At 44.8% G+C, this 72089-nt stretch overlaps 1 protein-coding gene across 1 annotated transcript; it reads left to right on the top strand.

Annotated features, from left to right (window-relative positions):
* Positions 1 to 33251: 33251 nt before the first annotated feature.
* Positions 33252 to 57820, top strand: cdh11 (cadherin 11, type 2, OB-cadherin (osteoblast)). Its single transcript, XM_079280345.1, has 14 exons — positions 33252 to 33671; positions 34111 to 34250; positions 34943 to 35237; positions 37285 to 37404; positions 39020 to 39187; positions 43245 to 43432; positions 49355 to 49468; positions 49577 to 49716; positions 50342 to 50478; positions 52344 to 52465; positions 52618 to 52735; positions 53753 to 54004; positions 54911 to 55062; positions 55274 to 57820. Exons 1-14 carry the CDS (start codon positions 33521 to 33523, stop codon positions 55637 to 55639), a joined length of 2463 nt encoding a protein of 820 aa, XP_079136471.1. The 5' UTR covers positions 33252 to 33520; the 3' UTR covers positions 55640 to 57820.
* Positions 57821 to 72089: the final 14269 nt, after the last annotated feature.

Below are 72089 nucleotides of genomic sequence, written 5' to 3'. Positions count from 1 at the left end.
GGGGGGTCATTAACAAGTATCAAGCGCGTCCGTGCATTGGTTTGGAGTGGGGGGGGGGGGGGGGGGGAGATGAGAATGGAGGGGGAGAGCTGGGGGGGGGGGGGGTATCGTTTTGTTTTGGCACAATGACCCCAGTGTCCTCCAGTTTGTCAGCGAGTCAAATGGTTCTTGGTGAGGGGCGATTTTGAGAGATAACTAGGATCATTACACGTGCACGGTAGGTGTAATGATCCGCAACATTGCTGATCAATTCCTCCCCCTGTTCCCCTCCCCGGGACTCATTCATCAGTTCATTCCAAAATAGGTCATTAACTATCGGACCAAAGAGAAGAAGAATGGCTGCTTTTTGAGATGCAGCTCATTGAGATTCATTGTTGAAGTCAAAGGCTGTGACCACATTTGCTTAAAATTGTCTATATTTTCAAGGCAAACCCTGCGAGTGGCACATACGGATCAATACCATGTTGAAATGAAGCCCTTTAAGCATTTACTGGTGCTGTGTGTTGTATTGGTGTATTGGATAAAAGGTCAAATCAACCGAGAATCCAACCATACTGCAAAACACATCCTTGCTCCTTGTACAACCACATAAACGAGGCATTTGTCTGTATCTTCGGCCATCCTTTTAATCCCATAATTATATATTTTATTCCCCGTTAAGATGTCCAACATTGAACAGCTTATGACAGAAGAGCCGTTAAATATTTATGAGCTATCCTGTGGTCTTTACCTACCAAGGAATAAAGCGTTTGATGATGCACATGCAGCTTTGAAATCAAACCCATCATTGCACTTTATCATTATGAATAAAAAAAGAGAAGCTATAAAGTCACTAATGACTTCTAGGTCAACAGATCATGGCCTGCTTTTATGTTCAGCCAGTCAGGTCTCCATGGGCTAATGTATATGTAAACGGTGTGTGTCAATGACTGGATAAATGGGATGGGGTGTGTGTGTGGGGGGGGGGGGGGGGGGGGGGGTGTACATCCCAGGCTGAAGGGGGTCTTTAAAGGCTTAGCGGCGTCCACTAAGACCTTGTGTTCTGCCCCTTGCCTCCTCAATAGAGCAAAGCTAATCTGGGTCTGCTGAGGGCAGCTTCCTTCGTCTCTTGGGTGACCGTCTACCCTCCCCTCGCTCTTGTCCTCCCTTTTTTTTCCATCTCAACCTCAGCGACTCGCCGTCTCGCTCAAGGACACTTTGACTGGCCACACGGTCGCTGATGCACACATATATCGCGGTGAAAGAAGCGCTGACCTTTCAGCCAGATGCGTCTGTCAAAGCACTTGATGAAAACCCGCTGCCAGTGGTGCAGAGGTCTGTGCGACTCTGACATACGTCTGCCTCTCTGTGCGCTTCAATTCCATTCTGCTCGACAGTAATACAGTGCAGAAGCAAAATGCTGAAAGTTTCTTTGGAAAATGGTTTGCGCCGGTGCTTGATGCTGCATCGTGTAGTGTTAGCATTGAGCGCTAACGATGAAGGACAACCTACTAAATCTGTGCCTGTCTTTCAACTTGACCTGAAACTTGTCTACCTTATGTGTCCATCAGATTGGGGACATGCTATTCCAATGGAAATAACAGATGCGTCTCATGAATGAATGCATCCATCTCACCATCTCTTCTTTCTGTCTCGCTCACCGGCTCCCCGAGGGTCACGGTGTCAGCTGTTGGACAATAGGACAGCTGTATCCAGATCAGCCAGAGAGCTACAAGTCCCCGGGGGTGGGATTAAGCCAATTAGTAGCTGCCAATCACAGTGGCATATCATGGACAGCTTGATCAATACTTGGATGAATGGAGGGAAAGCAAACGAATGGGGGCTGGGCGCATGGGTAGATTGAGGAGCGAGTTTGGCCGGACGGAGGGATGAAAGGACGGAGAAAAGAAGTGTGGAGGAAGCAGACGTTGGAGATCGGAGTGACGGTTGGACTGAAAATGGAAGGGAACACAAGTGAGAAGAGATCAGATGACTTTTTGAGCGGACGGCGGGACAAGAAGGGAAACATAATGACGCCAAAACTAGAGCTGATTTACTTCTTTTGCAGCTTGAACTGATGCGATACGGCAAAAGAGTAAATAAGAGATGCTGAGAGACTGTTAGATATTGCTTCTGCTGAAGTCACTGTGATAAAGTACTGGAAATGATAAAAATAGCCTAAAAAAGGTATGTGGGGGACAAAAAAGGAGAAAGAAAGATATGCAGAGAGATAGACTGGTGCCATTATAAAGCACATAGCCTCAGTTTGCAACCCCAAGAGATGTATAGATGTGCAAATCAGCTCTTCCCCCCCTCCCTCCATCTCTATTTGCTGATAATGTCTCTCTGTCTCACATCTGTTTTCCATTAAAATATGTGTGTGCATGTGCTCTGTATCCCAAAGAGTTTTGTGTGAGATGTATAATTTTGTTTATCGTGGTTGGGGGACATCTGAGGATCTCATCTCCTCCTGACAGCTGAGAGGCCCCAGTGGAGAATCAATAGGACTCCTACAGAGAATGACAGGGAGGCAGGAGGAGGAGGATGTGGGGGTACTTATGAAGGAAAGGAAAGCAAGAAATGATGCAAAAGAAAGAGAGGATATGAGATAAAAAGGAGGGGAATTGGGATGCAGATGGTTAATAAAGAAACACGTCAAATTCAAACAAGAAAGATGTGTTTAGATCCAGAAAGAGCCAAAGAATGAGGATGAATGATAGATTTATAGAACAGTATTAAGTGGAACAGGAAGGATGTCGATCATAAAAAACATTGAAACATCTGTCAAACCCAGAAGTATTAGGAAATAATTGAATGTGAATATGCCTTCAATAGCAGAAAAACGACTGTTTTGAGCCGATTGAGCAGAGAGTGAATGGGCTGCAGAACTGCAGAATGTAGAAGTGCATTGACAGTAAAGGGAATGGGGGGAGGAAGGGGAAAAAGAGGGGAGAGGAAGCTGAGGAGAGAAAAGAAAGGAGAGGAAGAGAAGATGGTGCACAGACATCCAAACACATTGAGGACGAGAAAAGCGGAGGATGCAAGCGCCACAATGGAGATCAGATAGAAAGGGAGTAAATAATTAGGTTGTTAAAACCAATGGAAGAGGAATAAAAGGATGGAAGATGGAGAGGAGGTTCTATTTCAAGAAAAAAGGAGAGAAAATGAATAAAAGGCCAGATGAGTGAGGAACAAGGAGGAAACGGGACAAGAAAGGAGACAGGGAAGGAAATGAAGAGAGGATGTTGTTGGATGAATGTGAAGCTTGGAACATCTGGCATGACTCTGAAAAACTTATTTGGCCTTTCCAATTGGTGCGTTTAAGAGTGTGTGTGTGTGTGTGTGTGTGTGTGTGTGTGTGTGTGTGTGTGTGTGTGTGTGTGTGTGTAAGGAGGGTATTGGGTGGGGGTTTGTTAGTCTAAAGCAGTGATGCACAAAGACACACCAACCAGGCCTGCCACACTCACTTATATACGGCTGGGTGGCTCCAGAGAGAAAGATCGAAGGTTTCAGGAAGAGAGGGATGGAGAGACAGAAAAAGAAAGATAAGCTCAACGGGTTGAGGTGGATGGAAAGAGGCAGGAGGAGGACAGATGGAGGGGAGGGGCAGAGAGAGAGAGAGAGAGACGAGGAGGGGAAGGAGTCGGAGGATGGATTCAGTTTTTCCTGATTGATTCACCTCGCTATCCAAGGCCAGCGAGTCATGTCATCATCTTTTGATCTGCGCTCTTCGTGGAGGACGTGTGGCGTTCATAACCTCTGAGAATAAAGGATTTAAATGTTTTGTCCTTTTAGTATTTGTTATTATTATTTCAAAAGCTCTTAACGAGTGTGTATTCCGCCTGTTTTCACTCTTCAGGAGCCTCTGAATAATTCATGAGGTTTCGTCACGAACACATTGTTCAAACTTTGAGGGGGCAGATATTTCCTCTCTGAAATCTGTGCATATACCGCCGCGTGTTTAGAAATGAATGCTTTAACTTTGATAGATGAAGAAATCTTTAATATTTAACACTTGAATTGTTGAATCTTCTAACAACTTTCTGTCTCTCCTCTTTTCTCTCTGCATTCAGTCCTGTTTCTTCCTCCTAAAGAGTGGATTCTGTCCGCTCGTTGAGATCTTAACGAGCATATTTTCCGCCTGTTTTAACCCTTAAGGAGGCACTGAATAATTCATTGGGTTGTTCTCCTACGAGTTTTGCTAATGGCTCAGTCACAAAGCCATACATTTGTAAATGAGGGTAATCCACCTTTATGAGTCCGTGTGTGTATGTGTGTGTGTGTGTGTGTGTGTGTGTGTGTGTGTGTGTGTGTGTGTGTGTGTGTAAACGGGTCAGACTCTCAGGTTTTAAGACAGGGAGTGTTTTGTCCGACAAGAATTTTGGTTTGTGTGTGTGTGTGTGTTTTAGCCGTCGAGTGCTGAGTGCTGCCAGGATTTGTAGCTGTGCTGCCACAATGACCCTTTCATCCGAAGAACCATCTGATTGTGTGTGTGTGTGTGAGATTTTGAAGGCCTCTTTTCTATGCGACCCAATCTCTTTATCCGCCCAGAACAATAAAAGATGGAAGCCTGGAGGCACAAACACAAACGGACTGACGGCAGGAAGATAAGCAGACAGACAGTCTGACAGTCAGAGCTGTATAATTCGGGTCACTGGCGTGGCCTCAATGCGCGCACACACACACACACACACACACACACACAATCTGGCAATAAAGGCAGAGCACCTGCTTCCCTCCCTCTCTTGCCATTAACACAGGTGTCTTGAACTGTAAACACCCCGGTGAGAGTTTGGATCAGCTATCACAGCTTGTTTTCCATCCACCACATGGACTCTCCGTCCTGCTGGGAAAACGATATCTTGTCCAAAGGTGTGTGTGTGTGTGTGTGTGCACTTACCTTTTATACTGACACGGTCACAGCAATAGCAGAATATGGTAAAATTCCTAGATTACAGACATCAGCAGCATGCGCCGGGAAGAAGTGGAAGAGTCGGCGCCACGGGAGAGAAATGAGAGCAAAGCAGTGAAGTAGAAACGCTTTTTAGCTGCGAGATTAGAGCATATTAGGGCGAGTACTGGTAGGAAAAAACAGGGGGGGGGTGGCTGAAGCGCTTTATTAGTTCTTGATAAGACGCGTTTTCAGCCTGAGAACAAGTGAAGACTGGAATGAGTGACTGGAGTTGTGATTGGGAAGGTTGTTTCCCTCTCCGGGAAGCTCAAAGAAAAGGAATACTGTAGCTTTGGTCAGTGCGTCATGTATAATAACAGCAGGCAGCATTTTGCAGGCCTTTTGGTTCACTGAATATGATTTTAAAACAAGGGGGGGGGGAAGAGGAAGAGGAGAGAGAAACAAAAATGGAGACAAATGAGGAAGGAAAGATTAAAAAATGGGAGATGGGGAAGACGAAAAATAGAAAGAAGAACTGAGGCAAAAAGGAGAACAATGAATGGAAATTCCAGCGGTGCAGGCCTCGTTTGTGTGTGTGTGTGTGTGAGATGCCAGTTTCCCAGCTGTGAATAGCTCTGTCTGACAGCTGCTTTATTTATTTTTTTTGGGGGGGGGGGGACTTTTCCACTTCTGTCTTTGCTTCTCTGCAGACATCTTTGTCTCCTCAGACTCCTAAAGTTTTCCATGGCCGTGGCCTCCGCTTCCTCCCCGTGTGGGTTTGGCAGAAGGGCCGAGCTGTTTCTGGCACCCTTGATTGGTCGGACTCGTTCAGCAAAGTCTGGGTTTTATTCCCCACCGCTGTGTCTCACATTTCACATCTTCTCTTGCTTTTATTTTTCTTTCCTTTGACTCTCTCACTCCACTTCTTTTTCTTACACATCTCACCTCTCCACTAAACCGCCAGCACACTCGGTGAGAGTGCAGCGAGAGTCAGAACGGAAACGTGGCATCTTTTCTGTGAAATGTTCGATGTACTTCTTTTGAGGGACAAAAGAAACCCGAAGGCCTTGGTGAGAGATTTCACAAAACAAGACGTTTGTCTGCCTTGATGGATTCCACAGTGACCAGAAAGAGCACTTTCTTGTTTCATGTTGACCCTCTGTCAACATCACGAGGGCATCAAAATCCTCAATGCGTCTCATTGGACAGTTAACAGAGTCAACATTAATATATACGCAACCGTTTTAAGTTGTCACCTATGCATTAACGAACTATGCACGCCCACTAGGTTTTATTCCTCAAGTAGTTCAAAGTAATTTCTCGTGTTGATGTTCATTGACGAGCCTCTCGATGCTCTCCGAGTTCAGCAAACTCTTTTACACGACGGGGACCCCTCGACGTGACTTGCTGACATCAAACTACGGCGCTCCACTACGGTCGCAGTTAACACGTGTTTGACATTGTGAATTCAAACAAACACACACCTGCTCAGGTTCCGGCAAGAAAACCACTTCACTTAACGTTGTGAACACAAAGACAAAGGACAAGACGAGCATTGGTCTCCTGGGTGAGAGTCCTGTGTTTGATGGTCCCATTGTTTTTTTAGTCTTTGTACTACGTAACTAGCACAACATTTGCTTGTGTCGCATCACAAATAAGTTTCAGATGAGTCCAGAGGAGTCAAAGATGGTGGTGGATCGATCGAACACCAAAGCCCTCCCCCAGACGACTGCTGTGTGTGTCCTGTGTGAATGTACGATACGTTGACCACGTCTTTCAAACGGTTGGGAAATTCGACCGTGAGCCAGGAGAAAATAATTGTCTTATTGTGAAGGAGACAGGCTTGTCCCGGGAATGAGACCGGGCTGTGTGGGGACAGGTGGATCTATGTGGTCATCGTGTCACCGTTCAGTGACAGATAAGGCTGGGTGGTCCTGGAGGAGGGCTATCGTTACGGGAAGCAGTGGACGGTGATAACTTCTAACCATTTTAGGAGAGGGCGGATGGAGACAATGTGAAGTAGTTTGTTGTGTGTCAGAAAGACAGACAGGAAGAGAGAGAGAGAGAGAGAGGCCCTAACGCCACTCATTTACATAACACTACAGTCAACGGCAGTAAGAGGGAGACTTTGTAATGGTGGTGTGGTGGACCCACAGGGAGACACAGTAGGAGGGAAGGAATACACCACACAGTAAAAGGCTGACAAACGAGTCGAGTGTGATGTAAATGGTCACTCTCTTTATGTTCTTTTTTTACATCTGTTTGTTCCTGTTGAACCTTTTCAGCCTGAACTTTAACCTCCCAGATGTCCGAGAGGAAGCCAGACAGGCTGCTCTCTGATGCATGGGAACGTGTGCACAAACACGAGGGGTCTTTTCTGCCTATTGAAATTCTGTGTTTGTTTTACCTGGCGTACTGCGACACGCCAGGAGAGGACACTTCCTGCTGTATCACAATACGCAGAGACGCTGGTTTGAATGGAGGGATTCTTCCACTTAAACTCGGAACAAGTGAATATACATTTCCCAGTGTATGTTCTTGCGCCGCTAAACCCAAAACTCAAGATGTCTCATCAAACTAACTAATCACTTCATTGAATGATCAGTTAATCCTTTCAGTGCGAGACAATTGAATTTGTGACGCTTGGAGACACGACTTGGTTTTTGCAGTTTCCAAAGCTTCGTCTTTACTTTTTCCAAAAGAGAGTTTCACATGAATATATAGAATATGATTGTGTGTGGATCGAGAGATCACTGACAGGATTGTGCGAGTGGCTGCTCTTGCATATGGATGTCATCATACCCGCTTGTGCTCACAGGTAATGATGCCTCTGCCTTCATCTTTGTCTGTGTGCGTCAGGAAAGTACGGCACAGGCAGACACAGTAGCCTTGTTCTACACACACACACAAAGCATATCAAACACACACAACCACAAAGGGATTGGAGAAAGCAGCGGAGTGTGTATGGGTGTGTGTGTGTGTGGGTGGCACAGATAGAAAGTTGGAGATTCGAGTCACATTGAGCATCTGTCAATACCTTGTCCTTGGAGAAGCCACTTCATATCTCTGTGTCTGTGTTTCTATACATGCAGCAAACCTGCTGTTGACGAAGCAGCGCTTCACTACGAGCTCCACGCATTTACAAACCACGTGGCCAAAAACTAAAGTGGCAGAAAAATGTACTTCACCCTGAATAAACGTGGGTTTACTATGTTCTGTGAGGTGGATACATTGTCTGAAGGTGTTTTTCAGAAATGATTCCCCTGTTTATTTGCCTCGCCCTGCTTCCCATCTGTTTTCCACCAACACCACCGCGGCATGACCTCCAGTTGTTGGCTATTATAGAGCCGACAAGCTGTCCACTTGGCGGATTGATTAAACTGGAAGAGAACTGCCCCTCAGCTCTGGCCGCAGTGGAAAAAGCAAGAACAGCTTGAGGAATTTAAATTACTGCAAGTTGCTACGAAGATAGTGTGTGTGTGTGTGTGTGTGTGTGTGGGGGGAAACAATGGTTCATTTCCCAGGGAATTGTGTGGGATCGGTAGAAGATGGAGAGCTCAATAATAACCGAAAACTCGTCTCCTCAAGAAATACCCCAAGTCCTAGTGAATCAAATCTTCCTCGACTCGCTCACATTCTGTGAGTGCTGGAACGACTTCATCCCCTCAGACGTACATTTTTATCTCGTCTGAACTCAGTTTTTACAGCACTTGTGCATCTTTCAGGCATTTCTTGGGGTTTGGATTATTAAACCATAACCAAACATTATGCTGACTCTGAATGAAGGAAATACTTGCCTACAGGAGCTGTAATCTTACCCAAACTAAGTGATTTGGTTGCCTTATCTTTACTCGTACAGCTTGAGATTTGATGCGCTTCATCATGTCAACTTTTAATTGTGTTTTGGTTTTTTTGGAGCCATAATGCCAGACGAGGTTTCGACAGATCAGACCATCAGATAAAAGTGGGGATTAGATTCTTGACCGTTACTGTCGAACTAGAGCATCTTAAAGTCCTGAATTAGCAAGACTCTCACAAATAAATCAAAGCTTTAATCTCGCTGTACACCTTGAAAATGCCTGAACACGTATTACGGCCAACGAGCTCTGAGCCCCCGTTAGATTGCTTTGGCCTCTGGTCGTGTTTCGAATCAACCTCCAACACTTCAGCCTCCATCGATCGCTGGAAGGGCTTCATTTAAAAACAGGCTGTAGATCCATCGGGGGGGGGGGGGGGGAGGAGGCCGACGCCACCTCTTAAACTCTGCTGGCTTCTTCAGACTATTCAGACTGTAGCCGGCTAATGTCGCAACTATCAAAAGCACAAAAGAGCCTCTGAGATTTAGTTTCATGGCACACTAAAAATAGGTTTGCCAGTAAATGTGCGAGTGAGGAGGGTGCGGGGTGAGACAGGTGTTAATCCTCCCAGTGTGTTTTGTCCTGCTTGAGATTTTCTATGCTCGTCTTCAGCCCGGGACACACCCAGCGCCTCGGCTCCCTGGATCCCCCTGAGTGTGACAGGCAGATGGGTTAATCATCACGCGAACAGTTTGTCTGCCGTTGTGAGTCATTCTGGATAACACTTCCACTTGGAGGTGAATGAAATATGTAAATGAATTAGTCCATATGTGAAATCCATATGGGAAGACATTAAAACCAATTACGGCCTCATTCGGGAGTTCACGTTTTGATCGTGTGCAGATGCAGATCACAGCGCACACCGTCATGCTGTCTGTCTAACACACACACACACACACACACACACACATTCACAAACGTCTTTGCAAATAGGTCAAATCCCATCACCCACAACCATTCAGAGATCCATCTACCGCCTTGAAGACCACAGCAATGCTACTTTCTCTCTCTCACACACACACACACACACACTCTTAGAAATATACACACATGCACAAAAAAAACACATGCACATACATGCTGCAGGGCTGCCACAGCTCCATTATTATTTTCTGAAGTGGCTTTTCAATTCCGTGGCTGACGCTTGAGGGAGTGTGTGTGTATGTGTGTGCGTGTGTGTGTATGTGTGTGAGATGGGAGTGTTTGACGAAGACTGTGACATAAACCATTTATAGTGGCGCCCTAGTGTTTGAGTGCAGGCACATGTATGTCTGTGTGCGTGTGTGTGTGCGTGCCTGTTGACATGATACTCGGTCCAGGCTAGTTTGGGGCAGGACACATACAATGATGAGAGAAATAAATAACAGGAGAGAAAAAGAGGGGAAGCTGTGATTTCCTATAGTTGTGCTCTGTTGAGTGAAAGCTTCCCGTGTGCATTCTTTGCATTGAAGCTTCATCAATGTCTAAAAAAAAAGGGAACAGAATCACCCACCAGCGACAATACTTGATGACAAAAACCACCGCTGGGCATTTTTCACACTCAAACGGCGAATGAGCTGAATCGTTGACTGTGCGGAGAGACGGGACGCGCGTCTTTAAATTGAAAAGGAGTCCACTGAGTGACAACGCGGAGGTGGCCCAACACCTGCTGTGCCTCCACACGGGGACGGGGACGGCGTCTGGTTCCCGCCCAACGTCACGCTTGGTTCACAGGTAGTTAAGCATCCAGACAGGAGAGGAGACTGGAGAAAAAAGAGGTTTGGGTGAGAGGTGACATAACATGCAGCCAGTTAAAATATCGGACACTTGCAGCCTGTTTGATGGCAAAGCAGAGGAAACAGAATGAGGGCAGAAGTACAATTGAAGGGCACAGGACCTCAATCTGTGCCGCCTCGGGACGTGAAATGTTTCAACTTTGAATCCCCCTGCTGCTGTCTCGGTTTTACAATACAGAAACATGACATGCGAATGATTAAAAAGTCAAACTTGTGACGGGATAACAGATGTGGGGAATAAAGAAAGTGGGCAGTGGCAGAATGTATGAACAACCAAAAACAGTTCAGGAAGGACGACTGAGACTCTCCAGCGGTTGCTGTTTCACCATTCCAGCAGCAGGCAGGAGTCGAATTGATTACGGCGACCCTTATTCTCCAACTGCAGACTCTTCATTGATCCAGTGATTGCTGCCGCTGCTCAGCTCTCTCCAAGTGATTCTCAGAGTCATTACTGCCAAGAAGACGGCCACTTTCTGTCTGTGGCCTCAAAAAACAGCAATTTAACAAGTTAATCAGGTTATAAGACCTGTGGTCGTGCTCCAAGTCTGGATTTAAAGCCAAGCGGCAATTTAACCAAAAGCTAATTTTGACGTTTAAGAGTTTTGCCAATATTTCCCCCAAAAAGATGTATTTGTTTTCACTTGAGCTCCAGGAATTAATCGATTCACAAAGGGAGACACATGTTCCTAGAGAGACTTTCACCTCAAGTAATAAAACAGGTGAAGATGTGGCATCCCAGCAGCTGAATTGTATTGATTTTCTGAGGTGCCGTAATGGAGAACAAGCGATTCTTTCCCCGCTCTCATAAGATATACAAACGTACAACAGCAGCCACGAACTGCCCCGGCTTCTGCTGCTGCTTTACCTTGAAATCAATTCCATGTTAGGTCACAACCTCTACCTGCTGACTGTGCCTCCTTTCTCAAATTAAAAGACTGCATCACATTACACACACCACATTGTATTACCTATATAAAGCTATAGCAGCTCGGGCAAAGAAACTCAATAGGCTTTCAACATTCATTTAGCCCGGGCAGCAGAGCTGACTCAAGCTATACCAACCATCTGATAGCACACGATGGAGGGAGGCTGACTCTACGTTACGGCCCTCTGATGGCACCACGAGAGGGAAGAGAGAGCGCTGAGAGGAGGGATGAGAGGGACGTGGAGGTGGGCAGAGAGACAAAGAGAGACATGCAGCAAAAGGAGGGCTGAGGAGGGAGGAAGGGCTAAATATAAAACAGGTTCAGAGACCTGCAGACGGAGAGCTGTGTTGGGGGTGGATCAATTCAACGCGCACGCACAGAGCCAATAACAGCAGCAGTAAACGGTCCGACGTGGTTCTTTTGTTTCTGGGCTTATAGTATTGTAACCCAGTAAACTGGTCTTGTTTTTGGTTTTGATGGCTGCAGTGCGGGCCGATTTTTACCATCTTCACATATTCGCCTACAACATGCTGCAGGTTGTTTTTGGCTCTTTTTTTATTGAATCGTCCCAACTCTGATATGCCTCCGGAGAAAGAGAGGGAGACAGGTAGAAGGTAGAGAGATTGAGAGTAATCAAGAGAGATAAATGAACATTTATAACGCCCCCCCCCCCACACACACACACACACACACACTCAAGCAGGAGCTGGAAGATAAAACTAACATCCTCGTATTTAATGGGCTCTCGTTTCAACTCCTGCTCCAGATTAGGGCTGAACATAACTCAAAAATAGCAGGATATATATATATATATATATATATATATATATATATATATATATATATATATATATATATATATAGAGCTTAGTATCAGTCCCAATCTATATCAGCATGCCTTCAAAATCAGAAGGAGTGGAAAGGGAGGGTGGCAAACTCAGAAAACTGCTTTGCATATTCCATTTGTGTGTGTGTGTGTGTGTGTGTGTGTGTTAAAGCAGAATAGAAGCCGATGTGTTATATGTGTAGAAGACGGTGCTGTGTTTGCAGCATGATTAATAAATACATCAGAGACAGGTTTGATGTAAAACACATCCTTATTATTTCTCATAATCACCATCAGTACCTCTTTTTGTTTTCACTCACAGTTCCAGCAGCAACTGGTTTGAACTCGGCATCGAGTCACACACCCACCACTTCGCCTCCTTTCATGCTACGTAATGTTACCGTTGGTGGACCTTTGATTCTGCTTGCCATTAAAGGTCGATGGTCAGCTGACATCAGGGAGCATTTATTTTATTCTCAGTACGGATCAAAGTATGAAAACTGTGCGCTACAATCTTTCCGAGAAACAAAAGAAGAACGTCACGGTAGAATGAAACGTGTTCAAAGCCTTAAAATGCTTTTATTCTGCAGCCTGAAGATGAAAAATTACTTTTTGTGTGGCATCAAAATGACCAAAATGGTTCCAAAAGGTACAGACTGCGTCATGCACAGATAAGAGTTCATGTCTCTTAAGTTATAGCTTTCCATGACTCAGGCATATGCTGTTTTTTTTTGCCGATTCATCATTGCCACTGGCTTTTAGCGGATCTTAAAATAAACGGCTGAGACGGTGCGAGCTGAGAAAATCACCAGATGTACAGTACCTTTGAAGACGTCGGTGTGTTCTCTCAGCTTATAGCAGAAATCCATACAGCTCGGCTCTCTCCCTCTCTCCTCTCCCCAGATGCCTTTTAGAGTTGTCATTGGAGAGTGACCTGTATTATCTCTCGCCCTCTCCCCCTCTGACTCTCTCTCTCCGTCTGAATGGAGATTTAGATAAGAGAGTCTGATGGAGGAGCAATAATACACAAATGCTATCTTTAGATTTCTTAATAGAGGAAAGGATGGGGAGTTTCCAGTTTAATAAACCAAGAAATTAAGAATTGCAACTTCATAGTCTGCAGTTTGTACGTGTGTGCAACATCTCGCCGTTTCAAATGTCCCCATCGTCTTCTTTTTGTGTTTTTCTGTGTGTGTGTGTGTGTGTGTGTGTTGGAGAGCTGTTCCATTTGCCTGATTCTGCATATGACACACACACACACACACACACACACCCATTTGAATTGTCCCCGAGGTGATCGATGAGGTGGTGATGGAAATGTCATCTCGTGCTAATACATGTATCATCGCTCAACCAGCCTCACGAATTTCTCCTTTTTTTTTTGGTTTTCAATCATTTTTTGCTCTTTTACCACGAGACCGCTTGAATGCGGTGATTCATCGGACTGCCAGCGGTTCCCCGAGGAGACAGAGCGGGCCGCGCTCTGACTGGACTCGTTAATTCGTGGGCAGGACAGTGATAGCCTTTGTTTACAGGTGATGAGGTGGTAAATAAAGAGCCGGGAGAGCCCCGAGGGCTCCGACCGGTGATCGTCAGGAAGAAAACAAACACGAAGCAATTTCACTGTCACTGTCTAGCTTAATCACTGTGTCCTCATACTTTGCATGATATCCTACAAAAAGTTCTCATTTTTTGTGCGTTTTCCAAGTACAGTCAACCTATCTTCTGCTCGTTACAGTCTTTTCAAAATAAACTCCCGTCTTCACAGGAAACTACTCACTTAGGTTCAGGCAACTAAACTGCTCAGTTAGGTTGAGGAACAGATCGTGGGACGGGTTGAATTAACGATGGAAGTGGTGTTTCACACGTAGAATGAACGGCCGTCTCCTGCAAAGACTCTTTTTCGTTTGCCAATTCTTGGCCTTTTGGTTGCCAGGACATGCATATTTAATATTTGTGGCATCCATACTTATGTTCCCCTAAACATGTAAGAAATGGACATCATGTCTGTATCTCTACCTGTGACAGTAGGAGCCACGTTCTGATCTGACTGAGTGGTTTCACTTACAGCTCAGACTGCCGGCGTTATGCTCCAAACAGACTTTAAAGAGTGAAATCACACTGCCGAGCTGGTGTCTAGATACAGTCGTGAGAGATCATTATTTATTCATGCGAGTGCATCTTTGAGTGTGTGTGTGTGTGTGTGCGGCCATGCAGAACTGAATATGAAAAAAGCATATTTTATTCTCTCTCCCGCCTCCTCCTCTTTATCCATCATCCATCTCTCCCCCATGCTCTTTATCCCTCCTCCCCTCCCTGTCACTTAAATGACTCCTGCTCGTTTTTCTCCGTCTCTCTAAGTCAACATGTCAACTGGAATATATCTGTTTTCCTCCGTCACGTCGTCGAGCGACGCACTCCTTCGTTATCGGTTTGTGTAATGCGCTGAGGTTCATTAACGTTGGGTTCATGATGAGTGTGTGTTTGCAGCGTGTGTGTGTGTGTGTGTGTGTGTGTGTCACATTTAAGTGAACTGTTCGGCTGTAAAATGAGAACGTTTGTGACCCGGCCGCCATGTTGAAATCAGTCGAGCCAAAAAACAAGCACCGCCCACGGACCGCAGCGAAGCCACGCCGAGGCTCACGGAACTCAGGTCAAACAGTCAAACTACAGGCAGCGCTGATCGAAAGTAAATCCATATTCTGTTACTGCACGGCCCATTGCTCACCTCAAACGTCTGTTCAGAAACACGCTTTAACAGTTAAGCTGTAAAATGAGAACGCTTGTTGGAAATATTCGAGCCCGACCCGAGCCTCGCCCCTCTACCGGACCGTTTGAGGTGACGTCGCGTCTTTCCGTTTGTTGGCCGGATTTGAGTGGATCTCCGGCATAGTAGAAGAAGAAAACTCGTCCGCCCACAGGGCGTTCTCCACCTTTCCACGGCTGTTCACATCCAACGCGGCTTTAAACGTCTGCCGGTGACCTCACACCCACGCCTGCTGTTCACATATTCTGCAGATTTAGCGATAGTGCCGAGTGCTTTCAAGTGACTGCAGCTTGAAATTGCATTTAAATTAAACTACTCAACACGTTTGTGTTCCATGACATTATGATCGAGTGTTTGTCTGGAGATTAGTCGATGGACAGACCGGAACAGACACCACATTATTCACACGTTCTGCATTCCCATGATGTTGTAAGATGAATATCTGCACATATCAGGTTGTTGATCGGACAAAACAAGCAGTTTTCAAACCTAGTTTGATTTGGTCAGACAAAAGGAAGATTTTATTTTGGTGGACAGGGCCAAAGAGAAAGCGTAAGGGAATGTGTCTCTTTTCTCAAGTATAAACTTTAAAGCTGCATGCACAACACTGGAGTTCAGTCACCAGCGTAAGGTGACGCAGCTAATGTGTATCTCATGAACTTATTTGTCTGCACAAGCTTTTAAATCGTTACATTTCAGCATTAAATAACAAACATGAAGACTTCAGTTTCTAAGGGTAGACAGGAAGTCATTGCTACCGACTTGAGACGGAGAAAACAAATCATGCTGACTTCTATGGTTCAGACTTCTCTCACCACATAGAGCTATTTCAGAGCCTCTGACAGACGCTTGGCTTGTATTTTCAGATGAGGAAGGGGAAAAATACGCTGCTGTCTGGAGCAAGTGTTGTAGGAGTAGCACTATTGTGGGAGCAGGACGTCTGAGCTCAAAGATAATAAAAAAAACAGAAAGAGAAGAGAAGGGGCCTATAGTTAGCAGCCAATCCTCTGTCAGGTAACTGCCCGCCACTTGCACCTGCATGTCCTGTGCAGCGTTTTATTTTAGACTCAGCAATGAGTCAGAAAGGAGGAGGATGTTTGCCTGAAGATAAAATATATGAAAGGAACTGTGCACCAAAAATAAGTTAACAGAGTGCAGATAAAGAAGAGTCACATCGGTAGATACACCGCTGCCAAATGTAGACAGGTCTCGTAAATTGCTGACCCGTCGCTCGGCTCATGCTGAGGTTTTTTCACCACGATGCTCGCTAATGTGACAACATGCAGGGAAGTTTACGGGCAACGTGCGAGTGCAGGTACACATGTGGTAACATTTCAGCAGCTCGTAAACACTCACACAATGAAAATGTGCCTGTGTGTGTCTGTCCATGTGTCCGGACACCTGTGAATGCATACTGGTGCATGAATAACACCGACACAGCTGGGAACCACCAGTCCCACCAGCCAATACGTGTGTGTGTGTGTGTGTGTGTGTGTCCGCCAGCTGCACCCACTGTGCTGATCCTCAAAGCCGCTATCACATTCTGCTTGCATCATTTCACCGCAGTCGTACTGAGAGCATCAAACCCACGAACACATGCTCGCTGTGGAAGCTCACATTCATGCGTATAATCACTTTCTTACAAACACCCATTCAGAGATATTATGATTACATATCACTGCTGTTTGCTATCAAACGTACCATTTATAAATTCACTTTTCGGTCGGGCATGTTTTTACGGCGCGCTGTTAAAAGGAGCCACGAGGAGAAAAGGGATCCTCCTCCTCCTCCTCCTCCTCCTCCTCCTGTGGCCGTGTTGAGATTCCAATTGGCTGCTATCATGGAGCAAATCCCAGCATCTTGATGTGGAAACGAGATGAAACACCAGATTTTAATCCGAGAGAGTGTAATGTGTTTGGATAGAGCTCAGCGAGAGGACCGTCATCAGAATAATTATTCTGGTCTCACTCCAGCTCCGGGCCTTTTAGCTAATGACAGTCACAACACTGCATTTCAAGCTGTCTGTTTACATGCACACGAGATGTGTGCGCAAATACTGCATGCATGGGTGCGTGCGAGAGAGAGAGAGAGTTTGAGCAGGTCGGCATGCCTACAACATTCACAGACAAATAACAAAAAAGGCAGAGAGAAGAAGATAGCATTGCTTAGAGCAACATGACAACAGACTGATGCACAACAGGCCTATTAGGGACGCACACTGCAGCCACAACTTCAATCGGCACACCCAGCACTCCGTTGGAGTGCAGTCATCTATCTAGACGTCATAACAGCATCTCAAATGTTCGCATCTCGGCTGTTATTTATCGCCGAAACGGAACACCAGACCCGTCGGGTTCTCGTCGCGTTCGCCGCGAGGAAAATGACTCCTCAGATATGAATGTGATTCATCAAAAAAAATCAATAATCAATACACAATGTCATCACCTTGTGGACGCCCGTGTGCGTGCAGCGAAGCGTGTACGCACACGGAGTTGTTTGCTACCGATCAACGGGCCTTTATTCATGCGCGGCACATTTCACACGAGAAGCAATTCAGACGGCGCGTTATAGTATTGACAGCGTTGTCTCAGGGCCCCTCGCAAACGCCACAACACGGCGAAATCCACCCCCCCCCGGCGGATTTCGCGGATTTCGCTGCAGAATGATAACAACGACGGCACGATTGGTATAATTCCACAGCGACACACCGCTCATGTCACACAACGATGATTAGCACGGGGCATCGACAAGATGGCGGCGGCGGCGTAGCTACCGGCGCTGTGTGCTGCGTCAGCACGTGTTGCTGCAAGTACTAAAAAAAGTACTGTGAAAAGAATCCATTTCTTCTTCTGTAACAAGAGAGAATGAGTCCCCGTTCTGTGAATACAGAGCGGGCCGGTCTGCTGCATGGTAACAGTGATAGCATGATGATGATGATGATGATGGATGGTGTTGTACAGGAGGGATCCACAAAGACTGAATGTTACGGGTTTGGTGAAATGTTTTGCTGATGGTGAAGGTCTTTGTGGCACTTCGTCATGCCGATGGGGTGTAAATTTGATTGCGCTGCTGCTGGCACTTTCTTGTATCGCAAACAAGTTCATCCAGCCGTCGTGTTAATTGGATATTTTAGGGGGAAAGAAACTGAGAAAACTCTGTGTTCCCCAAATCCTCCTTGATTAACAGATGAGCTGTGTTGCATAATTAAAAAGTCTTCTTGATTTTTTTAAAGTGCTTGAGCAACTTATTGAGGATTTTATCCATGTGTTTAGAAACAAGAAATTTATAAGAAATACGTGAATCTAAACACAAGTTGTTGATTCCCCGTGTGTAGAGTGATGTCATGAAGTTGTGTTGGAGATGAAAGCAGCACTTTTCAAACAACTGATGTATAAATCTTTTCGGTGTAAAAGGTGTCAAACGTCAGGATTTGTCTTTCTAATCTGGTCGTTGGGCTGAAAAACGTATCAAATGCACACGTTGAACTTCTTACGAAAGTCTTCTCTGAAAGCTGCTGCTGCTCGTCTTCAGTTCCTGTTAAAGAAATGGAGGGGAGGTTCGTTATTGCCGTCTCGGTCCTCGGAGCTGTGATCTCTCGCTGCACATTTGTACAGACGTGGATAAAAGAAACGCGGCACGGGGGATAAAGGCTGTTTTTGGCCTTTTGATATTTAGCCATTACGACGTTATACAATATCTCACTCACGGGGTTTTTTGTCGCCTCAACTCTTCACTCATCACACCCACATAATGACAAGATGGAGGGGGACTTTTAGAGAAGTCCTGTGATGTTGGACGGCTTCTTTTTTTTCCCACCCTTCGCCCATTGAATGCTCGTTCGAATTACATTTTTCACATTTCGGGTGACGCCCTGCTTCACAGCGACGCAGGGGAGCTGCTCTGTACCACCACTCGGCGCCACCACAGGCGCTGAGCCGCTCCACCGGGACGGGCCGGGGCTAAGTGGCCGCTCAAGGGCTTCGCACTGGTAGTTACTGATGGAGCATGTCCTGTTAATTTCCCTGCCCAGACAACACCTCAGGTGAACTGGGAATGCAGTGGAAACATAAAAGCAGTGGCTCCTTTAAAACAACCAATCACACGTCTGTCAATCGGGTCAGTCAGGTCGTCAAACCACCTCCTGGCTGAGTCAACGCATGTTGTATTTTACTCACTCCGGTCATGCTTTACTACAGTGCAGTCATGAGCGAGTGGAACGCAATACATTTTGGAGGGCAACTTGAATACCGTTTGAAAATCCAAGAACCTGTCCAGTATGTTCGTGCTGGAACGCCGTCAGCCTGCTGCCGTCTTTGTTGGGTTTCAAATGTCAAACTTGGAAGGTCTTTGTCGAGAGCTGAAGAAAGGCGGATAAGAAAGAATATCCAACAGCTTCACATGCATTTAGAGCTTAAAAGAGGTTTGTTTCAGTTGCTGATGCTTAAATTAGCATACAATATTTAGTGAAGCTAATTCTACTTCTACAAGCCAAACATGTCACATCTTATTGTATCAAATATCCTGACATAAAGAAGCATTGTTGTACTCTTTCCCTTCCAACGGCATAATGAGATATACAGCGTATTTAATTAACACGTCTGATTACATCATCACCACAACGTCTTTGAACTCTTTGCTCTTCAACAAATGGTAGTTCTTGTGCGATTAATCCTCTCTCTCTCATGGTGAATAGGAAATTGTTTGGCTTGTATTTGCCTACAGCAGCGTATTAAAGAGAACTTGTAAAAATGCATATTTAATACGATCTCGTGCCTGAAAATGCGGCGTACAATGCCTTTGCCCTCCGGGCTCGTTTTCCCAAAGTCACCGTATCGCGCACCTCACATCTCTCACACTAAGCATTTCTTTTTCCTTTCTTTTTTTCCCCATTCGCCTGAAAAAGTTGAATAGATTAAAGGCAGATCTAATCGATCCCGAGCGAGCTTATCGCCGGCTGGCAGGCTGACGAGCCGATTTCAGAAGAGAATATTCTAACCCTTCAGCGGAGAGCTGGAGACTGGACAGAGACGAATAGGTAGAGAGACTCAGAGACAGTAGGTCAGACAGCAACACGGCAACAATCAGTATCTTTGAACAGTTTAGGTCTGAAAGAACCGGCGGGTGTGGAAGACAACAGAAAAGTTGATATTACACGGATATGTTGACGCACCGAAAGGTAAAAATGAATATTATGATGAAGTATATTAATGTTGACGTGTGATTATGTGTATGCAAACATACTGTAATGTGACTTGCAACAGCAGCGTATATAAGATAAGATAAAACAATATAATCCTGTGTTGGTCCCACAGCGAGGACTTTTGCAGGATTACAGCTGCAACAGAAAACAAGCTCAAAACAAGTATAATAAATAAGTAATACAGCTACACAGTATATTCCACGTCTGAATACCAGATTGATGTGTAGGTTTTCCTTATTGTCCCTCTGGTATTAGACATTAGTTATTAATGAGAAAATCAGCCTCACTAAGCGATGATAATGGTCACACTTTAAGATATTAAATAATAATATGTTAAGTATTGGATGCTTAAATGTTGTCCTTTAGAAACTCATGTCAGTGGGACCTAAACGAAGACTTAAGCTCCGCCTCCATCGGGTTGTTTTGCCAGGATTATTCGTCGGGGCTGCATGTGAAAGGTGTCCTCGTTGACTTCTATTGATTCCGCCCTGCGACTTGCTGTGAATCTTGGTTTCAGAAGAGGTTTAGCTACGCTGCGTGCTGATTGGATGTTTAACCTCTTGACATCCAAACCGGGGATCCGAGCACATATCCCATAATGAGAGGCATTCATCCAGATGACCTCTTCTCGGCGGCAGGCAAACTGACAGAGTTCCCGTGTGTGTGGTTTTTAGATTTGTATAAAAAGAGATCGAGAAGGAACATCATCTGAAGCAGTCTCCGGTCACATCATCCTCTCTTTCTCTCTCTCAGATTCGTGCCTTCTGCTCTTTGCAGGTTGCTGCTGGAACGCTTACAGGCAGTTCAAGCCACACGTCTTTACCTCAGCTAGAGGCTGCAGGTCCTGGTGGAATTCATCTTTTCTGGCGGCGGCGCTGCAAACTTTAGCTGCACAATCCTCCACACACCAACTCCGGGGTTCAGTGTTCACTTTGATGCACAGCAGTCACGGCAAAATGCCAAGAATTAGTTCACGTTCCTGTCGCTGCTGCGTGCTTCGGCTTTTTTCATGCAGATCGTTGTACACGGCACATTTTATGCAACTCGTGTTGTAATTTTGTATGCATTAACTATACACGGCAAATGTAACGCTTACATCAGCATCATCGCAGATTAAGTTTAGCTGCAGTGAAACGACTGCAAAATGACATTTGAGTGAGAAGTCCCCTGAAACTGAGTGTGCTTCTGCCAAAGGTTTGTACCAACAAACATCAATAAAGATCTGCTCATGATCTGATCTACTGTGTGTGTGTGTGTGTGTGTGTGTGTGTGTGTGTGTGTGTGTGTGTGTGTGTGTGTGTGTGTGTGTGTGTGTGTGTGTGTGTGTGTGTGTGTGTGTGTGTGTGTGTGTGTGTGTGTGTCGCTCCACAAAGTGGGTCAATCAGGTCACGATTGCTCCTCTCAGCATTTGTGCCTCATCGCTTGTGTGGATGTACTTGTTCCAACTCTGGAGCACAACTGGAATCTGGCAGTGGATGTGATTTAAATATATTAATTAATGCATTGATCGTGTGGCTACAGAAGAAGAAGAAAAACTTGATTTGCACAGATGGCAGATGAATGGATCCATCATCAAGTCGTCTTTCAATGAGAGCCTTCACATATCGTCTCTTCGTAACGCAGTTAAAAGTCCAAGCTCCGTTTAATGGCGCACGTTATTTCGTCAACCTACATAAAAATGTCGGACATCTGCAAAACATGAAGAGAACAGTGGAAAAAAAAGCAGAAAATGCAAAGTGCAGCAGTGAGAATGAGCACATAAAGTCAGTGGAGGGTGCAGCACAGCCCCGATAAGCCTCTCTCAGGAGAGTTAAGTCGGGAAATTCTGTTAAAAGTCGTTAACTATCAGGCTCATATATCTTCAAACATGTGACACTGATGGGTGTCTGGGAGGAGAGATAAGGAGCAGGAATTAGGGAGGAGAAGATTCCTTTTCCAGGGCTTTACACAAACACACACACACACTGAGTGAGTTTTAATGCCCTCTACCAGTATCGATTAGCCAGCAGTCTGACTGATTGAGAGCGAGATATAAAAAATAAAAAAGACACGCATCCATAAAAGAGTCTGGAAAACCTGCAGAGACTTTGAAAGACCCACTCGCACCAACACAAACAGCTGCTGTGATTCAGTTATTCCAGAGGCCCACTGAGCTGCTACGCTGCTCGTGGTTCCGTTTGTCTGTTCAAAGACACTTTTGTCATCCGGTCGCATTGAGTGACGGATCTACATTTTCTCTGAGATCGGATCTTGCTCGCGTCGGGATCCGATCAGCCGGGACCACGTGCCCGAGGTGGCCTGGCTCACGTTGAGTTCGGATGTCAGTGAGGTACGCAACCCGAACCATTCATAGAACGTAGATGTCCGTCACCTCCTCCCGACGCGGGAGTTCCTCCTCCCGAGTCGTGTTAAGTTACAAACATTTCATGATTTTGCTGCTTTTAAAACAACAAAATACAGGGAATGTTTACTGTGGAGAACAACAGGAAAACAGTGAATTAGCGAAGCTTTGTGAAACAAGTCTACTAATACTGCAGGGAGGAAGAGTTGGCAGCAAAAACACATGGGACCTTTATTGTACAAGGACTTATGGGAAATGAAGCGTGTTTATCAACCGCTTTACAGACGCTCATCTGACCACAAAATACATCCAGTCACTATCAGACCAGGCAGGGCGAGTTCAGGTGGCAAGTGGACACACACACACACACACACACACACACACACACACACACACACACACACACACACACATATATATAAAACCATTTGCTCAGTTATGCTTGGTCTGTTCATAACTCAATTACAGATTTAGCTTGTTTTTAGTGCTGCACCCGTCCCCATCCATCACCTGACAGCGTCTCTGCTGGGATATCAGGAGGCCGGACTTTGTGTCCGCGTGCTATCGATTGCGTAGCGGTTGTCGTGAGGCTGCAGCGCTGGAGAGCGATTAATCAGTGTTTCATTATTACCCGTCGATCGTGTGGCCACTTAAGAGTGACGACAAAGGGGCTCGTTGTGAACTGCAGACGGGCTCAGCTGCTGGTCATGATGGCAGACGGGTGGATGAATCACCACGAAACAGAAAAGAGAAGACATTACATTGCAGCAGACGTTTGGGAGACTATTTCAGCTTCACATGGTTTTCAGCTGCACACACAATAAGTGAATTCTTTTTTTCTTGTTCTGGACGGCGCGGTACTCTGTAAGTGAGCAATAATGACACTATTGTGTGGATTGATGCACTCGGAAAATGGAATAATTGCAGTCTCATTCGATTAAATATCGAGCAATTTGAAATCGTCCCTCTGACAGAGCGACCACCGGCATTACATTTCAACGTACAACTGAATGTCACTGACAGTTTTTGCCGTTTTCGTGCCGCGGGCATCTTCAGAGATTGCCGAATTCAAATGGCAGCTGAAAAATATGAACTTCAATACCCGGGAATGTTGAAATGCCATGCCAGTAAACACTTCCATTCATCAACCCCGTGGGTTTAGTTTGATGTTTGAAAGTAATAAAAAAAACAAGGTGAGGAAGGCAGAACACCTGAAGTACAAATCCAGATTTCCCTGGAAGGAGTGATTAGCTGCCGTCTCAAAACCTTCTCACTTCCTGCGGTCGGAGAAATGAAGTTGCCAGACGAGTTTATTTTGGCGAACACGACGTCTTATTTGGGGGGAAGCTCCTCTCTCGTGTAAACATCTGTCCGTGGATGTTAACGTATAAAACAGGTACACAGGTGACGGCGCAATCATCCGAGCTTCGGGAACGTTTGCGTGATGAGATCAGGTGACGGTGTTTCATTTGAAAGCTTAAAGGGATCTTCTGTCAGGAGGAAATGGCATTTCAGAATGGAGGGAAATTGTTTTTTTGGGGGGGAGCTCAAGAGGAGTTATCCTCCGATATGAGATTATGGACTTGGCTTGATCAACCAAGCCGACCGCCACCGGCCACCTGCACTGGATTTCCACTGGAACTGGAGACACAATACTTTGTGACCCACTTCTGTTTCATTGCTTTTTAAACACAGATAATTATGTGTGGATTAAACAGGACGGACGGACTGCAAAATGAATTGAAATGTGAACGAATATACAATAAGCACAGGTGAAACGTTTGTCATTGTAAATTAAATGCCATCGTGCTGCAGACTGAACGAAACATCCTTTTTGTTGCTACAGATCCCTGCAAAAATCACCACAATGATCTTATTATGATTTTCAAATCATGAGAGAAAACGCTAAATAATCCTAAAATTCTTTTTTTTCTGAAACTGTTGAGCCTTAATGGATCGATCAATCTTTTTCTTTTTCTCACAGCCTTTTAAAGATCAGATGAGATTATTTCCTGCATGTCGGCCTTCGATGGATTTCATTTGAATTCCGCTCGATGCTGCGTTGGCCTTTTTCCGCGGCGCTGTGCTCTGAATTCATATTCGCTGCTCCGTCTCGTCCGGCCCTGCTCTTCTTCTCTTCTGCATTCCGTCGCTGCGTTTTGTGCCGTTTCTTCCCTCCTCCGTCTTTACATTTCGCTCTGCTGCCGTGTGCACAAATCTAACATTAATATCCAATGAGCATCATCACACAGCTCACAGCCCTGCCGAGCAAGAAGAAGAAGAAAGAAAGAGCGAGAGAGGGGGAACGGAGGGGAAAGAATGGGCAGATAAATGTGTTTGCAGTAAGATTACCATGCATCATAAACCCATAAAGCCTGCAAGGAATCAGAGGGACGGAGGGGAGAGACGGGGGAAAGATCGGGATGCAGTGGGAACAAGAGGACGACATGGAAAGAAGAGGTGGAAAAATGGATGACGGTTAACGGCATGCAAAGACAGAGTGAGGAAAAGCCAAGATCAGAGAGAACGTCAGAAAGCAGACACTGAAATACAGCGAGATAGAGGGAGAAGAAACAAATGTAAGCCCCTGAGGATTAACTCTCATTCTCTATGGGAAAAAAAGAGGCTTTCCTCTCCTCAGCCTCTCTGTGACATCTCTCTCTCTTCCATCTTCTAATATCTTTAGTCTGTATTCATCATGCTGGAACAGACTCGCTGAGCTCGCTAAAGCATGAACACACATGGTTAACCTAGCTGGACACAAATCCGTCTCTGTTGCTCCCTTTCTTCCTCTCGTTCCCATGCTGCTTCGCAATTCCAGCTGATCTCCTCATTCCTCGGTAAACATTCGTCCATTCTTTGTCTCCCGGCAATGTCGCTCGTTTGCGGTGGACTTTAGAAAGGCCCCATGAATTCCCTTTTTATTTTACCTGCGTCTTTCCTCCTTCCATCTGCGGAGGTTTGGCAGCAGCGCAACGGCTGCACGGGGGCCAATAAACAGTCAGCGGCGCTCATTGTTGTTGTGGTCGGTTTAATGAGCTTTGCTAATACGATGATCGGGCTTCCCGCTGATCGGTTAATGGCGCATTCACAGTGCAGCGATTCACAGTTTGCAAGTGGAGAAACGCCGGACTGAAGGGCGACTTAATCGCTGCCGTCGTGTCATTTGAGGAGTCAGCCAGAGTGGTTTTACAGTAGAACTGTTGTGGAAAAGCAACGCAGACACATTCAGCGAACGATCACGCGTTTCCATTAAAACGGCCTCATGCACACGTTCACGTTTTATAAAGGACGTCATTGGCTGACTCATATAAACACATTTGCTCAGATTTTTTTCTTCAACCACTCGAGTTCAGAAACAAATGAACTTATTAGAAATGAAAGTAACAATTGAATTAGTTGTGGCTGAGAGGATGAACACAGTTTTCTTCTGTTCCTCCTCTGTCCTCTGTGTCGCATCTAGGTTGTAGTTGCAACCAGCTGAACATCCCTTCGCTCGCCACGTGAGCCTCCGGGTGCAGAATCGCTCACCTCGCTCATCTTCAGCACAATAACTCAACTTCAGGACCGACGGAAGTCGGACGGCGGCCCCACGGTTTTACATTCAGCGGCTCACGTTACTGCAGTTTTCACAGGCGTGGAGGAAAACCACGCTGCTTTAAGGGAACGCGTGAAGCCGGTGTTTGGTTTGTCCGTTCCGGGCTACCGTAGAGACGAGCTGCTCCCTTTGAGGACGTGAAGGGTTCATTCTGAGCTGACGGACGCAGCTGTTCTTTGTTTCACATCATTTTGCACCAATAAAAACATTAGTTATGAAGATGTCTTAGCGTCTATTGTCAAATAAATTAACTTTTTTCCACCATTTTGCAGCACCAGCTCACACACTGCTGTTGAACCTGCATATAAACAGTTTTACAGCTGTGGTGTGAAACAGGTTTTAAAGGGAATCTCACTGCAGCAGCGACTCGGCTTCCTCTCCCCTTTTTCCCCTCATCCTCCCTTCACTCCAGTTCTCCGTAGCAGCTGCTCTACTTCCCCGTTTCCTCTTCTTATCCGTTTCCTCATCCTCACCCTTTTCTTTTGATTTTGAGGTCATTATTTTCTTCATTCCCCCTCTGAAGCTGAATAATGCTTTGTTGCTGCATATATGGCTTCATTCATTGAGTGCCAGGGCTGACATTTTGGAGATTCTCATGACTTTGATTATGAAGACATCTGTCTTTATAATCAGTCTGCGAAAGTTGTTTTCTCTGTCGACAAGGGAAGAAGAATCTCCTTTCTTACCCACGTAGCCCATATATAACCCAGTGTACTTATAGCGACCTCACAGACTTTATTGCAGTATTTATCTAGGTGCATGAATCCGTCTTTACGTTTTTGTGGTTATGTGGTCTCGGTCTCTCTCTCTCTCTCTCTCTCTCTCTTTTTCCTTTAGCCTCAAATCAATTCCAGACGCCACCGTTTCCTGCCCACCTCGCTCTCTTTCTCGTCCTCCCTTAGGGGCTATAGACCTCAACCACACAAAGAAATGGAGTGATAAAGACAGAGTGAGCAGCAAGGAGAGTCTCAGGTTTTGCTTTCTTTTCCAAACCCCCCCCCCCCCCCCCCCCCCTATTTCTATTCCAGGAACTGTGTGCGTCGCTGTTCTTATGATTGAGCAGCATCTTCTCGCCACGATTGCCGGCGTTTCTCTCGGCACGCCCCGTCGTACCCATCCGTCTTTTTATCTCCCTCCCTCAGATTAAAAGGTGCAGTGACAGTGTCATGAATCCCCGATGATGGAGAGATCGTGCCCCGCTCTGAACTCTGAACCTCAGCAGATGTCGTCCCCCGTCCCCCCATCCCCCCACGAGTTGTTTTTGAAGTACTTCATTCATTAACCACGTGGCGGATGTGTACACACATGAAGCGGAAGCGCATGATGAATGCTTCTGGACAGGTTTGAAAGCAGTGAAAGACAAAGTCTGGCAGCCTCTGAGGGTCATGAGTCCTTTCCTCAATAAGAGAGATAGTGGGATAAACAAGAACGGGAAGAAAAACAGATGTTCCGCAGCCCTGTGTGATTATCCATATTTATTTTCCATTCTAAACGTCTTTGCCGGTAATTGCAGTGTCACTCCAACGCTGTAACGCAAAGCTATAATTGCTAACATGGATCCTCCTGGACTGTGACGTGAAGGCGGAAAAAGAGAGGAAGAAAGGCCGACGATGTGAACAACAGAGAGGGACAGAGGGATAATTAAAGGGCCGGTTAATAACCCTTCAACACCACATTATAAGGTTCCCGTTCAAGTCAACAGCCAGTCAATTCTAACAAAGTCCTTAACACGAGGCTTTCACGCAACATTCCTTCATTTCCACACGTTTAATTCCAGCGTTGGGCATTTTTGGCGATTGCTCGTCATAATTACTGGCGAGCGTTGCAGTTCGTCTGTCCAATTATCGGGAGCGAGAGGGCTCACAGTCACAGAGCTAAAGTCCCGGGAGAGGGCATTCCCATACAAGCCAATGAAAGGTGGGCAGCGGTCTAATTGGAGCGGCATTGTTTCGCCTCGAGCTTAACGGCCGCTCGTCCGCCCGCCCGTTGTTTTACGGTCCGTTCGGAGGAACACGGAGAGCTGATTGGTTTGCTCATCAACTGGTTTTCAGCTCAGAGGATTTCCTTCTGAATTAAAGGGACAAATCAGGACAAACATTCAGCCCCATTACTGGCATTGTTTATGTTTCCATTAAGTTGCACTGCATGGAAAACATATTTTTTACTTTTAATATACAAGGAGGAGCAACAGTAACATGTGTTGTGAATAATACAACGATTCGCCAAATCAGGTTCCTGTTATTATTAATTCATTGTGCAGCCCTGCTGTCTGTGAGAGTACAAGTTGCAAAAAGCATTAATATCTGTATCGATGATGAACTGTACTGTAAAATAGTTCAACCATGCAAGGATACTGGTTTCATGTTGCAACCCGTCCGTTTAGATCATGATGTGAAACGACGAGGCAGCTGTCTGTATAGATGTGACAGCAGCAGTAAAGAAACACTGGTCCAACGAGACATGTCGGCCCAATGATTTAAAAAAACTAAAGCAGCTCTGCCTCATTAGCAGAAAGAATTGTTCTGATTGCACATCATTTCCCCACAAATTGCATATTATTTCCATACTAATTAGTGTGATTCTCGGTAATTGAGGATGCTAATCAAAATTAGCAAAACTAAAAATGTTCTGAAAACACACATGTAAACGGAGTTTATTTCTCTAGTACGCTGAATGCAACAAATGAAAGTTGTGTGTGTGTGTGTGTGCTGTCAGCACATTGTTTGTGTTCTTCATTATGAGCTTTGTGTATTTAGCATTCTTCAAATTAATGCAACATGCCACTCGTGCTATTGTTGCGCCAACAGTGATGTCGGAGGAGTTACACGTTACCGATTTCGTGATTGGGAGTTGTAGAGATGGCGCTACTGTAATTATTACTCTGATGAAAGTAATTGTACACATGGATCTAAATAAAAACAAAGTACACAGATGGACAGAAAACATAAACGTCGATATCACAGCTTGTATTTGTCTCTTTTCCTAAAATCACCGGCCTTTTCCTGAAGCGTTCTCCGAGGCCTGCCACATTATTTACCAGCAGTGTTTACTTCTTCCAACCGAAGCGAGTCCACATTCACTGGCAATGATTCCGTCACTTGAACACCAGCGCATCAGTTGATGCTTTCTTCGTCTCCAAAGAGGAAACAAATCTGCCGCACTGAGGAAAAATAATCCTCTTCGGACTCGGTCAAAAATCGATGAAAAGGTCTGTGACACAACGAGCATTACCTCTCGAGAGACGGACAACAGATGACAGATGTGGTCGTGACGAACGGCATGACGGACGTCATTTTACGGTGCTATACTGTGTTCCAACATTCAACGCACTATTCATACTAAATATGATGCAAAGATGAGTAAGTACTGCGTCCAAACTGTGTACAATGTGGGTTTTGTGGATGAAAGAAATACATTTCTGAGTAGAAGATGTGAGCTCAACCCACAGACTCAAATGCCCCACAATGCATTGCATCTGGGTGCCTTAAGATGGGGCCGTCAGTCTTGTGAGATTCTGAGCAAAGTCTAAAGCTGTCAGTGCGTCATTTTATTAAGTTTAATTACGTTTCCTGAAAGCAACCGTTCAGATTACCAATGTGTGGTCGGTTTATCCAACAAAAGCCGTTTGGAAATTTCCTGGAATTCTCTTCCGAGCTGTGACGGAGGCGCTGGCGGTGTCGTACTTCATCTTTCATTTAGTAGACAGTACGCAGAACACGCTGATAGAGCATGCAGTATGCGGTATGTTAGCACGCAGTAAGTTAGTAAGCGACTTGTGTGTGCACTCGTGTCGGGCTTTGTCCTGTGGACCAATGAAAAGAGAACACGAGACCAAATCCAAATTGCCGACCTTGCATTCGTGTCTTTCACCCTCTTGACCGTCTTTTTTTAAATCACAAAAAACCGCGTGATAACGTAATGTTGAGAAAGCAATACACACGGCACAATCAATAACCGCACTGCTGTGATTAGATTACATCACAATTAATTCATGTATTTAGCTTTACATGTTCTGAACATTAAGACAGCACCACAACATCCGGTCCTCTGTTCCCGTCCATGTAAAAAGATCCTAATGAGATTAAAGTTGATGAGAGATAATAGTACATGAAGAAACTGTGTGAGAGTGCGAGTGTGTTTGTGAAAACGGCAGACGTGGGGTCTTGTGGGTGGTAATTAGCACTTGGATTTCACTAATGGCTGAACAAGAACCAGCAACTTCACACACACACACGCTAACAAATTCATAAAGCATATAACACACACACACACACACTGAGAAGACTAACTTTGCAGTAAGTGTGTTTCTGTGCATGTTTCGGAGCTGCTAGCCTCTCATTAATACCTATTTTCATGAATGCTGAGAAAGTTTTGTAGCTCTTTTTCTGTAATCACTTCGCTCCCCCCCCCCCCCCCACACACACACAGAGGCCTATTAGTTCCTCTAATTGAAAGGCAATTAAGCCTCAGGTTTTGCGGTGTGAGCTAAACGCTGGGTGTCTGTTTTCAGCAGCGCTCTGTTTTTTAAGCTTTTAACAGACCGCAGAGAGCCAGCCACCGAAACGAGACACCCAAAGTCAACTTTAATACTCCCACTCTCTGTCTGTCTGTCTCCGTGTCTGTTATGTGTTCTTGTCACTCTCTCACTCAGTCGCCCTTGGTTTTCATGAAAGAAAACTTATCCCAAAGACGAAAACTAACCGAATGACGACTGCTTATCCGGCCTTTATTATTTGGTATAAATCTCTAACGTTCGACAATCTTCAACCTGCAAACGGAAACAATGAGGATCGGATGGTTGAACTTCTCTGAAGTTAGTGTAAAATGATCTTGACAGCTGCCGGACAGAAACATGATGACTCTTAGTCTTTATTTATGTTGGTTGTCATTCTCCCATCCTCCCTTCCTCTTCTTGCTCTCTGGTTGGTAAATTTCATCCATCCTTCATCTTTTTTAAATCCCTCCCTACAGAAAATGTCGCTTGAAGGAACCAAAAAAAGAATTGAAAAAGCCCTCACGGTTCACAGCTTTGCATCCACAGCAGAGTGTCTGTGGGATTTGTTTTGGAGAGTAGGGCTGGATTTCTACAGCAACAGAAAATCGCATTATAAACCTCACGACCCCCTTTCTCATGCCGGCAGAAACATCTGGTTAAGATAGTGTCGGGGGTGAAGGAAGGGTCCCGTGGCTGGAGGAGTGTGTGTCAAATGGTTACAGCTTTATTCCTAGCGACAGCCAATCAGCTGTGTGTTCGTGAGGTGTCCTTCGCTGCATCTCCTCGGGCAAGACTTAAAAACCCACACTGGTCCATCTACAGGAAACAGCTCTCGCTTAGTGGATCAGCACAGAAATAACCTTTCAACCTGCTGATGACAAAGCAGGCTAACGTCACAACTTCTGTCACACCGATCATAAGAAAAAGCAAATGTAATACCTGTAAAAACTAGACTCCAAGACTCTAAGATACACAGATTTGTTTCTCCGTCAGCTCATTGCCTCATGGCCACGATTCTCTGTTGTGCCGCCATCTTTGTTCAGGTCAGAGCCGACTCGCCACCAATGTGGCAGGAACGAAGGCTGATACAGCGTCAAACTAGACAAAGAAAAGACAAAAAAAAACCAGTCTTCTGTTTTTGGTATTTGTCTCATTTCTCTTCAATCCTTCAAGGGAATTTCAGTTTCCACATATGTCCCAAATAGCACCCTCAAGAGCTTCTAGGCGTATGCAGACAGATATTAGACACGCACAAATACACGTGTACAGATACACAAACACATACACACATCAATCAGAGACTCAAGGACAATTAGCCAGATGATGAGCTGGAGTGGGATTAACTGTCAACACTTCCTGGTTGGCTGCTCATGTGGTCAGCAGGAGCCAATGAGCCCTGAGGGAATGTTCTCATCTACTGAGCTATTGAATATCAAACACACCATTTGCGTGTGCAACCTTGATTTATATGGCAAAGACAGAAACGGCAAAGATTCAGGGAACAGAAAGGAAAAGAAAAAGAGGAAGTTCAGAGAATCTCACAGCTACAGCTAGAACAACTCATTTGTTGTAAAGGGATTTGTGCACACAATCGCTGACTGTCAGCATCTGCTTCCTGCATGTGTTAAAGGCGTTTGGACTCCTGTCAGCTTTGGTGCAATTGCTTTAAAGTCTACTTTTGGTTTTCAGTTAGAGACACTGTGGGTCTATGTGGAATGCAGGATCTGCAGCTGGTTACCGAATCTCCTCTCAACCGCGTCAGGTGTCATAACGGAGGTTCATGGGAGATGCAACTGCGCGCAAACGGTGCATCAATGTGCTTGAACCACTGGGCCAGGAAATGAGATATCTGAGAGATATGTGTGGGTCGATGAAGTGACTTTATTGCCTTAATGAAGTGTAATTATGCACACTTGTATCAGCGTAACACAATAACCTTTTTGTCTTTTGTCTGACCTTCTATCATCAGTTTTACCTTGAGTCAAAACAGAACGGCAAGGGAAAAACGACAGAATTAGTTTGTATTGCAAAGGTTGTGGTTTGGTGGTTTGGCACACAAAGGCCTTATCACAAGCTTTCACTCATCTCTACAACGTAGCGTTAGTAATAATCTGAACATCCGAACGTAACCATGAAGGTATAAGGCGGATCTGAAAGGGTCCGATCCGAACAGAAGGAACTCAGCATACCTGGTCTAGAAATGCCCAATCACCTGTAATATAATTCATTCATTTATTTATCGAATTATGCATTCACTTTGCTTCCGCTGCATCTGAAAGGGCTGTAAATAGAGCAAAACAGTGACTTGGTGTTGCTCATGAGCTGCACCTCCCACACTGAATCAGTCAGTGTCTAATTGAATTAAAGCTAATTAGTTTACAGACAGCATTGTCTGTGTAATAGGCACAATGTCCTAATTCACACAACTATTTAAGAAGTCAGATCTCCAACTGCAGCCAATTAACTTTAGCCTCTACAACAGACAGGAATGATCACTGAACTGTTTGTTGTCAGTGTTGAATTCATCACTTTTATGAAGATTAATCTGTGCATTTGTTCATTTGCATTGTTTTTAAAGCAGTATCCTTTGCTCTCTTTGTAGGTCCTGTGATCAGAGGAGAGAGGGAGTAAACCAACTGTGAGAGGAGAAGAAGATAAACGACGAGAAGAAAAGGCAATAACAGGAAAGTCGGTGATGAGTATCCGCACCAACAGGCCCTCTTCTCAGCTAATGAACTAGGACGTTCATCAACAACATTTCAGTAGCAGAAACAGGACATCACCTCAGTGGGAGCGGAGCTCCACTGGGAGAAGCCAGAAAGTAAGGGGGCGGAGTGAAGCGCACGGTTGCTCGGGTCGGGCGAGATGGCGATGCCGGCGATGAAGCGGCAGGGCCTCGGCCCGCTGAGGGCCTTCCTGGTGCTGGTGGGGATTTCAGCGCTCTGTAGCGTCGCATTGGGAACCCGGAGAGGAAGCGCGTCTTTAGATGAGAGGGGCCACAAACACAGACATCCAGGTAGGACAGAAGGAACCTTTTGGCTTTAATGCACTCTCTCTAAACTGTAAATGCGATGCGTTCTGATGTCACCACTTCTTTGTCACGGCATTTGTTTTTTTTAAACTGACAATGATCCGTCCTTTGTGACCATGAGTCGCCTCGTTCTTCAGAGTGACAATTATTGTAGAAACACGTTACCATCCAAGCTGTGAACTAAATATGTACTCCACTGAATTTCAATGTTTCTTCCCCTTTACATTAACAAAACCAGAAAAGCGCCGCATTCACATTTTCTGTTCTGATCCAATTCATGAGGTCATTGCTTCCTTCCCACTTTTGGTTCAATCAATTGAAAATGTTCGTGGTGATAATTCATTCATTAAATGTGTTGACTAAAATTGGTGGACAGAAAAATACTGCATTTGTGTCCAGGAATGTGTTGTTCTTGTGCTCGTAGGTCACTTGTCGCTGCATAGACACAGACAGAGGGCCGGCAAGGAGGGGCAGGTTCTCCATAGGTCCAAACGAGGATGGGTCTGGAATCAGTTCTTCGTCATTGAGGAGTACACTGGGCCTGACCCAGTTCTGGTGGGCAGGGTGAGTACACTAAAGCACGAGTTGATAACGCGTTCTTGGATCAGCTTCCCGTCTCTTGAGTCAAACAGGATTAATAACTGAAAAACTTATAGCCAATCTTTCCTCCATATACAATCACAAACGGGCCACGCAGAGTCACAACAAATCACCAACTCCAGTAGGGTTTAAACGTGCTTTTCCCCATTCGTCAAGGGGGAGAGAGAAAGACATTCAAGGCGAAGATGATCAGCATCACTCAGACCGAGCAGCGGCTTTCATAACAAACAGATGTTTACGATGCATCATATTTCATCATCTAAGGGTTGTAAAGGAAGAACACTTTAATTGAACGCTGTGTGATTCTTCAATATTTTGGGAGGGATGACAACAGTTTTAAATTTCTTACTCATTAGTGTTTGCCCGTCTCACACAGCCTGCCTCAGTCGTTTTGCTCCTTTAATTCGTATCGGCTGGAGAAATAGACTCCTCATTTCACATCCACCAAGCATCCGAGCCGCGATACGTGTTCCAGTCTCGTCTGGCGACCAGACTACCCGTCTCACTCTGTGATCACCAGTCCTGTCTCTCTTTCTCTTCAAGTTCCACGCCATCTGAAATCCAGACGTTGTCAGCGCCACACACATACTGCCTTTGCAAATGACCCGTCTATGTTTGTCTCACACACTTCTTGTATCCCCCCCCCCCTATTTCAGCTCCACTCAGACGCCGACTCAGGCGTTGGCAACATCAAGTACATCCTGTCCGGCGAAGGTGCGGGAACGATCTTTGTTATTGACGACAACACGGGCAACATCCACGCCACGAAGACCCTGGACCGCGAGGAGCAGGCCCAGTACACTTTGACAGCCCAGGCCGTGGACAGAGACACCAATAAGCCTCTGGAGCCTCCATCACAGTTCATAGTGAAAGTTCAAGACATCAACGATAATCCTCCCGAGTTTCTACACGGGCCGTACTACGCCAGGGTGCCTGAGATGTCCAATGTTGGTGAGTAGTAAGAAAAGAAGAGGTTAGGGAACAGGAGGGATGGTGGGGGTAGACTTAGGTTTATGGTAGTTAAATATTAAATACTGTGGGCTAACGATAGTGTAGTAAAGTCTAGCATCTTAGGAGGCATATGCATGTCAGCTAAGCATGTTGTTAGCGTACGCTGTTCTCACATCTACTCGTAGTACTTTGCTTCTTAAATGCTACATTTTAGTTTTAAGTGCATCTGTGAAACTGAGCAGCAGAATTGTTTTCTTTGCGAACATCAAATACAAACGCAATTCAGAAGAGATAATCAATATTCGAGAAAAGCTCTCCATTGCATATTTCTTAATGAAGTCACCGCTGGAGTTCATAGTCTGTTGTTTGTCTGCTAAATAGCCTTTTGCACACATTATTAATTGTCACTGAAAACCTGACCACAGGAAGTGTGACAGAAGTGGAAAACATAAAGTACCATTAGCCGACACATTCAGACCCCAAAGGGCCGTTTCTTTCTTTTAACCTTTTCTTTTATTACATGCTGAAAAATAATGGCCTCAACCAGGAGCAATGAAATATTTAGCACTAGGCTGGCATGGGCCATCTCCTCAGAGTCTCCTTACTTAGAGCTTCTGATATCGATAGATTTTCCTTCCAAAGATTATGTGGTCCTGGAGAGTCTACAACCCTCGGGCTGACCTCAAATGAACCACACTGGCAGTGGCGCTGTGCTCTCTGAAAGCCAGAGAAATCCCGTCTCTCAATGGACTGGACTTCCAAAGAAAGGACTTCTGAAAGGAATGAGCTCTGTTGAGCTGAACCCTGAATACAGAAGTCTGGCAGGGAGGGGAGGGGGGAGGGAGTGGAACAGAAAGAAAAGCTGTAATTTGACTAACTAGGTCCATGTTCCCTCATGTATCTCAGAACTAGAACAGATGGAGAAGGAAGTCTCATTCTTGGTGATTTACCCACTTAAGGTAGCCGAATGAGACCAGGGTTGAGTGAAAATAATTTTGTATGGAGCTGGATCGTGATGCTCACATAGCTGCAACTGGAGACGTCAAAACTGCAAATATGAAACTGAAAAGAAGTGTGAAGCAGTTTAACCAGAAACAACACACTGTGTTATTGGGCCCCTCGATTAATATGGCAAATATCACTATTATTGAGATGGAGTTATTTACCACGATTACTTATTGACTTTGAAACATCGAGCACTTAGAAAGAAAACTTTGGACATTTTCATAAATTCATCCATCTGGTGCATGAGGAGAGATCTATGGAGACCTTTGACGGTCTTACAGCTGAATGGTTGAAAAGGAGTCTTTGTCATTCATGTTCAGAAAGAAAATTAAAGAATGAATGAATTTACAAAATCTTCAAGTTGACATGATGGTGGTGTTTTACTGCCATTAATTTGAGTGATTGTTCTCACGCTGTGGTGTTGTTTTTATTAATGATTTGTTGGTGTAGTATAAAATGTAAAACCTCATAATAATACACAAAAACTGCGATAAATATGGTGAAACTGTAACACACGCCCTGCAGATTACAAACTGCTGTTACTTCCGTTGCCTATAGCAGGCAACATGTTCACGTGTTGCTCTAAAGCTACTGTTGATATGACTTGTCTTTATTATGTTTGGCTGAGTTAGTTTCATGAGTTGTGTCACACTTGAAACAAAGGCTTGAATATGTTAAAGTTCAGTTAAAAGAGATTTAAAGGAAGTAACTTGTGACCTTGGTTTGGAGACTTTTTTCCAGATTATCCAGTGGGTTTAAAAAAGGGTTTCATAAACCCAGGGGTTGTAGAACTCCGTCACCGCATGGAGGGAATACAATGTTTCATTTAAATCATGAAAATCACCACAATTGGAGAGTGGATGTTTCCACCAGATGATGAAATTTAGAGAAATAAGAGTAGAGACCAGCCTCACGGTTCAGCTGCAGTGTCCGAGAGAAGGGGAGAGCGGTTCCCATTCCCTCTCCTCATCCAGGTGAATCGACACGCACCAATCGCTGAGGTAGAGTAATCTCCTCACCTGTGTGTCTGTCTGTCCCGTAGGTACGTCAGTGATGCAGGTGACAGCTACAGATGCTGATGACCCCACCTACGGCAACAGCGCCAGGCTGGTGTACAGCATCCTGCAAGGGCAGCCGTATTTCTCTGTGGAGCCTCAGACAGGTGAGGATGCCCTGCATGGTCAACAGACACCAATGCCACGAACACATGTAGCCTCATGCAAAGACAGAGAGTGCACACAGAAAGGGTTGCAACATGCCACCACACTGAACAGCATCCTGCAAGTGCAGCAGGACCACTAAACATCCACACTTCAGTGAACACAGGAAAGTCTATGCTCAGTTAGCCAGCATGATATAGTATGACTCGTCATGTACAGTGCAACCAGGCGGAAAAGTGAAGCCAATGCTGAACCTGCATTCTCTCTAGTGTCCATCAGGGGGCGACTCCTCTGGTTGTATAGAAGTCTATGAGAAAATGACAACTTTTCCCTCATTTATTTATTCCCTCAGTAAACATTGTAAACATGAGTTTATGGTCTCAATCTCCAGTTTCAAATCTTCTTAATAACTTAATCTTAGTATTAGAGTCATGAAAACAAAATACATTTTAGCATTTTGGAGAAATATATCAAGAAATAATATTGATCCAAGCCTGGTTGTGTATCCCTTAACTGTGACGGCACCTTGTGGAAGCTGTGTATCGCAAAGACCAGCCTGTAAAGCGGTTTCTTTCTGCACCATTGACCATCTACCACTCTCATAAAAAGCTAAGCAGTGGCCTCTGCAGAGATCACGTAACAGCACGTCGTCTCCACTGGAGTCTGTGAGGAGGAGAAGGCTCTGCTGCAGAGAGAGGACGTTCAGCACTGGTCTCTGCACAGCCCAGGCCCAATATTTGGGTTCCCATCAAAAGAAGAGATTGGTTGTGAGGAGAGAGGTTAGGGCCGACACAGACGGACGGACGGACGGACAGACAGAGTAAACTGAGAGGTCAGCATAGAGACGACTGAGAGAGGAATTGGTTTAGAGAGTGAGTTCATGGAAAGAGAGGAAGAGAGAGATTTGGGCCGAGTAAATCTGGCTAATCAAACCAGTGTTGGGTATTTGACTGGCTCAAATCCATAGCTCCCATTTCTAATTGGTTTGGAGATTATCAGCTTTGCATGCTGTCACACACACACACACACACACACGGCATACTATGGCAGTAGAAAGCCTCATCTCCCAGACACTGCAGCGAGGCATGTCGAGAGAGAGAGAGAGAGAGAGAGAGAGAGAGAGAGAGAGAGAGAGAGAGAGAGAGAACAGTCGCTGATGAATTAAACAGAAAGCAACGATCACTGGGACTGGAGATGGAGGAAAATAAGACTTCACCCATGTTTTACTGGACTTCTCCTTCATTTGAATGATGAGCAAGGATGAAATATCTTAAAATAAAATGGCACCTGCTCTTAGGAAAGTAGATCACACTCTCGGTTTCTTTACTCAGATTTTTCTGTTTTTTGACTTTTTGAAATATTATATATAATAAAAAACGTTTGAATTACATAATTTAGATTGATGTCGTAAATTAGTCGTAGTAGAGTACGTCATAAAAATGTTTCAACATTGTACATTATGTCTTTATATTCATATTATTATAATATATTATTTAGAAAAGAGTCGTGAAAAAGTCATAAAAAGTCATAGTACAGCAGTATCGAAAAAAAGTCTGAAAAATAACAAACATAATGTCATCGGAGCATCAAGTTGATATTAGAAATGTGCCCATTCAGGTATAATTCGTACTGCTTTGCCAAACATGGACCGCGAGGCGCGCCAGGACTATGACGTCGTCATCCAGGCCAAAGACATGGGCGGTCACATGGGCGGGCTGTCGGGGACCACCCAGGTTAAAATCACGCTCACGGACGTCAACGACAACCCGCCGAAGTTCCCACAGAGTGAGTACAAACGCCTCCTCTCCATCTGGGATGTGTAACTTTCCCTTTAGGAGGTGTGGAAGTGTCACATCAGCCACATTACAGTCTGCCTGTACTTCATCCCCGCAGCTTCTTTAATCCTTTTCTGCTCTGCACATCTGTGCATGCGGGTTATGTCGGTGCACGTGTGTGTGTGTGTGTGTGTGTGTGTGTGTGTGTGTGTGTGTGTGTGTGTGTGTGTGTGTGTGTGTGTGTTTAAACCATTGGGACATTTTGTGAATTACTGATTTTCTGAGCTGTAAAAAGTAGTGAAATATTTAGCCTGGGTTTGTCAAGAGCTGCAGATTTGATGTTTGAAGAAGAAAAAAGGACCCTGAGAACCCTGGAGCTTTAAGCTTCTGCAGGTATCACTCAGGTATTCTAATACGATTCATCTTCTAGTATGTTGGTATCATCAACCTTCACAGCAGTGCCATCAAGTAAACAAGTGGACATTTTCTGATTTGACTCTGAGACTGAAGGATAACATGGGGGGGAAATGTCTCCTTTTTATATCACTTTTGCTGACACCACACAATGCAAATATTTCAAAATGCAGCAAATGTAGATGGTAAATATGTCTGGCACGTTCAATCGAAGATTCATTGTTTCCGATTCAGCCGACAGAAACAGAAGTATATTGTGTGGATCGACGGGGGCTCAATATTTAGCCTGTGGAGAAGCTGCATAGACGAGGGAAGGGAGAGACACGAGCAGACGTGGCGAGGGAAGGAAAAGACACGAGAGAAAGAAAGAGAGCGTCAAAAGCATCACTCCGGTTCTCGTGTACCTCCCAGGAGCCGACTGTGCACCAGTGTCTTGCAACACAAAGCTAATCATTATCAGTCACAAGTGTTTACAAAGCGCCTCTTTGCATTACTTCTGAATATCAGCCGTGCATCGCTGGCAGTTTACATCTGTGATACGAGACAACACATCAAATAGCAATATGGTGTGGGTGTCGGTACCCTTGCTGTGGGGAAAAAAAAGTGGAAGCAGTACAAACACCTGCAAGAAAAGCCTCCCAGATGGTGTGAATGAGGACAGTGATTACTTATTCAGTAGTTGGGCAGAGTGAGAGAGAGAGCGAGGAGAGGAAAAGGGAAATCAGATGAGCAAGTCAAGACTAAAAAAACAAGAGGCAGAAATAAAACAGATACAAAGAGAGAAAACACAACGAAAGAGATAGAAACGGGCAGATATGTAGCTCAGTTTGACTCCCTCTCATGTGTTCCGCCAGCTTTTCAGTTTCCATTCAAGCTGTTGTATTTTCACTCCGAGGCTCGAGCTCTCACAGACTGTCTGTCCTTGTAATTCTCTCCCTTTCACCTCATTATCAGGAGAAAAATCCATCACAGCAATAAAAAACCGAATACCAATTTGCTCTCCAACTCTCTGATTTGGGTCTTTATTAGGCCCGACGTGACAGAGATGGGTCTTATCGAATATCGCCGTTCACGGCCGGCTGTCTCTCCGTCCTGTTCAAACATGAGCAACGCAGAACAAAGACGATAGCAGACGTCTGGAGCTGTGAGAGATCCTTCGGTTGATATCTGCAGGGGTGTATTTGCGCATATCATTTACCTCCAGTGTGTTTTACGATTGCTTGTACAGAAGCGTCTATTCTCATCACCAAAAGACAAACAAGAGGATGGCTTAAATTCCATGAGGGATTTCTGTGTCCCTGCAGGGAATCCAACTTTAAACCTGGGGAGGAACTTTTCACATCTCCTGATCCTCCTAATCGTGAACCAGGAAGTAGAAAAGAGCGCAAAAGCACACACAGGGCTGGATGGCTCCAACAAAAACGGGTCTTTCACCCAGAAGTCAAGAAACAAGAAGTCATCGTTGGTATATTTGTCCTGTAGCTTCTGTACTTAAGCAACGCCACTTCCCTAGTTATTTTAAACCAAACCACCATCTGTTCATAAACCTAGCTCAGCAGTTCTGTTGCTTGACTTTAACGAAGTTGTTTCCTGTGAAGGCAGAAGTTTATTTTGAAAATAATGCATTCATGTGACGAGCAGAAATTGACATAAAAAAACAAAAAAATGCATCAAAAATATGGAGTCACATTTTGGTACTCTTTTAAGGGGATGTGCTACAGTTAGCACTTCAGCCACGCTACGTTTTGGTTAAATTTGATCAGTTATCACATATTAAATCATGAGAACGTTCAGTTGGCCCTTTAAGCCTCCAGCACACGATGTTGAGTGTGCTGCATGGATACCGTCATCTCATAAGTGAGGATATTAAAGCATGTGGCAACCCTTGAGTCCTGTTCAAATCCTCCATATTAGTAATGCAAGCTGTTCCAACTTTCGAGAAGAATTTGGTTCATCCAAATTAAACCTCTGAGCTAAATGTAAAGTCCACAGTGATTACAACCCACCACAGAGACACATTAGCGCTTCATACGCATGAATAAACAACTCGCGTGTCAATGATTGTTTGAAAGTTACTTTTAAACTGTAGAAATGAGTCGCTGTTAAGGGGACATTATTCTCCTAAACTCCACAAATGGATGTTCTTCTTCCTGAAGCTTTGTGAACCAGTCTGCCGGCCAAGTTGAAAATACTAATATAAAATGCATCTACAATATTATCAATCTGATAACCCATAATGTCCAGTATAAATTACAAAGTAATATCAGGCATTATTGTTGGCAATCACATTAAAATGACTGACCTAGCAGATTGTGGCCATCAGTTACATTTACGAGGCTCGTTATTGGCGCTTCCATCTAAACGTTGCTGATTTAAGGAGCTTCTCCTTATGGTTCATCTGATTAGAATACGAATAAGAGCGATCAACTACACAGAGCTAATGAAAGCATCTAATGACTTCCTCAAACTCTAACCAACTGGTGAAATAGAACTTTTTCTTTACACAGAGGAGAACCAGTACGGGTGATTTATGAGTTTATTACATTTTAACTTCTGGTCCACTGTGGGGCTTGATTGTGCGTTTTCCTGTGTGAGCTGTGCCTCTTTTCATCCGTCAGCCAGGTACGCCAGGCCGCCTGTGTGTCCTGTCATACAGCCTTTAACTCAGCTGCCAGCAGCCATTGAAGTTAAGCTACTTAAGAAAAGCAAGAATGGAACGACAGGAGAAGAGAGGGAGGAAAAAGGGTGAAAGGAGGGCAGGGATGAAATGAGCTTTTAGCCAGAGGAGGAGGAGGAGGAGTATGCATGAGAGAAACAGGGCGGCGAGGGGGAGGAGAGGTGAGGATGAATGGAGGGATTTGGGAAAGGGTGACATGGAAAAAGGAGAGAGGAGAGTGAGAGACAAAAAGGGAGGGAAGGATGTCGCCATGCAAGAGAGAGTAAAACAGTGGAGAGGAGTTTAAAGATGAAGAGGAAGGATGGCGAGGAGGGGATTTGGGTGAGGATTTGAAGGAGATGTGGCGGAGGTGGATTTAGGCTCGGGTGGATCAAGTCCTGTGAGTCTCCTCTCCTCTCCTCTCCCCATTGGAAGCCACGGGACCAAAATGAATTTGATGATTCACAGGATTGAGACACCACGAGCGAGCGGGGCAAACATGCTAATGGTGTAAAGTGATGAGTCCACTCTGCGCTCGATGTCTGAATCAGCGGGAGGACACGGGAGAGAACTGCACTATACGGGAAAATGAGACAGACGAGATGAAGTGGGGGACACTCGGTTTGGGGGTGAGAGTACAAGAGAGAGGGTTTAAAGGATAAAGGGGGAGAGGGAGTAGACATATGGTCCTGCTGCTCTCATTCTGCAGGCCAGGTGTCTGCTCCCTCAGACACACACTCACCTGACACTATGAGGGGGGGTTTAATATCCTCTGGGCCACAGCAGACAGATGGCAGAGTTCATTGTCATGCCTCTCTGCCCTCCAAAACTGACCCCTGCCTCAGATAGTGAACACAGTGGCAGCCGGCCAGGAATTATTATCGAAAGACTCTAAAGATTGTCGAGTACAAAAACAAGCGGGGACCAGACATTTCCCCCGACCAGCCAACCGACGCTCACTGGGTTTTCCACCTGTTTGTTTTGTTGTCCCTCCCAGGTGTGTATCCCATGTCTGTATCCGAGGATAAAGTGCCCGGAGAGGAGGTGGGCCGTCTTAAGGCCAAGGACCCCGACCTCGGAGACAACGGGATGGTGAACTACCGCTTAATAGACGGAGACGGACTGGGCATGTTTGAACTGAGCACCGACTCCGAGACCAGAGAGGCTGTCATCAAACTGAAGAAGGTAAGGAGGGAATGAACAAGACTTATGGCTTACACCTGCTAGAACTCACTGTTGGTTTGCCTCTTGGGGGGCAGTAAGCAAGTGCAACTTTAAGGTTGACAAGACAAACTTGTCAGGAAACGGTTTTAACATTGATAACATACGTTACCGTTCATTTGGAGTTGTGTTTCTGGCTATTTGTTGAATTTAAGTCCAACATTCACTCTCTCTCAGCTCGGTTTTTCCGTCTCTACCAACTCCTGAGGGAAATATCTGTTTCAGCTGCTAAATGCTCCACTATGTCCATCACCGAGTCACTAACTGTGTCCGTCTGCTGAAAACGATGCTATGAGAGCGGTGAGTGAACCAAAACAGCAACGCTGCCGTCAGACGGCAAAACAACGAGCTGAAACCGAGTACAAAGCTCCGTCAACCCGAGGTTCAGCAGACACAGCTGATCAGTCTCTGTACAGCTTTGTTGTTATCATAACTAATACTGATAATAGCCTTTTTAAAGGGAGGTGAAAGAAAAGCTTGGGAGGGCAGAGGAGTCAGAATGTTAGGATCCATTCATTCAGTAAATTGTACCACAAAGATCTCAATGTTAAAGAGACACTTTAATTTGCCGGCTCAGAAATGTAGTCGAGGCGGCACTTTTTCGACAGACAAAGCGGTTCAGTGTGGGATTCGAATAGCCCCACGTTTGAGTCCATATTTGTGAGTTAATATCATGTGTTAAAATAATCAGGAAATACGGAGCAGCGAGAAACGTGGGTGGAAGCAAAAGGGGAGGCTTTGATGCGTTTCCTTTCCTCCTCTGATGACCCTCGTGGTTTCTCATCGTGTTTGATATGAACACTGACTGTGTGTGTGTGTGTGTGTGTGTGTGAGCACGAGAGTGAGCGTGCATTAACTTTCATGCTTCCCTCGGTCAGAGATGCTCATCTTCTGCACTGTGAATACAACCCACACACGCACAAACACTTTCAGTGATCCAGCTCAGCACACACCATTACCTTTTCTTACTCTCTGTCCGTCTCTTATTCTCTGAAAGACACAGAAACGCTCTGTTGCACACACACACACACACACACACACACAGTGTCGCTGCAGTGAGCTGAATCCTCCAGTGAGCTACGGTGGCCTGCTTTTAGCGTCCGACCTCTCAGTTAAAAGATAAAAGCATTCATCGTGGCGCTATCAGTGTGTTGTAGAAAAGCACATCAAAGTCAGTCTCCTGAAAGTATTATTATTTTATTTACTTCGATATTTGATATCCTAGAAATATAAAGAATACAATTTTAGGTTTGCCAGACGCAAGAAAAGCAGGCTTAGCATCTAGATATGTAATTACGGTACGTACATGAAAGTGCGATGGCGTCCGTGGAAAGCTGCGTTTCCAGACAGCGATGACGTCGCTCTAGAGAGCAGCCGGCCTCGGTTGTACCGACGCTGTGGGAAGAACTCCGTCGGAATCAATCGATACAAGTCTGTCTCATGACTTTTTTTCTCACCGATCATCTGCTGGAGCGTGGCATTAAGACTGCACGAGGGTTACGGGGGCTCTCTTCCCACCGGTGTCGTCAGCACCGAGCAGGGAAATGAGTGAGCGATAATGAGCAACGCTGCCTGGCATGTGTGCGCCCTGGAGCAAGGCGCTAACCCGTAGATCAGTACAACAGTATAAACTGTGAGGTTGTGGTGGGCAGCGCTCAGGTGGGAATTTGTAAGACCAGATTTGAGTAAGAACTGGAATACAGACAGCTTTTACAAGATAAAATGTAAAAAAAAACGCACATGGGAACCCTTAAAATGTGTAGTTTTCAAAGTTGACGAAATATACTGATGAGCAAAGCAGGACCACACAATCAAAGAAATGACAGCAGCTGATTACACTGAAGTGGGGCACGGTATGTGTGTGTGTCTGCATGTAAACCAGCCAGAGGCAGAAAACTCAGAATTAAATGCCTGTGCGAACATCTTACGCTCAACTCAGTACAACTTAGGACCATGTTGTAAAAACAGTCTGGTGCATCTCTCTCTCTCTCACACACACACACACACACACACACACACACGGGTGGTTTATGAGGACTTTCTCCCCATACCAGTTCAAACCCTGGTATATGGAGACGCACCTTTTCCTTAGTCGTAGACAGTGATAATAAGTATTAAACTGGTCCTTATGATAAAGGGAACAAACCTCACTGTTCAGAAATAATATCTCGTCAAAGAGTCTGGAGATTTGAAGACCTGACATTGACGACACACTGATACACATTCGCGGGAAAATAAAAAAAGAAAAGTGAAAATGGAAATGATACACTGGGGGCACACACTGGCATACACTAGAATTCTGGTAAAACAGAGTTATTGAGACATCCGGAGATACCAACGCACACACACACACACACACACACACACAGCTCCACTTTAATCTGTCTGGAAAGCAGCGACAGTAAGTTGAGTCATTCATTTCGGAATTTGCGTGATTTGTGTTTTTTTTGTAGCTTTGCGAAAACACCAGAAACTGGACAGAACTATGCGTCTACGTGTATGTGTGTGTGTGTGTGTGTTTGTAAACCATAGTCTGTCTCTGGATTGCACCAAGGTTCCTGCCAAGGTGATGTTATTTTGATTGATGATGGAGCAGCTATAAGGCGTTAGCATAGCCTAGCACTGATCCCCACTGATCCATCCCAACTCCGTTCAGAAAACAAAAGCATGAACTCAGACTTTTTACGAATCGGCATCGTGATCTAGTTTTTATGCACTAAATCTGTCTATTTTGGGTTCACACCGCGGTAGTAAACCAGACGACGCGTGGCTTGCTAAATACAACTGAATACAGCTGGGTTGAATTCAGAGTGCATCCGGATGATGTCATGAACGCAGACAGGATGGCGTGAGGTTGTCCAAAGTACCCGGCACTTCCCCAACACGTCCAAAGCAGCAAGAGCTTATTTCAACCACGGTTGATGAAACATCAACCGTGTCTCCACGACTGACGGCAGGAGCCGTCACACAACGATCCCTCGACATGGATCCCCGCGTCTCCTGGAACAAATGCCTAATAGGCTGATGCTGATTTGAAGCGCGTGTGTGTGTGTGTGTGTGTGTGTGTGTGTGTGTGTGTGTGTGTGTGTGTGTGTGTGTGTGTGTGTGTGTGTGTGTGTGTGTGTGTGTGTGTGTGTGTGTGTGTGTGTGTGTTTATTGAGTCATGATGTTTCTCGGGGGAAATCAACACCTTTGGCCCCTCAAGGTACAATGCAGAATTAAAGGCATGCTCACACACTTTCAAAATCAGCATTGGGAGTAGCCTTTACTAATCTCTAACACACACACACACACACACACACACACACACAGGGATGAGCTTTAATCAGCGATTCTCTTTCAACTGTGTCCTGACGAAAGCAGTCCACAGAATATTAAGGCGCCGTGTGTGTGTGTGTGTGTGTGTGTTAGTGAGAGGGAGCAGAGGGGTGGGGGGAGGCATTATTGTGAATATTATTATCTCACACTGATTACAAAAAGAGGGAGAACATGAAGAGAGAGTGGCTCTATAGACTGGGAGATGGAGGGAGGGAAAGAGAGAGAAAGAGAGAGAGCAGATGATACAGAGGGAGCATGACGGAAAAATAAAGGGAAAATGAAAGAACTGGGTCAAATCTATCCGACTAGCATTGTACCTGCCATCAACACGCTAAACACCGATGCCACTGCGCCCGAACGATCGTGAGACAATCCATGGAGAGGAGAAACGTCCCCGCAGCGCTGACTCACTTGGCAGCTGCATGAAAATGTTCTGAATGTGATCAGAGTGAAGAGCTGCTGGGAGCCGTTTTCAGAGGCGTTACCTGCTGATGAGGACATGGCCACCATGTTTGATATGATGGAGTATTATTGGTGTTAACCCCTTCTCTTCCTGTATCACTTACGAGCAGGGTAGCTTCAATACACAGTACAAGATGAGACATTTAATGCAGAAGCTTCCATCCATAATATTTGTTATTGTAGTCTTGGTGACCATCCTAATCACTGCAAACCCCCAGTGTGTGTGTGTGTGTGTGTGTGTGTGTGTGTGTGCGTGCGTGCGTTAAACTATAGACTGTCCATAAGAAGTGGACATAGTTGTTGTGACGTCCCACATTGGTTTATGGACTTACGTCATAAACGGTAAAACGTGACTTTTGGTCGTCGCCATCTTGACTTTTTGCAACCAGTGAACAGGAAGTGAGCATATCTGGACTGAGGAAGAGTGACGTAGAGACGCCGTATACGTCTCTGGTAGAGACCTGTCAATCACGTGTAGCCCCGCCCTAAAGCATCCCCTGCTTTATGGTCTGTGAGACTAAATGAACCATAATTTACCAAACGAACATCATGCTGTATTGAAGAAGACTTGAAACTAGAGATTGAGACCATAAACTCATGTTTACTGAGGGAATAAATCAATTAATAAGTCGGGTTAATTTCTCATTAGACTTCTTTTTACAACAAGAGGAGGCGCACCCTGTTGGCCAGTAGAATAATATGAAAGTTTAAGACACTTGAGCGCTGGCTTCACTCTTCAGAAGCAGAGGTTGCCGTCTGTGTTGAACTCATAAATCTACAGCAGCTTCACTCTGCTTTCACACCACGTCACACTGGGGGTTCATTAAGTGATGGTAGCCAGGAGATGAACAGATCAAGCTTGCTCCTGGGACTTCGCCAGTTCCACATCAGTCATACTGGCTGGGGGGGAGAATATATCGAAGAAATAGTGGTGGGGAGCAAAGTGGTTATTATCTGGGTTCATAATACAGCTATGACACCCATACGAGTGTGTGATTACGGTTACGACGGAGTCGCAGCCAAGTGCTGCTGGCTGGCAATGCACAAGTCCCCATAATCATGGCGGAGAGCCTCCCTCTGGTATTATAGCTTTCATACAATGACTGCCAACACATTCGTTGACTTTTCCCCGCAAGTACTCAGCGCATGAGAATAGAAGTGAGGAGAAAAGAGTTGGATTCATCGACGCAACGGCCGTGAAAAGGTGACATGAGGAAAATGCACAATGAAGGTTGTTTTTTTTCAGGCAGTCGAGCTGCATACCTCAAAGCACACACTCCAGTCTATTTAATATCAAAGCCATTATAAGTCAATGGGTTTTCTCCCAGCATAGAGTAAGTGAATTGGCGCTCAGTTCAATATGAGTGAATTCAATCTGAGGGTCTGACGTTGGCCTACCTGGGATATTGAAAAACCCATTTTTAAATAATAACGTATTATGAATTGACCTGTCTTGATTATAAAGGGTGTAATAAATAAAAAAAACTATTAAAAACACAAAGTAACTGAAGTTCTTGTGGCCTTGGACTTGAATTATCTCCCACCCCAAACCCTTACTCCCCCCCCCTCTATCCTGTGATTTCACAGACTCCCAACGCTCATTAAAAACAGACCTGTACTGTTTCATAAACAGAAACAACCACATATTTTAATTTGGTCCCAAACTACTCCTATCGTATTAAATCATATCAAACCATTGAGCATTCAGGTTCCTCCTGGTTCCGTTGGTCTGTAACAGCAGCAGACTGCTGCTGTGATAATGTGATAAGATGACAGTTTGCTTTCATGCAGCAACAGCTCCCCCTACCAGGGGACAGAGATACTGCACCGGCCACTCACTGAATGTCACAGAGCCAGTGTCTGAGAATGCAATCAACGGATCAAAATATTTTGTAAAAAGTCAGAGTCATTGCTCGGTCATGTCTGTCTTCAAGAGAACACCTTTTAAAATGCTTGTTTTCTGGATCAGTGCTGAATCACACTATCATCACACTGTATGAAGATGATACACTCCTTGAATGTGTTGATATTTGGTAAAAGAGGAATGCATTTTGTTTTGGGATGAACTGATGAAGCGACCCGTCTCTCTCTCTCTTCCTCTCTCAGCATGTGGACTTTGAGACTAAAAGGTTGTACAGCTTGAAGGTGGAGGGATCCAACCAGCATCTTGACCCCCAGTACCTCGCTTGGGGGCCTTATAAGGACGAAGCCACAATAAAGGTAGGCATGTCAACAAAAAAGTGCATGCATTTGATTGCGTGCAAGAGTGTGTGTGTGCGTGTGTTTGTGCGTGTGGAGCCTTTTAACTGTGTGTTTGCGTGTCTGCAGATATCGGTGGAGGATGCAGATGAGCCTCCTGTGTTTGTAGCTCCCAGCTACACCTTTGAGGTGGAGGAGAATGCGCCTGAAGGCACCCTGGTGGGACGAGTCCACGCCAAGGACTCTGACGTTGCCAACAATCCAGTCAGGTAACAAGGAAACACGCGCCGAGTGTGTACACACACACACACACACACACATTCATTAAGTCACGCTCGCAGCAGTGGGGGACTTTCAATTTTCCAACCAGTTTAAATTGGAAAATCGCTAAAAACACCAACTAAAAAAACCTTTGAAAACAATATTTTCAGCTACACTGAACAAACAATATGACTCAGAGGAACTTATTTTTATGCAGAAAACACATTACATATAAAGTGTTTTCAACAGAATAGGGACGCAAAATAGGATTACAAAGGCAGAGCCAATCCCACTTTATAACAAATCAACTGAAAACACTGCGTTAGTAGCTATAAAACAATATGCATGCCTCACTTTTTTTATTGCCTAAATACAGCAATCTTACATTACCTATAGAAACAGATGGTTGCAAAGTTGTTTCTTTTTGTAACTGAATTATCTCCACAATGATCCGACTGAAAGCTCAACGTTCCCCTCTGCAAGACTTAGAGGATTGCTGCATCTTACAGCTGCTTTTTATGAATATCACGAATAAATCTAGTGTATCCGTGTCTTAAGATGCAAGCTTTAATACGTCTCTTCCTCCTCATGTGTAACAGCACCGTTGTGTCTGTGTGTTAACTCCCCGTACAGGTACATGATCCCTCTGTACACGGACATAGAGCAGTTCTTCAGCGTGAACTTGGAAGACGGCAAGATCACGACGACGAGGCCACTGGACAGAGAAGCACAGGCCTGGCATAACATCTCTGTGTCAGCCACAGAGATAGGTACGCGTGTGTGTGTGTGCACGTCTACAAACGTCCTGAAGTGAAGCCGCTCTGTCTGTTTCCCGTTATGTTTGAATGTGAAGTGACACGACGGCTGCGGGACTGTCGGTGCTAATCTTCTGATGTGTTCAGTCATTTCAGAAGAACAGTTAGTGAAAGAGTGACTGGCTTATTTGAGCTACTGAGATGTAGTAACAGATATACATCTATATCTATACACACACACACACACACACACACACTGGTATAAGATGGGGAGACAAAATAAAAACCCCAGACAGTCACCAGGCTGTACATTTGCTGGCATCCACAGCCCAACATGTCGTTCTGCGGGTGCTGGGGAGACTGCATGACATCTAACGCACAACATTTCAGTGGATTCAAGCTGCTGCACTCTAATTTTATTTTTATTTTTCCTGGCTGGGACTAAAGTTAGCTTTTTTATTTATTTTTCGCCGTGAATGTCAGTGAAGAACTGCTTAAAACGTTGGGAAACAAATGATATATTCAGATTCAACCAGGAGGGATTAGCTCCATGCAGATGCTCGGCGGTATTATTTACCCCAGGTAGTGTCCCGTCAGGCCAGTGTATGTAACTGTTGCATTGGGTGCAGTGCGTCTGCATGGCATCACGTGTTGTCTTCACGCAGCCAACGTCAGAGTCAGAAAGAGGAACCAACACGGATCGACTGTGTTCGGTTGGCTCTTCAGAGATTGTCCAACATGTGGCGTGTGATTTAGATTTTAACCTTCTTCTGACTTATTCTGTGATTTGGATACATGAAAGAAAACCTGAAGACACAGTTGAAGCTGTTGACGCTGTACTATATGCTGCGAGTTAAAAGAGTTTATTACCGAGTGAATGAGGTAGCTACAACACAGAAGGTTGATGCTCACAAAAACGCTCATCTAAACCGTGAAGCAGCGAAAGAGAAGAGAAAAAATAAAGTTAAGGCGCCGCTGAAACGTTTAGGTATCCGTCCCCACCACAGAACCCCGACTATACAGAGAGAGTGAGGGGCGAAAAGAGGGGAACGCCAGTCGACTCACAACCCTAACCCTCCGCCGCTTTTCTCTCCTCGGCTTTCGACCCCACAAAGAAAAACCCTCTCCAGCCAGCGAGCCGCAGTGGCCCCACCCTGGTATTCTGCGGTCTGGGCTCAAACCAGCAGAGCGCCGCGTGGTTTCCCTGTGGCGTGCTAGACGCCAGACGGCCAGATGGAAACGGGCTCGCCGCCCACAAAACTAGGACCCTTGCAAACCGCCAACAGGCCCTGGAAAGCTAAATAAATGCCTGGTAATGACAGGGTAGAGGGAAAAATCATACCGACTAGAATTACAAATATGCGAAGCAGTACAGTGTAGAAACAAATGTTTTTTTCATTCTGTTTTAAAGATGAATATAGATAGAAAAATATGTTCTTTCTTAGCTAATAATCTGGATGAATCGGGAGTCTAACTTTGTATATTTGTTTCGACATTCTGTCTGCAACACACTTTGTTCATCAATTTAATCTTCAACAGGCACAACTTGACATTTATAACTCGATCATATCAACATGGTTTCAGTAAAGAAGCAGTGTGGGCGCAGGCTGTCTGACTGCATGCTTCTGATGTCTCGCAAAACAAAAACAATTGGCCGACTGAGTGGCTGACTGATTGACAGGCAATCTGTGGTGGAAAATATCTGTCGTTAGCGTTGCGCTCGGGCAACGCCACACGTGGATTACACTGCCGACACTCCAGCAATTCCTCACACACACACGTCTGGTTTTAATGACTTTGACACTGCTTTGAATTTTTGAATGCAGCAGAATACTGATGACTTTGCCTTAAACTATGTGTGTGTGTGTGTGTGTGTGTAGGAGGCCACCACCAAGACACCAAAGTGCGTGTTAACATCAAAGTGAAAGACATGAATGACAACGCCCCAGAATTTGGCAACAACGACGAAGTCCTCATGTGTGAAACTGTCACGCCAGGGAAGGTACGTACGTGTGTGTGTGTGTGTGTGTGTCTGTGTGTGTGTGTGGGTGTGTGTGAGATAATGGTAAACACATTATTTACCCACAACCACTATTCGACATGGATGTGTGTTCTCTTCTGACTTGTGTCTGTGTGTGTGTGTGTGTGTGTCAGGACATTGAAACAGTGAGTGCGGTGGACAAGGACGAGATGGCTCACAGACAACACTTCACGTTCAGCCTCGCTCCAGAAGTCACACACAACCACAACTTCTCCCTCAAAGACAACAGAGGTAGGCCACCTTTGCCATGCGTTTCTGACCCTTTTCTAGCTGCGGATCTTACAGTTCCTTCATCTGCCGTCTCCCTCCTTCACTCAGATTAGATCAAAGCATAACCAGATGGAGGCCTACGCTACCTTGTAGCGAGCAGCAGGTGCCCTGAATCTCTCTCACGCACACACACACACGAGCGAGCGAATGCACACATGTTGTGCGGGCTGTATTGATTGCAGTGTGGTCTCTTTCCGTCTGTACAAATATCTTAGGGGGCCAACTGATTGAATTAAGTTGTGTCAGTGCTGGGACGGAGAGACCAAAAGAAAGAAAGTGAGAGAGAGAGAGAGAGGAAGACGATAGACGGAGAAGAAGTTTGTAATAACAGCAGACGAGCGAACGCTGTGTGTGTGTGTGTGTGTGTGTGTGTGTGTGTGTGTGTGTGTGGCCTCACCACGCTAAGAATTGGAGGAAATGAAAAGAGACGAAAAGTGAGATTTCAGTAGAATCACCCAAAAAATCTTTTGGTAAATAGAAAGCATAGAGATAGGATGTGGCAGCTGCTGCTGCTGAATGTGCTAAAGTTATAGATGTAGAAGAGATAACAGCTTTTGATGTTTAAGGACGAGGCTTCAGTAAAGGTTAAGGTTTGAGGGAAAGAAAGAGATGCAGCCCGTAGGGTGCTCACAAGTATAGCAATACCAGAGAGTTTGTGATTCGCAAAGTTTGTCCAAAAGTAACTCCGTGTACATTTGAGATCATTTGCTGCTCATCCGGAGCTACTTTCCTTAAATTGCTCCAAGTACCGTGTTCAGTGCACGTCGCTTTTACACGTTTCACTTCTACTGCTTGGTAATGTACTTTTAATGTAAATGTTAAGAGACCGTTTGCTTGACGATGAAGCCCTTAAAACGCCTCTGAAGAAACCTCATCTCTTCCAGAGAGGATGTGATGAAAGGATATTCGTTTTCTTTACTTTTAAAATCACTTCATCTTCTCAAGTTCCCGTCTGTTTACCAACATCTCTCTCCGCAGACAGCACGGCCAGCATCTATGTGCTCCGTAAAGGATTCAGCCGCCTGACCCAGGATGTTTACTACCTTCCCATCGAGATCAACGACAACGGTTTCCCCGCGATGAGCAGCACCAACACGCTGACCATCAGAGTGTGTTCCTGTGACAGCAGAGACACCATCCTCTCCTGCAACGTGGAGCCCTACGTCCTGCCCGCTGGCCTGAGCACCGGGGCGCTGATCGCTATCCTGGCATGTATCGTCATTCTGCTGGGTAAGGAGCTCAAGCTGGTCATTTAGATAGTTGTTGCTTTGGTAACATTAAGGGTTGCTCATCTGTTTACAGAATTAGTCTTTCAAGCTGCTGATCCCCAAAACTTGAAATGAGACATTTAGAATTAAATGTTTTTGAAGAAATATCATAATTCTAAGCTTTCTAAGTGTTCGTCGCACATGATGTGTTCAAGGACCATCGGAAAGATAAAAATCTGACGATACAGTCTGTTTTTACAGTTTCTGGCTATCATAAACGGTGGAGTTTCGGCGATTGTTAAACAACGAGATGCCTTTCAATCCTGCCTGCAGGTTTTGGGGTACAGAGGGTCCAAGCCTGTATACTCGATGTCCAAGATATACCAAACATGCTGGATATTTGCTTTTAACGTCCATGTTGGCATTGCACGGCATTGTTTCAGCGCCTGATAAGATTAGGAGGTCCCAGAGTCACTCGTTCACCAGCGGCTACAGCATCACTTCTACTCTTCTCAGATACTCCGTCTTCTGAGTGAAAATCTGTTTGTTTTTTACATTTGCCGTTTGGTGAAAATGTGCTTTCAGAAACAGCGAAAGTCTTCAATTGTGTCTCCAGCCGTACGTTTCTTCCTCAGCCCACCTTTCAGCCGCTGTCTTTTCTTACTGTAATGTACTCTCACACCATCGTACTCCACAGCTGGGATCCCTTTAGAAGTCCGACATGTTGCTAGCCAACCGCAATTAAACTGGCGTGTGTGTGTATAGCACAATACAGTAATATTAATTAAACTGTCCATGGTCTAATTACACTATCTCCCACAGTGCACACTAATTATCTAATGCTCACTTTTCCTCCTTTTCTCACAGAGATCTTGTGAGGCTCGTTATGTAATCACTAAATGAGTGTGTTTGTGTCTCTCTCTGGCAGCGATTGTGGTGTTGTTTGTTGCGCTGAGGCGTCAGAAGAAGGAGCCGCTGATAGTGTTCGAGGAGGAGGACATCAGGGAGAACATTATCACGTACGATGACGAGGGAGGTGGTGAGGAGGACACGGAGGCCTTCGACATCGCCACACTTCAGGTACGACGAGAGGCAAGGTGGCATCCAAGGTTTTCTTCAGTTTACTCTGTATTTGACAATAATATCTTTGTTATTCACCGATATTTGGACACGATGCATCTCATCCGCCAACACAATTCTTCTTCAGCTTTGGCTCATTCTCTAAAAACTTCGGAAAAGTCTTTACAGCTTTTATCTCACCGGTGCTCTCTCTCTCTCTCTAATTGTTCAGAACCCAGACGGTGCCAACGGCTTCCTGCCAAGAAAGGACATGAAACCAGAGCTCCAGTTTTCCATCAGGCCCGGCGCCGGCCACACTGCGGCCAACAGCGTCGACGTCGACGACTTCATCAAGAGTCGGATCGCGGAAGCCGACAGCGACCCGACGGCCCCCCCGTACGACTCCATTCAGATCTACGGATACGAAGGCAGAGGATCGTTGGCCGGGTCACTGAGCTCCCTCGAGTCCGTCACAACAGAGTCTGACTTGGATTATGACTATCTGCAGAGCTGGGGGCCGAGGTTTAAGAAGCTGGCGGATTTGTACGGGACCAAAGACAGCATCATGAACGATGGCGATGATGATGAAGACTCTTAACAGTGGTCTTACAGAGTGGACGCCCACCCCCCCCCTCCCCGGATTTCTGATTTATTGATTCCATGAGGATTTGTTAGCTGAGGCTTAACACTCCCCAGCACCCAAATGTTACCAACTACCACCTGATCCGTTCACGCCAGCGAGTCGACGGACATGAACAGCTCTCCTTGGTCCTCCAAGACGATTTGGTAATGAACACATAACGAACTCTTGGACTCGGCTTCCAGTTTTCCCCCCAAAACCTCTCCTTTCCCACCTACAATATGTCTTTCCCTTTCTCTTTCTGCGGACTCGAGCATTGCAGGGCTGGGAGATTAGTTTTGTCACCAGTTTTGAAAGTAAATTGTTGGGAACAAAATGTTGCTGTGTGATCAAAATGACTTGCTTCTAGCTAACTGTTTAGTTTCTTTGGGGTTCTATGTACTTTTGTGGACTGGATTCACATACTTCCTCAGTGGCTCCTGGGAGAGATTTTATTCCCTGAACAGGTTCCGGAACTGCTCTCTTTGTGGTGTGTGAAGAAGACACAGAAAGAGACTAATAAGGAGATACAAGCTAATTCAAATAAAAGGTTAGCGTGGGATCCGGCAACGGCGTGATGTTGTGAAAGATAAATAAAAAAGGTACAGAAGACGTGTCGGTGGGGTCCAACAGTTGAAAGTAAATGCTTTTTCAAACGTTGTCGTCGTGTGTGCAGAATTCAGCAGGTTCTGTGGTTTAAATCGCGTAACAGACTCTGGGTTGTTGATACTTTGAAGACGCTCACAGCATCTTCACAGTATGGTGGCCTTATAATAAATAAACAACAACTCCAGGGGTGAACATTACAAAAGGTGAGCATAGAGAGAACTGAGGATCTGTGACGATGGAACACAAATACCTTCTTTTTTTTTTTACTTCTCCCAAAACGAGACTGAACATGGATTCAATGAAAAACAAAACTGTGGATGATTCTCTGTTTTCATTCTTCACTGAGGAGAATGACGTGAAAAGAAAAGCCCCCGATCCCTCCCATCAACAATCACTTCCCATACCGCGTCCACCAATGAATGATCACTTCCTCATCCAGAGTCCACCAATGATGATCAATCACGACGAGGAGGAAAAAAAAAAAACAACAACCTGTGAGCTCTAACAATCGCCTTAAACTTAACGGACACTCTTGCAACGCAGTGCATTCTCGTTCTCTCTTTTCTCCTTTTGTTTCTTTTTTTGTAACTTGAGAAGTATATTCCGAAAGCAAACTACTCTCCATGTTAGGTATGTACAGAGCGGTGTGCAGACGTGCGATGTATCACTTTGCGGATCCAACTTGCGCCTCGAGCACTCTTCAAACAGGATGTGCAGTTTCTGGCCGGCACGGTACATGTAGACCGGGAGAATGTGCGTTGTGTTATTTTCCCCCTCGACACCGGCTATGTCGGCAGCAACGCCTGTTGTATCAACACGTGTTGCTGTTTGGGCGTAAAACGTGCACGCCGGAAAACAACACAAGGTGTGTTTTCAGAGCCACATATACAGAGAGGCTGAAAGCAGGACATCCTTTTTAAGCGTGTGGGTTCTTGTTCAATCTCTTTTTTAATGTTATTATATTATTATGATTATTATTGTTGTTTTTTATTATTATCAGCATTATTATGACAATAACTGTTCTTTCTTTGGCTGCAGATACACAGGAACTAATTCATGTTTAACTTCATGCAAAAGTGATGTTCTTATGGTTGTCTGAACATGGAGGGACTACAGAGTATTTGATTTTCATCTCTGGACGTTATCGGAACATCACAGCCGGAAGTTAAACATCAGTTTTGGTTTATGTCTGTGTGAATGCAACCTCTCTTATTTCCTTTGTTTTTCTTTTGGTTTCCATTATTTGGCGTCTCTTCGTTCTTTCTCCCTGTTCAAGAGGAAAACTAGTGTGTTGCAGCGAGAGAACGCCTCCTTTTTATTCTCTGTCAAGTTTTATGGTACCGATTTGTACAATTTTAAAAGTTCTTATTTTAGTATACATGCAGAATATTCCAGTATTACAACAAAAACATGTTAAGAAGATAAGATTTAAAAAAAATGTTACAGCATCACACTTATATTTTCTGAACATTGTAATGTTGCTTTACTATGTGCTTCAATCTCCGAAGCGAAAAAAAAACCTTTGAAATAAATGCTCTTTTTATAAAATGATATTGAGTTGTGTGTGGAGGTAAACTTTGTGCTTAATGTACGTCACTACATGTATACAGAAAGGATACCTATTAACTGGTCAGGTGGTCTTCATGGGATACATGCACAGCAGCAAAATAAACTTTTAAATAACTGTTAGCTAATGTGTAGCCGGATAAAATGTTAACGAGCAAATGCAGCCGCTCATCAAATACATTTGAGTTTTACATTTAAAAAATGTAAATTGGTAATCTGCATGAGAAAGTTTAAATAACCATGTGCTGATGGCTGATCACCATGAGCCATTTCCACTGCATAATATTCCCCACGTTCCACATCTGAGCGTAGCTAGTTAGCACGTTCCAAGAAAAGCATTGAAGTCCAGTTCAGCCGTTTGCTGTGGTGGTGTGAGTTTAATGAAGCACGCCGGCACACTGGTGAACCTACAGACACAGAACGGATCTGAGCCGGTGAGTTGACCCGGAGCATATGAAAAGGAAGTACTTTATTCAGTAAGCCAACGCAGTGATTAGACGGTGGGTAGAAAGTAGAGAACAAAGGTCACGAGAAGAGCGTGATCAGACGCAACGCAACTACAAATGTTAACAAAAGGCAGCATGTGGGCATTTGTATTCAGAGCTGCAGGAAGGACACACGGCTGGCAGATGACAAGATCAAGGGGTTGAGACAGTAAGGGGGTGGAAGGTGCTCCCAGACGACGAAACACAATGTGCAGCTGATGGGAACGACATTAGCTTTTTAGGTATTTGGTCATGAAGTCAACTTGGTCAACGAAAGCCTTAGAAATTAGAAGACATCGCCACCATGGGGCCAATAAAACCGCCTTGAAAACTGTATTCTGGTCACCAACAGATTGTTTTTTTACCCATACACTGAATAGAAGAAGTGGACGTCGTCATGGTGACGTCACCCATTGGTTTGTTGGCTGCCGTTAGGAAGCCCAGAGTTCGGCAATTCCGCCAACACCATCTTGGAATACGGCCGTAGTCATGTTGTTCTTTATTGCAACCGTTGAACAGAAGTGACTGTATTTGGAATGCGGAGGAGGTGACGTAAAGACGCCATATATGTCTCTGGTAGAGACCTGTCAATCACAGTAGCCCCGCCCTAAAGCCTCCCCTGCTTTATGGTTGGACTCTAAATGGACCATAATGTACTAAATGAACATCATGCTGTATTGAAGAAGACTTTAAACTAGAGATTGAGACCATGAACTCATGTTTACTGAGGTAATAAATCAAGAGGGAAGTAGAGTCATTTTCTCATAGACTTCAATACAACCAGAGGAGTCGCCCCCTGGTGGTCAGTAGAGAGAATGCACGTTTTAAAGAAGGACACTGTCTTTCCAAGTGTTGCAGTCAGAACCTTCCTATTCTGCCTTTGTGAGAGCAAGAGATAGCACGGCAAAATATTCAGGAAAGAGTTTTTCCGGAATCACTTTAATATTGCAAATTAACTTCCACAAACACACCTTTAGAAAGAGGTTGCCGTTTCCATTCGTTTTCCATCATAAAGAAATGTCATGTGCAAATGCATGAATTCAAAGTATACAAACAGACGCGCGCACGCACACACACACACAGATTTCATTCACTCACTCCGAGGGGAGCAACACTGGGAAAGGTCAGGCTGCACTTTGGATGCACAACAAAGAGTCGATATAGAAAGAGACGGCGAGAAGACACAAAGGAGGAAGTGAAAGGAACGAGGGGAAATCGAACCAAGTGAGTCGAAAGTGAGAGGAGCCAGGAAGGAGAGGACCGGTGCAGAAAGATTATACCTTAAATCATGTTGCAGTTATAGTACAGATATATGAATGAGCTGAGGATATGAGAGAGACATTTCTGATGTGTCTGACCGAGCTTGGATGACAGTATTGTGTGGAATTAAAGGCAGATCCTCTTCAAACACAGCATTCGCAATGAATTACAGCAGCAACTAACGATGATTTTCATTATGTTCTTGGTTAAAAATGTCCAAAAATTGTATAAAAAAAAAAGACCTCTGTTCATTCTCTGGCTAGCTGCTATCACTCTGCCGACAGATACAGTAAATACTACTGCGTATGAATTATCAAAATATGACAGAAGATGGGGAGTGTGAATAAAAGAGGAAAGGTGGAATAAAGAAGCCTCATGCTAACAGAGGTCCCACTGGGAATGAGGGAGGAGGAGAGGCGAACTTCTGCACCTGCCTGAACTTTTCTTTTCTGTGACCCACTGGGAGAAAGACTGAAGGAAATCGAAGGAGAATCAATCAGAGAAAATGGAGGACGACAAGTGCTGTTTGTGCCAGCGAGAGGTGACTGAGGACGGGGAAGGGAGTGTAAAGTAAAAGAACGAGTGAGAGAGGAGGCGAGGTTTGAAGGAGCAGAGGACGCAGCAAGGAGGAAGCAGAGGGGAGGTGAACTTTTGCACCCGTTTATGCAGACTTAGCATCTCCAGCTGGGAGACAGAGACACAGATGCGAAGGACGAGGACAATCAAGTTTGGCTGGTTCAAGAAAGGAAAAGAAATAAACATTTCAATGGCTAATGTGCCAAATGTGATGTAATTAGAGCGTGTAATCAGAGATTGTTGCAGTTTAAACAGTCATCAGGAGATCAGCAGGCAACTGCTGTGTGTGTAATTTCAAGCACAGCTTAGTTTGAATGGCCAAGATGGAAGCTTCCCATTGAGTTCCAGTCGAGCCATTAATACCTACGCCAAAATACAGCAGAAGTGAGTATGATTAACAACCCTTAATGTGTAGTATTAATAACAGCAGCTTCTCCCGACTGCAGTCGGCCTCATCAACCAGGCCCGGGACCCCCCACTGACTGGGACTCATGACACATTCCTGCACAACTCAACGCTTTAAAAACAGACATCACTTTACTCATTGGTAGATATTTGTTTTCCATACTCTGCTGTACATTTTCATGTCTCCATTTGTATTTAATTGTTAAGTTTTCAATGTATCCTCAATGAAAAGTTACTCCTCAATTTTTTCATGCACTTTCCTACGAAAGCCAGCAACAAGTGTGCAAGTGTGCTCATTAACTGCATACGGTCCGTAGAGCGTGCATAAGAAGTGGACGTCGTCATCGTGACGTCGTCATCGTGACGTCACCCATCGGTTTGTGGACTGCTGTTGCGAAGTCTCTAGTTCGTTCACTTTAACTTGGGTAATAATTGCGGGACAGATCTGCCACCACTTCCCTGAGCTCCCGTAGTTCATAGTAAAGACGCAAACCCTCTTCAGACTCTCGCACAAGATCAATATGGCGGCACGTGTGAATAAAAATGAGTTTGTTTCCAAAAAAACGTGACAGTCGGCTCAGCAACCTCGAGCATTGTGTTGTTTTTCTACAGAAAAAGGTGACGTTTGGTAAATGTTCATAATTTATTTGTCTTTCGTCGGCCTGGTTTGTTGTGAAGACAAATAATTGAAAAGAATCAGAAATCGGAGAGATTTTGTTTTTAGGCCACATCACGTTATTTATTAGGTGTCGTATTTGTCACGTTATTGCTGTACTTCAGTAACACAAGTCGTTATTTTAACCCAAACCGCAATCTATTCCTAAATATAACTCAGTCATTTATGTTGCCTAAACCTAAAGAAGTATTTCACGATCTTTTCCTAAACCTAACGGTGTCAATGTGTTGCCTAAACCTAAAGAAGTTGTTTCCTGTGAAGACGAAAGTTTATTTTGAAAAGACCGTACGACTACGAGGGGAAATGTACTCGTGTTGCTGGACTTTTGCAGGAAAACACACAAAAAATGTTTTGACTGATTGAGTGACTAAGTGAAAGTGTTAAAGAATACTCAAACTCAAACGCCCCATAGGAGTCAGTTTACATACTGACATCTTATTACAATAATAAATCACTGATCAGAACACTCCAATCGTTTGTATTTGATCTCGTTAGTTCACCCGGTGTGCTCTCTCTCGCTCTCTCTCGTGTTCCTCGACAATCTGACAATGCCATCGCACAAAAAAAGATAGAATCTTTATCCCGACAGATAACTTGCACTGGCTTAATTGTCAATTTTCCAAGTGTAATGAAAACACAATACAACAAGTGTATGACAAATGACTTCCCCAGGGAGGAATAATTGTGTTTGGAGTTGAAGCTTCACACCGTCTGTTGTTTCCGTTTTGTTTTCATGCTGCAGCCCTTGTTCACTCCGAGCATTGTGGGGGAAAAAAGAGAAAACGCATGATTCAGCAGCTTGAGAGAAAGCCGAGTGGGGTAACAAATGAAAGTCATTTGAAGTGGTACTTTGTACTTTTAAACTTTCTCGTGGAGCTCGAGGCCGACACGAGTGGATTTAGTGTCGGCGGGGAGCTAAAGTACAAATACACAAATATCCGACGGAAAAACGTGTTTGATAGGTGACGAGTCACGCTTTGTAGCTCAACCAAACAGCAAGCTGCCGTCTCACCTGTGCTAATGTTGTATTACAGTAACACCCAATCCCCAAGGCCAGCAGGCTCTAAACAGAAGCAGCTGCATCCTCCTCCCTCTAGCCCGTTTATATTTCTCTCTGGATCCGACACCTCGCCCGCTTTATCTCTGTTTATTTTCTATTTTCCACCTGACTCCTCACCTTCCCTTCTTGTTGTTTTGCTTTTCCTCCTCCCTCTCTCTCGCTCTCTCTCTCGCTGTCTCTCTGTCTCTCGCTCCCCTGTTAAGATAATGACAGTTCATTCTGTGTCAGTGTGTTGGGGGATCCCAGGCTGACTGAAGCCTGATTAGTTTTTAATCATGAAGTGGCACTTGAGTAAACAGGGAAATATTCTTCCCGTCACTCCAGAAAGGAGAGATGTGTGCGTGTGCGTACAAGCTGGATGGATATCCTTGGGTGCGCTACAAACAGACAGACAGTAAGTTAATTAACCAGTCAGCCAGCCAGCCAGTCAGTAATGTGGTTATTCATCCCGTTTGCCAGTGCGTCTGTGAGTTGGTTGGATGCATGGGGAATGTGTTTCTGTATCAGCTTGACGTCCTTGAATAAACCGCAAACAGAAACACGCAGCCGCTCACACAAGGAACCATCAGTCAGTCAGTAAGTAAATTAGTGAAATGGAAAGTTAGTTATTTCAGCAGTGAGCCAACCCCACGTTAAGCCAGATAGGTTCTCTGTACGGCTGTCAGTCAGTTTGGCAGTGAGACTGTTGGCCTGGTTCGTCTGCCAGCAGGCACCTTAATCCAACAGGCTGACCCTGCTAGCTGAGCAGGGACGACGTCGGTCAGTCTGTACTGCAGAGTGAGATGGACATCATCTCCACCAACGTCACGATAAGACGACAAACATGGTAACTGTGCACACACTCAACAAGTCAGAAGAAATATCTAATAGCAACGTTTTGACTGACATTGCAATAGCTTTGCGTTATTCGAGGGAATGATCACTTTTTACATTCATATTCTCATTTTCATGAGAGAAACATGTTGGAATGATCAGGGTGTGATTTCTGCAGGAGTGTGTGCTGAGCTCGGATTTGTCTCCAGTCTGTAGAATATGAAGCGTAGGCCGGGACACGTCTGCATCGTGACACACATTTCACCTTCAACACATATTGTGCCTTCTGCGGTTTGGAAAACTGCAGGAGGCCATGTTGCTATTTCCATAAAATGTTGATGAATTGTGCAGCTTGACAACAATAACGGCGCCAGCTGTGGCCTCAAAATGCTTAGAAGACATAAAACTACGAATGCATGACATAACAGTCAAGATGCACACAACAAAGTCTGCCATGTGATTCCCGGTCATACCTAAAACTTACACTTCAGGTACATTTATGAAAGCTGATCTCTGCATTTGACCCATCCTCTGTGGTTACTGGACGACCGCCTCTACACATTTTAACGTGTCAAATGAAGGCAAATTGCCCTCCGAAAATGTATTTGTTTTACTTTATATGAAAGCAAAAAAGACAAGACTGGAATGTACTTTTGTTGACGAATACTGACTTCAATTATATACCGTACATTATTGTCAGAAACATTGAACTAAATCAAAATCAGGTGCCTAAATGAACACTTGCTTGCTGAAGAAAATGTGACCGGACAGTCTCCAACAATGTCCTGAAACTAAATCATTCGGCCACAAATTCCAGCTTTTCAAAGCAACTGTGGTTGTTTGATGAAGTTGAAAGTCACAACGTTGTGCTGATAATGATGTTGTCTGCCGACGCCGTCCGGCCCTCAGGTGGGAAACCTTTCATAGTCACGAGGAGCTACAGCAGCCGACTCCAGCCCGACTGCTGCAGCCGCTAAATCTCAGCTGTGCCGTGCACCTGCTGCATGTCCTGAGGAAACATAACAAAAAATAATTAATTAGAAGCGCGTGTGTGTTTGGGGGGGTTGTGCAATTTCAGTTAAATTGAAGGTTGTGTTGGCAATTAGTGGAGACAAAAGTGTAGCACTGAAGCCACCAGCTGGACTATTATGTGTCAAAATCTGGGTTGATGCTCAAAGCTGTGTCATGGGAAGAGATTAGATTGGTCCCCAATTGATTGAGGAGGAATTGGTATTCAAGCCTATCAAGCAGACTATTGTTTTTGGAAAGGCCTCACCAAATAGTTCAGTACTGAGGGAAGTGAAAAGAAAATGTGTACCATGAGGTTGGCTTCGATCACGCGTTAATGTCTGCACCTTACATGTGTACCGTCTTTTCAAAATAAACCTCCGTCGTCACAGGAAACTCAGTTATGTTCAGGACCAATGTCTCCCGTCTGCCCTGTGTGTGTGTTAGATACATATTTATAGTACGCACTCTGCTTCATTCAGAGTTTTCCATCTGTCTGTATCTTCCGTCTCTTTATGTCCATCCATCAGATATAGAATAGTGTGAACATTTTTTATAAAGCACTATGAGGTGGCCGTTTCTTGCTATAGCCTCCTATATAGAGCCACGTCTTTATAGACACACACACACACACACACACTGCAGAGCTCTCGTGTGTGTGTGTGTGTGTGTGTGTGTGTGTTGGCATTTTGGTTTTCTGAAGCTGAGCATAACGCATGAAGGGTTGAAGAGAAGCTACTTTTACACGAGAGGAGAGACAACAGACAAAGCAATTCGAAAAATCAACAACAACGTGTGTGTGTGTGTGTGTGTGTGTGTGTGTGTGTGTGTGTGTGTGTGTGTGTGTGTGTGTGTGTGTGTGAAAGTGACAGAGGGACAGAGCGAGCCTGTGTCTCAGTGAGTGAAGGTTATGTAAAAGCAATCAGTGGCCTGTTTAATCTTTCAGAAAGAGGGCTCGCTCATTTCCATAATCATCATCTCTCGTTGCTTGATCCCCCACGCTGCTTTGCAGCAGAGCCACCGGTCCAAGACGGCGAAACAAGTCTGTGTGGGATCCAGCGAGCGACCACCTCCTCCACTCCTCCGGTCCTCATAATCCCCCCTCCTCTCACCCTCTCATCGTAGCGAGACACACTCGAAGGTGGGGTGAGAAGCCCGTCGTCATCGAGAGAGAGGCACGATAATGTTGGTCTCTCCAGGAGGGCGTTCATAGTGTGGCGCTTTGTACACACAACAAGTGACGGACACAGAAATAGAAAGCTGCTTAGTTTCTCTTCTGATTGTGAAGTATATGATTATCAGAGTGGTGGGGACGGGTTCACATGCTGTTCAAACATCAAACCACCACTTTGATTTGCGTGTACTGACCCTTTGAGCCAGGATGCATTTGACTTGAGAGATGTGGTGATAGGAGAGTTCAATGCGCCTTATTCCATCACATCAGTTTCTAAAGAGCCTTTCACAGCCCATGTCACAAAGAATACCCACTCACTGCCAGCCCACTGGAAAGTGAATATGATTGGTCTGCATTAGCGACCCTTGCTGGTTAATACAACTCCGCCATATTTCTGTTGTCAAAGTGCACGCGCACACCGACTGTGTACGACATCATTGGGTACAAAATATGAAAGGTTGTCACATGTCAAGATGAGTTTCCTCTCTCGGGTAAAACAACGTCACGAAAGGAAAGGAAAATGCACAGATGTGACCGCGGTGAATCTCCTTTAAACCATGTTTGTGTATATTTGTGGAGGTTCCAAAAATACTTTATTTATGGACCAGTTTCCTCGTGCAGGAGCTTTATTTGAGACTTTGTGTGGGGCTATGACCTCATTGTCTCCCACCGGTGCCTGCACAAAGATAAGAATAGGTGTGCAGAGAAGTTGTCTCGCAAACCTCTCTTCTGTCTCACATAATCCAGCAAACAAATTGCCTTCCTTTCTCCTCCGGAAACAACTGGCAGTTCTCTTGCCTGCAGGTACTCCCCTCCTTTCACTGTGGCTTCTATCATCCCATCACATCGGCATGCATTAGGTGACAGGCCTGCAACTACAACAAAACAAAAAAGTGGCTTTTTTTTGTTGCTCGTATTGTTGTTGGCTTTCTCAAAAACCGTACGTGGAAGAATTGCGGTTTGCATGGTGATAAGAATGACTCCATTCATAAGATATGAATATATGCAAAATATAAAGCAGCACGTTCACAAAGCACATGTGTCGTCCACGCTGGAGCCAGACTCACATCTCACACACATTAAGGCTAACTGGACAAACAAACAGCATCTTTCATCAGGGCTGGAGCAACTGGACCTCTGATGTTTTGATTAGCCCGGTTCAAAACTCTAATTGGACGAACCGAAAATCTGTTATCCGATTGGATCCACTACAAAACTCTGCTGCGTGACCGGTCGGCGCCCAAAGACAAAAACAATCTGATCAACAACTGGGCCCAAAATAAGCGTTTTCCAGAGGATGGACAGGCTGAAAGGATACTTCTGCACAGTCGTGGTTACATGCGACACTGATTCGGACACAAAAGAAGATATTACAGACACTTGAGAGGCGCCAACAAAAAAATGAAACAAACACAAAAAACCAGGAGGAAGGAGGGAAAGAGAATATAAAAGGAGGGACCGGGAAGAGAGGCTAGATTAATCTCTCCCCCCCCCTTCTTCCATTTAGCATCAACTGAACCCGCTCATATTTAATGCATTTTTAATGAACTGATCTTTCATTGCAATTCTAAAGCTAATTTGGTGTGTTATGAATCCTCTTTGCTGGTTAGCCAACGTGCTAAAGCTGACGGTTGCTGTGCTGTGTGTGTGTGTGTGTGTGTGTGTGTGTGTGTGTGTGTGTGTGTGTGTGTGTGTGTGTGTGTGTGTGTGAAATTGTCGCAGTGATTTGTGTACATGTGCGGGTGTCTGTGGGCATGGCAGTTGTTCTGGTGTGTGTGTCGGTGGGGGACTGTGCTGCGGCTGCATGTGTGTGGCTCACAGATGGGTTGGATATGCAGTGTGGGAACAGAGGGGCTGGCTGAGCCACAGGCCATATCAGCCAATAGCGTCATTACTCACAATTAGACCCGGAACAGATTAAAGAATACGGTGACAACCAGCCAGCCATGTAGACGGAGAGGAAATGTATCATTATTGGCCCTTTGTGTTCATTTCTTGTGCATTAAACCTTCATTCTGAATCCAGTCTGTACTTTTTCCATCGTGATGCTTTAAAGCATTCTTTGGAGCTGCCCCCATAACTTTGAATTCACCTCTAGACAATGGAGTTGCTTTACTTCAAATGGTTACACATAAACGCCCGCCGAAGCCCTCCCTGGTTATTAGTACCGCCAGGGGAGACTGGTAATTCGGTTTCGCCTGTGCACACCGGCAATTTCAGCCATTCATCCAGATGGCAAAATAATTTACTGGAGGTTTACGGCAAACCAGGGGCACAGCAGCACAACAGCAGCAGTACAGCAAAAGACAGGCACAACTCTGACAACTGTTGCTGCTCTCTCCTGCCACTGTACATTGTTTACTGTATGATTGAGGGAACTGTTGCAAAGGCCAGTGAGAGTGTGACACACCGATGATCTATGTTGCGTTAAAACATCCTGGGGTGTCAGTTTTACCCCGAAATAGAACTGCAGTATCGTGAATGTTCACTGGAGGACGGCTCCACAAAAGTGAGTGAATCCCCGTCGACCCCCGTGTTAAAATGCCTAACTTAACAGCAGAAATAAGAAACTCCATAGCTACTACGTTACTGCTGACTCCATACTCGTCTTCACACGTAGGCTCTCTCGACCGGACATTCGCCAACGTAACGCCGGGCTTGAAATACGCCGGCTGACAGAGCACGGCAGGCCGACACGCAGCGCTCAACCTCTCAGCTGAACTACTTGAGTGGAAACTGCAATCTACTTTGGCGATAGAGCAGGAAAAAGAAATATTTGCATCGCTAGTTTTTTGTACAGACCATCCAAGAAGTAATTATTTTGGTGGGTGAATTTGTAGTATCATTGAATATGTTAGCACTTATCAGAATAATCATCAGAATCAAACACTTCATATCACAAAAGACGAGTATTGGTGGGCTGCAGTGGAGGTGCATGGGTAGTGGTTATTTTAAGCCCAACCGTGGTGTTTTTTCCTGAACCTAACTAAGTGGTTTTGTTGGCTAAACCTAACTTTTGTTATTAATTTAAGGTCGGCCCAAAAAAAAAGTCATTCCCAGTGACACCAAAAAAACTTGGTGCATCTGTACACGAAACCAATAGATTGCATTGTGTGATTGGGCGTTCCGGGGTCTATTGTGTTTGACACTCTTGGGAGGAGGTGAAACGTGTGACGGCCACAGGCAGGAGTGACTTCCTGCGGCGCTCTGCGGTGGACCGAGTCGAGCACGGACAGATCTGACCCAATGGATACTGTGCTGTGGTTTCATTCCTGTTCGCGTGGAGAAATGCTCAGCTTTTCATACGCAACAGCCAGAAAACATTCATCAGAAATATTAGGCCGACTTGTTTGTAGGATAATTAGGTTACATTTATACTTTATTTCAGTTTCAGAGTAACTCTATTTTAATTGTGATGATTTCACTGCTGCAGAGTCAATACATGAGAATCAAATAGTTACTTACGGCCAATTTTGGTGTAATTGAGAATGATGAGGTAAAGGTTTCCTTTCATTTCTCCTCGATGTACACTTCATGTCCCCGCGATAGACGGGAAAGAACAACGTTCCTTCAGCTGCAGAGATTAATTGAGCGCACGGTGATGTCTCCGGAGGGTTCGGTGTGACAGGTTATACCGTGGTACATAATTGAAGCTTCAGGCACACAGTAACTGCAGTTAAGACATCGCTAATTGAGTTGTCAGAATTAATACAATTATATATTCAGAACAACAACATATGTGACCGCCCTTTGTATGACGCTGCATTAATAAGTCGTGGTCGTGATGTTTGTGATTCACGGGGTTTATTTTAGGCAAACGCACGGACAGTGAAGTTTTATCATTAATTAAACTAATTCCACAAAGCTCACTGCCGGTTTTTTTCCAAATAAGTCACATTTCAAGTTAAATCAGATGACAGTATTAATTAAATATTATAAAATAATAGTCAATATGTGATGTTGTAGGGTTTAATGTGAGTGTGAATGCCATTTTTGTGGATTTTTTTCAATTCAAAACAATTAAATGAGATGTTATTTGTATAGCCCAATATCACAAAGCTGTACAACATTCAACATCCTCCTTCACATCGTGAAAGAACACAAAACAAACCTTTAACAGGGGTGGAACAAAAAAAAAGGAAGAAACCTCCAGAAGAGCAACGCAGGAGGGATTCCTCTCCCAGTGCAATAGATGTCATGTGTACAGAATAAACCACATAATTAAATGAGTTTTCATCCAAAATGCCAAAGTCAAAGAGTACTGTTCAAATTTCCAGATAACTTGTGAGTCAGCTGACCGTGCCTTGGTCTCTCTAGTGTTCACTTGAAGGTGCGTATGAAAAATCCCTTCTTCCTGTTTGGAGTTCAGTTGTCACTCCTGTCAGAGCTCTTAAGACACAGATAAACAGTTTAGTGAGGCCTTTGGGGATGCAGATTAGACACCGCTAAGCTTACATTGTCTGATTTCCCTCAACACCTTGAGAGCGCTCTGAAACATGCATCATTACAGCAGCGTGTCTGGCATGAATCAGCCTGAAAGAGTATTTAAAAATAAAATGAAAACAAGTTCTCATGCACAGTAAATTTCCTCTTTCAGAGTTATCACGACAACAGATAGAGTAAGACTCCCTGAATGCTGGTGGAAACGTCTGCCTCTCTTTTCCCCGTGACATTTCCTTCACTCGGGAGGAGAGCGGCTGAAAGCAGCGCTTTGCATTTCACCGAGTACATGCAGCTGCTGCCACGTTGATGCTCAGCGTGAAGTCTGGAGAGGATGAACGGGGATGAGTTTAAACACCTCCAGTAAATATACACCTGACAGAGTTTCCACGTCTAGTTATAGGTTTATAATGATTTCATTATTCCGTGATTTGATTTGTGACAACGCCCATATGTCCACATAGTGTGCTTGCGTGTGGGTGGAAGGTCTTACAAAGTATGTGAAGAAGGTGTTACTTCCCGTTTACCTTCTCTCCTCTTTTTTTATTTCTCCTCCGTTTCCTCTCTTCTGTCCGCCCATCTGCCCTCCTTTCCTCCGCTCTCCTCCACCGTCTGTCCTCGACATCCCCCCCTCTCCTCTTCCCATTCTCTCTCCTCCTCTCCTGACAGAGCTATGAATAACAATTAGAGGATCTACAAGTCACAGAGAAACCATTTAAAAGTTTGAAATCGCTTCTCTGTAAAGTCTCAGCCTGAAAAAAATAGGGGGTAAAATTATTATTTCTCCTCCAGCCTGCCAGTCCTCAGTAAAGAGGAGATTATTTATCAGCCGTTCCTGTCTGGTGCCCAGAGAGTTCTAGTTTTCATGTGAGAGGCGCTTGAACAGCAACACAAAGAAACTCCTCTGATTGTTGTCGTCATGCCGCTGCAGCTTTAATAACAAGCTGCTAACAAAGAAGTGTCTCCGGCTTCTCTGTTTATTAAAACAAGCTGCGTTTGACGACACGCGTGGAGCCGGGTTTGATTTTAAGTTTGGATATGATCTGCGGTGCGCTGGCACACCTTTCAGCAGCTTGTTTTAACCCTGATGTAATCTAAGGGATTAAACTCAAGATTGATTCACTGTTTTCCTTTTTCTTAATGAAAACACAATGTGATTCAAACAAACTAAAAGTAAAGATGAGAGTTTCGATATTATTTCCAAAAGGCTTATCGCGTCATGTGAAAAAGTGCAGATTATGACACCCTATTTTCTTTTAACAACATTTTCAGAGGATTGTCATTTTGGCATGTTGTGCATCTCCCCGAAGCACAAGACACAAATCTCATATTTCTACAACGGCCAAATTATTACTGTCCGTTAGGTTGTTGACAGATGTTTGTGCTCCGCATGTCGGCTTTTAAAACCACCACGGCAACATTTTCCAGAATAATTCACACGTGCTCAAAGACGCGGGACGGCCGTGTCGTGTCGGTTTGGCGTCCTGTGTCGAGGCTCGAGATGTTCAATTAAGTGTGGAAGCCGCAGGGAAGCGGGTTGGTCATCTGCCACAATAAATTCCATATTCATTTTCCCCTCATCAGCTTTGCTTTGTTGTCGTCGTCTAACGCTTCGGCTCTCCTTCCAACGAGTCTGTTCCCCTGCACTGTTCCCACTTGTTTGCTTCTTGCTGATCTCCATCACATTCCTCTGCATGCTGCCTCTGCTGGTGTTGACAGCGCCGCAAGTGTGAATTGAAATGTTTGCACTCACGTTATTTTGACCAGATTACCAGGAGCAGGGAAGCGGCATCACTTCCTAAACAGCTGGAATAAAACAGCAAGAAAGAATAAACAAATCAGTGTAGTTTTCTGGGCAGCTCTGCTTCCCAAACATCCCACAGCTCAACTAACACCCCCCCCCCTCCACTAACCAATTTCCACCACAGTCACCTCTGTCCCCCTGCACTGCCTCACGCTGGCTAATTGAAATTGGCACATTTAATTTAGCCCCGCAGCCAGCTTCATTCCAGTGATGGATGGCAGTGGATGAGTGTAATTGAACTTTGGAGAAAAGAGGAAGGAAGCAGAGGAGGAGACATCAATTAGCATAACCTGACTGGCCACTTCATTTATCAGCAGGGTCTGAGGGTTTGGCATATAATAGAATAGAATAGAACAGAACTCAATGGAATAGAAATCGGTGAGCCTCATGTAACTTCATTGGGCAGGGCTTGTTGTTGTGTTTTTGCAGTAAACGCACTCGTGATGATTGAGATCTCTGGGTATCATCTCATCCCTCAGCGGGAGGCTGTGCGGTGTCTCTTTAGCTCCTCTTTCTTTTACATTCAGTCTTATTTTTGGAGTGTAGCTTCCTG

This window comes from Melanostigma gelatinosum, assembly GCF_949748355.1.
Source record: "Melanostigma gelatinosum genome assembly, chromosome: 12".
Taxonomy (NCBI): Eukaryota; Metazoa; Chordata; class Actinopteri; order Perciformes; family Zoarcidae; genus Melanostigma; species Melanostigma gelatinosum.
Note: the sequence above shows the minus strand (reverse complement) of the source record. Positions and strands in the feature narration are given on the sequence as shown.

What these genes read in the sequence shown, in the direction of transcription:
- cdh11 (XM_079280345.1), top strand. Translation starts at nt 33,521, where the DNA reads ATGGCGATGCCGGCGATGAAGCGGCAGGGCCTCGGCCCGCTGAGGGCC. An exon ending in CTCTGTGGAGCCTCAGACAG is followed by an intron (nt 37,405 to 39,019) that starts GTGAGGATGCCC and finishes GTGCCCATTCAG; the next exon opens with GTATAATTCGTACTGCTTTG. An exon ending in TCGACATCGCCACACTTCAG is followed by an intron (nt 55,063 to 55,273) that starts GTACGACGAGAG and finishes CTAATTGTTCAG; the next exon opens with AACCCAGACGGTGCCAACGG.